At 46.0% G+C, this 72,089-nt stretch overlaps 2 non-coding genes across 2 annotated transcripts; both read left to right on the top strand.

Annotated features, from left to right (window-relative positions):
• The first annotated feature begins 18,051 nt into the window (after positions 1-18,051).
• Trnas-cga (transfer RNA serine (anticodon CGA)) lies at positions 18,052-18,125 on the top strand. Its single transcript has one exon. It is a non-coding gene; the product is annotated as a tRNA-Ser (tRNA).
• Positions 18,126-21,361: 3,236 nt separating this feature from the next.
• On the top strand, positions 21,362-21,435 carry Trnas-cga (transfer RNA serine (anticodon CGA)). The gene has a single exon. It is a non-coding gene; the product is annotated as a tRNA-Ser (tRNA).
• The last annotated feature ends 50,654 nt before the right edge of the window (positions 21,436-72,089 follow it).

Below are 72,089 nucleotides of genomic sequence, written 5' to 3'. Positions count from 1 at the left end.
AATCGATATTGACTCCTTTCTAGTCGTCCCAACTGTCGCTACCAGACAACGCTATTTAATGGGTCTAACTTGTCACAAAAAAGGGCATTTCAAATTCAGTTATATACAGTACTTCATCGACTGTTGACTCTTCGCTGCACGTCTGCTTTAGTGTGTACCATCTGCTTTCGTAGTTGTATCCAGTGTGTGTGGCAGAACACACGCGATACGAGTACAAGGAATCAAACTGCGACCACATGTTGGCTACCGGTAGATATACTTCAAACAATAGACGAAAGAAGCAAGAGAAAAAATGTTTACGAGAAAAAGTGAATGGGGCAATATAAGACAAGAAAGCTAAATCGAACTGGCTTCAGGAAAACTGAAGAAACTGAAAAAAAATGGTAGTGGAAAGAACAGACTCAGCACGTAGAAAAATCAATATATCTTTCTGTGAAATTAAAAGCAAGGGTGGTAACGTTAAGAATAGAATAGGAATTCCGCAGTTAAACGCAGAAAAGGGCGCAGATAGGTGGAAAGAGTGCATTAAACGACTTTTCGGACAGGAGGAACTGTCTCGTGACGTGATAGAAGAAGAGATAGGAGTCGATCTGGAAGACGTAATGAATCCAATATTAGAGACAGAGCATTGCGATCAAATAAGGCGGAAGGCACGAATAACTTTACTCCGGAATTTATAAAAACATTGGGGAAAGCGGTAACCAGGCAATCATCCGAGTCACTACATAAATCTGTCGGACTGCGACATACCTTCCGACTTTAGAAAGAATATCGTTCACACGATCCCGAAGATAGCAAGCGCAGATAAATGCTGTTAAGTTACTGATAAGAAGAATGGAAAAGAAATTGACAAAACGTTGTATGACAATCAATTTTCCTTAGGGAAGGTAGAGGCACGACAGAAGCAATTTTGACGGTGCACTTGATAGTGGAGGCCAAACTGAATAAAGATCGAAACATCTTCATAGGATTTTTCAGCCTGGAGAAAGCGTTCGATAAAGTAAAACGGTACATGGGTTTTCACTTCTCACAAAAACAAATGTAAACTATAGGGAAGTAATGATAATGTACAGTATGTAGAAGGAAAAGCCAGCATAACGAATGGGAAACAAAAGAGTAGCATTCCGATTAAAAAGGCGTCAGGCAGGGATGTAGTCTTTCTTCCCTGCTGTTGTACCCATAGATCGTAGATGCAATGACGGAAACAAGAGAAAGGTTCACGGGTGAGACTTAAATTCAGGCTGAAGGCTACCAGTACTGAGATTCGGTGATGACATCGCAAGCTTGAGGTGTTGATGAAAGATTCTGGAACCCTTTGAACGGAATGAAGTCTAATGGGCAGAGAATAGAACTAAGACTAAACCACTGAAAGATGAAAGCAATTAGGAGTAACAGAACTGATATTACCAATAAACCTAAGATCATATTTGTGAACCAGGCAGACGAAGCGAAGGAATTCTGTTAGCTTGAAGCAAGGTATCACGTGATGGAAGAAGCAAAAAAGACATAAAAAGCAGATTAGCACAGGAAAAGAGAGAATTCCAGGTCAAAAGTATTTTATTAGTATTAAACATCGACTGTAAAGTGAGGAATAAATTTCTGAGAATGTGCGTCTGAAGAACGTCGTTGTGCTGTAGTGAATCATAGACCGTGGGAAAAACGGAAAATAAGAGAATCGAAGCGCATGATATGTGGCGCTGTCGGTGGATTTCTAAGATAAAAAATGAGTATCAGCAGAACTGGAGAAGAAATGAATATGCGGAGAACGCTGACTGCACGTAGAGACAGGATGATAGGACGTGTGGTAACGCACCAGGGAATAATAGAGGAGAGTAGAGGATAAAAACTGTAGATGAAAACCAAACAAATATTCGAGTACGTTGAGTAGGAGTGGTACCCTGACGTGAGGAGGTCTGAGCGTATTTAGTGGCAAGCCGCATCAGACCAGTCAGACACTGATACGAAAAAAAAATCGTAAAATATGAGCTATGTTAATCGATACAAAAATCGATTTCATTACAAGTCGATAAAATTACACGTTTAAATGCGTTTAGTTGTATTGAATGAAAGCATTGTCATTGGTCTCATAAGGATGGTACTGCGGACATTATTGTTTTGTGGAAATAAAAGACAATGTTTCGTTTATTATACTCTTCAAATAGGACTGTTGTGCTCAACGGAAGAGCTATATGTTTCGCGAAAAGAACCCCCCATGGGAGCTCAGCAAGGCTGAAGAGTTAGAAAAGCCGCTCTCATCTGTTAAACGAGCACATTTAGAGGCGCCTGCTTGCGACAGGAATTACACTATTGGCCATTAAAATTGCTACACCAAGAAGAAATGCAGACGACAAACGGTTATTCATTGGACAAATATATTAGAACTGACATGTGATTACATTTTCACGCAATTTGGGTGCATAGATCCTGAGAAATCAGTACCCAGAACAACCACCTCTGGCCGTAATAACGGCCTTGATACGCCTGGGCATTGAGTTAAACAGAGCTTGGATGGTGTGTACAGGTATAGCTGTCCATGCAGCTACAACACGATACCACAGTTCATCAAGAGTAGTGACTGAAGTATTGTGACGAGCCAGTTGCTCGGCCACCATTGACCAGACGTTTTCAGTTGGTGAGAGATCTGGAGAATGTGCTGACCAGGGCAGCAGTCGAACATTTTCTGTATCCAGAAAGACCCGTACAGGACCTCCGACATTCGGTCGTGCATTATCCTGCTGAAAAGTAGGGTTTCGGAGGGATCGAATGAAGTGTAGAGCCATGATCGTAACACATCTGAAATGTAACGTCGTCTGTTCAAAGTGCCGTTAATGCGAACAAGAGGTGACCGAGACGTGTAACCAATGGTACCCCATACCATCACGCCGGGTGATACAACAGTGTGGCGATGACGAATACACGCTCCCAACGTGCGTTCACCGCGATGTCGCCAAACACGGATGTGACCATCATGATGCTGTAAACAGAACCTGGATTCATCCGAAAAAATGACGTTTTGCCATTCGTGCACTCATTTTCGTCGTCGAGTACACCATCGCAGGCGCTCCTGTCTGTGATGCAGCGTCAAGGGTAACCGCAGCCATGTTCTCCGAGCTGATAGTCCATGATGCTGTAAACGTCGTCGAACTGTTCGTGCAGATGGTTGTTGTCTTGCAAACGTCCCCATCTGTTGACTCAGGGATCGAGACGTGGCTGTACGATCCGTTACAGCCATGCGGATAAGATGCCTGTCTTCTCGACTTCTAGTGATACGAGGCCGTTGGGATCCAGCACGTCGTTCCGTATTATCCTCCTGAACCCACCGATTCCATATTCCGCTAACAGTCATTGGATCTCGACCAACGCGAGCAGCAATGTCGCGATACGATAAACCGCAATCGCGGTAGGCTACAATCCGACCTTTATCAAAGTCGGAAACGTGATGTTACGCATTTCTCCTCCTTACACGAGGCATCACAACAACGTTTGACCAGGCAACGCCGGTCAACTGCTGTTTGTGTATGAGAAATCGGTTGGAAACTTTCCTCATGTCAGCACGTTGTAGGTGTCGCCACCGGCGCCAACCTTGTATGAATGCTCTGAAAAGCTAATCATTTGCATATCACAGCATCTTCTTCCTGTCGGTTAAATTTCGCGTGTGTAGCACGTCATCTTCGTGGTGTAGGAATTTTAATGGCCAGTAGTGTACATTTATGTCGCATCGCCAGCGGCGACGTTCAGTTGGTGTTCAGTTGACGTCCTGAACACGGTCAGGGCAGAGGAGCCCATTTGGCGGCCGGGATCCAAATTTAGTTTGCGGCTGCTGCAGGGACGGTCCTCATTAGCGAGTTGTCGCCCTCATCCTGGGAGCTCTGGCCGTGTGAACAGCCGAGGAGTGCGGCCTTCTTGTGGCAGGAACGTGCTCGCTAGCCCAAAGAGTCCTCTCGGGACTCCAGTGTGCTTCCCGGTTCCGTCCTGGCCATTGCAGTCTGCTTTTTTTGGTTAGTTGTAATATTCTACTGCCGGGAGAGTAGGAAGGAGGTCTCCGAGATGGACTGCTGTTACTGCGTAAATTTTATCTGTGCAGCTGCCTCCGAAGAACGGGTGTTTATTCAGCGACGCTGAGAGTGAGGTTCGACTAGCCATCAACTGCACGGTTTTTCGGTAAACAAAGTTTGTCGAACGACTGCGTTTTTTTACGTGTCAGAAAACTTTGCGACTCTCATTAAAGATAATGTCCGCGAGGAGAAGCCACTGCCGCCGCTCGTCTTCTTTCAGCGGCGTCACTTGGACGCCGCATGGAGAGGCTGTCTCAACCGAAATCAGCTATCCGAAACAAAATCTACTGCTTCCCTGCCGAATCGTTCCATTCACACACACTACCTGCTACTGATGGCAGTGAAGCCGTCCTCTCACAGCACGTGGAAATGCACGTGGACGAGGATCTGGTGATGTCACACAGTGGAATTCCACATTCCACTACACTATGGGGCGGGAAATAAACAATCTGGCGTGTTAGAGTTTTGCCTCTTGATAGAGGCATGTGGCCAATGTCACAAGCAGAATGTAGGAGCCGCCATATTGTGTGGCGTTAAACGTATATGGTGGGTTTTCTTTCTTATAGACCACGTGCTACGAATAAAAGATGTTTCAAAGCATCAACAAATTGAGGATCTCTCGAAAACGAGTCGTTTTACCTACGAATTGTTATGACAGGAAAGTACATATCGGTAGGCCAAGGCTTCCTGTAGTTGACGTTCTTAGTGTTACAACTTGTGTGCTTCAGAAGTATACCGTTTCAGTCCTAGTAGTGCAACGACCTATCATAAGCTCGTCTTTTTGGTACAGTTTGTATATTGAATATCAAATATGACATATGTAGATACAGTCTTTACGTTCCATTTCGTTGTATGTAGTAACTACAACACAGTCGGTAGCATCAGGAACTGTGAAAAAGTGAAGTAGCAGGTTTGCGTCCACCTCCACTCAAATGTTTTTTTCATCTTTTGCTTTCTAAAATAATCTGGTTCTTCGTTATTCATTTAATACAAATGTTACCTCAAAAGTCAATATTATTTATTATAAATAATATTTTCTGCAGTTCTTGTTGCAAAGGCTAACGACTGGAATGTTCACCCAGTGACCAGGCATGAAAACGTGACTGCCAATCTATGTCAGAAAATAAACAATAGCTATATGAAACTTTCTGGGTTTATAGACTGGCTCATGTTTATATATTGCGGGTAAATATTTTTTTCAATGATGATGCCACTCGTGAGGTCGGATGTTCGGCCCGCGTCCACGTCAACGTTAAGCTGTCTCGTCCCGTGGGAGGACGGCTTTCTCCCTGCAGTATTCGCTCCCAACGCTGCATTCAGCGCAGCTCCGTTCTGTCTGCGGTCCGTTATTCCAGCAGTGTTAGCTGTACGTTAACAGCGGTACACAGCACTATGGACAGGTTTATTGATGAAAAGTTGGTCGATATGAACCTCGTGCATGGGTTCACTGAATGCAACCCAAAGACGACGTTAAGGAGAGCTGTTACCGCAGCGACGGCAACCACACCGCAGTTTCGTCTCAGAGTTTCTGCTGTGTTTTGTGTCGTACCTAATGGTGACCGCATATTACAGCCTTTTTCGTGTTGCGAAGATATTTCCATAGAAAAAATTGTAAATGGAGTAACGAACCGTGAAGTTAATACGCTTAAACTAGTTAACTGAAAACTGTGTGTGACAAAACCTCTCGCTGGCAATGTGAAAGCAAGTACTTTTAAATTCCATTTACAGCATAGCTTGTCTTCTGGTCTACAGGGTGGGCAAGAAGTCCTCGAACACCTGTTTAGCATCAAATGTTATTATACAGGTTGGTAGCTTACTTCTCATCAGTTGTTAGAATCCATTGTTGGCATTCATGTTCACATGTTTTCGGTCACAGTCAAGTTTTAATTTGTAGCGATGACAGACATGATCTGTCATAGTTACACTACTGAGGAGCGCTCAGTGACAAGTGTGCGGGTGTACGAACAGCAACACACAGGGCAGACAATGAGGCACATTATGGGTGCATTCTAGTCAAGATTCAATAAGGCTCTAAAGCGAAAGGCAATGCCTCTGGATCGCGAAAGGAGTGCTTTTGCTTTTGGCAGAGTGGGAGAAAGAAGACGCGAGAAGAAATATGAGCCGGAGTCTCTGCTTCGATTGAACAACCTTCTATGAATTCGACGCGTGGACCTGCTCCGGAACTCGGTACACGGAGGACAACAGTGCGAGATAACATGAACAAAGACCTTGAAGTCAGACCTTTTCGACCGACATTCGGAAACGAGTTATCGGATACAGATCGGAATGAGCGCGTGAACCGTAGCAAGGTTAAATCTTTAGATGAATGTGCCATTTATCGCAGCTCATGTGCTAGAAATATTGACGTTTGAACCAAAGACTATCATTACACAGTCAAGTTAGGAAGGAACTCGCCTTACTTAGTGATGTGGGCACCGATGACTTCAGATTTGTTTTTGAAGGGACTGTGAATGGCGCAAATTATTTACATATCTTACAAGCCTGGTTAATACCTCAGCTTGAGGAAAGGAGCCTCATAGAACGCGTGTGGTTGCAGCGAGACGGAGCCCTCCTCACTACGCGCAAATTATAAATGAACACTTCCCAAGACGGCGGACAGGTTGTTTCTTGATCAGCAACACCAGCTCCCTTGAAATGAGATTCTTGTCACGACAACGGACAACTCGTCTCTGCTCTGCCGCACACTGCAAGAATGTAAAGTGCTTAACTGCATGTACCAAAACAAATCTCTGCGCGGCAAACTGCGTTATTTTATTTTATTTTACTTATAAGGCTGTTTTACTAAATTAAACATTTGCTATTTTTTTTAATACGATTCGCTGGCCAGGCAGTAGAGCAAGACGTGACAGTGCAGATTTTACCAAATCTATCTTTCACTTACTAGTGGGGATAAGTTTCATGAAATATTTATAAATTAATAGGAGATTATTCTGCAATTTTGCAGTTTTAAACATGGCTGTTACTCAACAACCGTATACAAGTTTCAACAATGGATTATACGGCCAATTGGTTGCTCATAACTACACTCCTGGAAATGGAAAAAAGAACACATTGACACCGGTGTTTCAGACCCACCATACTTGCTCCGGACACTGCGAGAGGGCTGTACAAGCAATGATCACACGCACGGCACAGCGGACACACCAGGAACCGCGGTGTTGGCCGTCGAATGGCGCTAGCTGCGCAGCATTTGTGCACCGCCGCCGTCAGTGTCAGCCAGTTTGCCGTGGCATACGGAGCTCCATCGCAGTCTTTAACACTGGTAGCATGCCGCGACAGCGTGGACGTGAACCGTATGTGCAGTTGACGGACTTTGAGCGAGGGCGTATAGTGGGCATGCGGGAGGCCGGGTGGACGTACCGCCGAATTGCTCAACACGTGGGGCGTGAGGTCTCCACAGTACATCGATGTTGTCGCCAGTGGTCGGCGGAAGGTGCACGTGCCCGTCGACCTGGGACCGGACCGCAGCGACGCACGGATGCACGCCAAGACCGTAGGATCCTACGCAGTGCCGTAGGGGACCGCACCGCCACTTCCCAGCAAATTAGGGACACTGTTGCTCCTGGGGTATCGGCGAGGACCATTCGCAACCGTCTCCATGAAGCTGGGCTACGGTCCCGCACACCGTTAGGCCGTCTTCCGCTCACGCCCCAACATCGTGCAGCCCGCCTCCAGTGGTGTCGCGACAGGCGTGAATGGAGGGACGAATGGAGACGTGTCGTCTTCAGCGATGAGAGTCGCTTCTGCCTTGGTGCCAATGATGGTCGTATGCGTGTTTGGCGCCGTGCAGGTGAGCGCTACAATCAGGACTGCATACGACCGAGGCACACAGGGCCAACACCCGGCATCATGGTGTGGGGAGCGATCTCCTACACTGGCCGTACACCACTGGTGATCGTCGAGGGGACACTGAATAGTGCACGGTACATCCAAACCGTCATCGAACCCATCGTTCTACCATTCCTAGACCGGCAAGGGAACTTGCTGTTCCAACAGGACAATGCACGTCCGCATGTATCCCGTGCCACCCAACGTGCTCTAGAAGGTGTAAGTCAACTACCCTGGCCAGCAAGATCTCCGGATCTGTCCCCCATTGAGCATGTTTGGGACTGGATGAAGCGTCGTCTCACGCGGTCTGCACGTCCAGCACGAACGCTGGTCCAACTGAGGCGCCAGGTGGAAATGGCATGGCAAGCCGTTCCACAGGACTACATCCAGCATCTCTACGATCGTTTCTATTGGAGAATAGCAGCCTGCATTGCTGCGAAAGGTGGATATACACTGTACTAGTGCCGACATTGTGCATGCTCTGTTGCCTGTGTCTATGTGCCTGTGGTTCTGTCAGTGTGATCATGTGATGTATCTGACCCCAGGAATGTGTCAATAAAGTTTCCCCTTCCTGGGACAATGAATTCACGGTGTTCTTATTTCAATTTCCAGGAGTGTATTAGGCACATTGACCTACGTTTCGAAACCCACTAATGGTGTCTTCATCAGAATGAAATTTTGATAAATCGTAAAATTACATTGCTAAAAAGCAGTGGTCAAAATGTAGAGCAGCTATGCTCAAGTCAAAAGTGAAATAAAACATTTCAACCTTTGCCAAGTGTGCCCAGCTGGGACAACATCAGACTATTCTGCTGTTAATGAGACAGAAAATAAACTCAAACTAACATAAGTTACGGCTTTTCCTTAGCATTGTCACACACCATAAATATCTGTACACAATCTTTAAATTACATAATATTAACTCTTTGCCTTTGTTAATGAAATATGTTAACTAACAGTGAAAGGAGGAAACTAATTAAAATACTCAACACATGACTGTTAATTGACTCTGTATATCATCACGGGGATATTGTTAGACACACTGAAATCTTCACACTACCATAATTATTCAGCTTCCCCTTTCGTCTAACCTCAATTACTGTGTGTGAGGTACGCCCGCCATCCAAGTTCCTCACTCTGGCATGACACGAGACTCTCTCTCTCTTCTCTGGCCGTCAACTGCTTCCGATTCCTTCCCTCTCTCTAGCTCTACTTAAATAATACTATAACCTCTGGTAGCCAAACAGCGAGTATGTATTCGGTCATACAAAGATACTCGTAGTGGTACATATTGAAAATACATTGAAGGAACAAGTCATGGGATACCTCCTAATACCGTGTCGGACCTCCTTTTTCCCGGCGTAGTGCTGCTGCTCGACGTGACGTGGACTTAACAAGTCGTTGGAAGTCCCTTGCAGAAATACTGAGCCACGCTGCCCCTAAAGCCATACATAATTGTGATAGTGTTGCTGGTGCAGGATTTTGTGCACGAACTGACTTCTCTATAGTGTCCCGTAAAGGATTCGATGGGATCCATGTCGGACGATCTGGTTGGCCAAACCATTCGCTCGAATTCAAAAAATGGCTCTGAGCACTATGGGACTCAACTGCTGTGGTCATAAGTCCCCTAGAACTTAGAACTACTTAAACCTAACTAACCTAAGGACAGCACACAACACCCAGCCATCACGTCGCTCGAATTGCCCAGAATCTCCTGACATGGAGCATTGTAATCCAGTCTGATATGGCGAACTGTAATCCATAAAAATTCCATCGCTGTTTGGGAACATAAAGCCCATCAATGGCAGATAATGGTCTCTAATTAGTCGAACATAACCATTTCCAGTAATGATCCGTTCAGGTCGACCAGAGGACCCAGTCAGTTCCATGTGAACACAGCCCTCACCATTATGGAGCGACCACCAGATTGCACAGTGCCTTTTTGACAACTTGGGGTCTAAGGCGCGGCAGTCACGGACTGTGCGGCTGGTTCCGGCGGAGGTTTGAGTCCTCCCTCGGGAATGGATGTGTGTGCGTTTGTCCTTAGGATAATGTAGATTAAGCAGTGTGTAAGCTTAGGGACTGATGACCTTAGCAGTTAAGTCCCATAAGATTTCACACACATTTGAACAACTTATGTCCATGGCTTCGTGGTGTCTGCGCCACACTCGAATCCTACCATCAGCTCTTACCAACCGAAATGGCTCATCTGACCAGCCCACGGTTTTCCAGTCGTCTAAGGTCCAACCAATATGGTCACGAGTCCAAGAGAGGAGCTGCGGGTGATGTGCTGTTAGCAAAGGCACTCGCGTCTTTCAACTGGTGCCAAATCATATTAACTCCAAATCTCACCGCACTGCCCTTGGAGATACCTTAGCCGTACGCCCCAAATTGATTTCTATGATTATTTCACAGAGTATTGCATGTCTGTTAGCACTGACAACTCTACGCAAATATCGCTGCTTTTGGTCCTCAATGAAGGCCGTCTGCCACTACGTTGCCCTTAAGGATAATGCCTGAAAATTGGCATTCTCAGCACACCTTGACACTGTGGATCTCGGAATGCTACATTCCCTAATGATTTCCGAAATGGAATCTACCGTGCTTCTAGCTGCAACTACCGTTCCGCGTTGAAAGTCTGTGAATTTCCGTCGTGCATGATAATAATCAGAATGAAGTCACAAAATGGAAGGAACTAATTACTGAAGAGCACATTCTTACATGTACAAAGAACATCGAATACTCCAGAAGATTATTCTGTTGCATGAATAAGAAACTCCCAAAATGTGTTACAAACGCGAAAATGAAAAAGAAATATTGGCAAGTACCTTGTTTCGAACCTACTTTCTACCATCCCAGCACATTTCATCTCTAAAACACACGACTACAGGCACTGCCTTCGAGAAGTTAAGGCCGTAGTACAGCTCTGATGATGTCACGCTGTGAGGCGGCAGATTAGCACGCAGACGTAAATCAAATTCGTCTCATGGGATTGTATTTTTTCATATAAAGTTAAGCATGATTTACATGATTTGAACTCCCTGCATTTTAAAATACTGTTACATGATATCCAGGATTGATGCATTCCAAATTAACTACGTGATCATATAATGACAGACATTATATCGCACACTGATTGTCGTAACACAGGACGCATGTATAATTACATTAAGCCTCTTCGTAATTACTTTTTGCGTTAGTATACCATTTAAAAAATGCATGTATGCATACACACATACATAGAGAAAAAAGGGTAAAACGAACTTGTCAAAATATGGTATATTGGCTTCCATTGGTAAGTTGCATCTCAAATTAATGTTGGTACCCATATAATCATGCAAACAAGTACTTATTACTGTCCTTAAACAGTTTTCACTTGTTTGTCTTTTACTTATCACACTAGTATTTAAAGGGAACCATTTTTAATGATCAAGTGCGTAATATCTTACATCACTATAGTTATATAAATATCGAAGCTTTCCTAGGCCTTTTTATAGCTGCATCACATTCAGCTCTTTTTGTGGTTTTGTGGGCTTTCTTTTCAATAAAAGAATTGTTTTCGGTCTTGGAATAGTTAATTAGCAGCACATTCACCCAAATGGCTATACTACTGCCAGAAATTTCCATTACACATTTACCACATTCACAGGTTATTTGAGAGTACTGTATGTCCATCAATATCTCAAATTAATGCCTTCAAAAACCTTTGCGGATTTCACAATTTACAAACATTGTCTCATATTTATGTGAAACAAGAACCAGAAATATTTGGCACACACAGATTCCATTTTCAGTCTAACAAAGTTGTAACTTTTAATTTTCTTTCAGATTCTACCATTTTCTGAACTGACACGTTGTAATTACAACCACTCATTCTTCTATATTTCCCAAATCTCTGTTTCAAATCATCTTCCTGGAATGTCTCTAACATTAAATAATGCAGACCTAATTCACTGAGCAGATATTCACACACCTTAGTGTGTCAGTAGTGTGTAATAAAACTGTGAATGTTTCTCTGCTGATTACAAGCATGTCATCCCAGCTTTACAACCAAGTACAGAATGACTGCAAATACATGATATTTTCTTGATCTATGATACTAATGGGATCAGCATATTGATCTCTTAAATGAATTCCCGTTTTAGAATGCTAAACATTAACTGTCATCCACCAATTTTTGTTATTTGTAACCACTCTTTAGTGCCATCATTATCGATCTCTACGGATGTTGATACAGCAACTGTAGTTTTCTCATCGGACAGAGGTACAAAAAGACTGACATTTTGCCTTTCTACATTATTCGGATAACAAACCCTGACTGAAAGGACAGGAGCATGGTTTACAGTGTCAAGTTTTTGTTTTGTGCTTGAAGTTACACTGTTCTATGCTATTTACGTTAGGCATAAGTGGATTAAGAAGTGTATTATTCTTTTCATTCAACCAGTTATTTCTAAGATTTTTGAGTAAGTGAACTGTATCAAAAAAAAAAAATACTTTCTACAGCTGCCACATGGATGGTTTATATAAACATGATTTATTGTGTAACTGTCTTATATAGTTTGATACTGACCTTATTATTATCAGTAATGATACATAATTATAACTAACTTCATGAAGTATTCTTAGGATATTCACTGTTATGATGTCTAAAAATTCAGCATCTACATTTTTTACAGGAACTACATCTTTGTTCTAAGGCAAAATTGAGTTAAACATTAACATCTTGACAGTAAAAGCTGCTTTCATATCTGGTGAATTATTGACCATCCCTACCAATCCATTTCCCTTATATGCAATTTTTGGCTGAACAAATATTTCAGCCAGTAAAATGCACATTAAATTTTCGTGTGGTTGAAGGGCATCATGCTTAGTCTGCAAACGCTTTTTAAGAGACTTATTTTTTACGCTGTTAATACCTGATAAATTAAACTTTTTCAAATTATGTGGATGTGACAAAAACAATAATTTTCAACTCCTGCAAGAATTTATGAGCTGTTGGGAATTAAAAGTAAAAACTGCAAGAACTGAGAAGCAATACTGAGGGATACCTGAACAGCTTGAATGTGAGGACTTGGAGATGCTCACTTATGAACTTAAGACCTGATATTATATTATCATCATCTTCGGCTTCAATTTTTTCCCATGCATTCAGTTAACAGTACCTAAATTCTACATACGTTTTCCTTATTGATAATTTCTCTGCCCTCAGTATTTCTAATTGCAGTTAACAAACTGTGCAGTTTAGCATATGTATTACAAATAAGTTTCGGTCCTAAAATCCTGTTAAACCTACTAGCTTCTGTGTTTGTTATCTCACAGTATGTGAGTTTCAAAATTACTTTTCAATGTCTAAATGAAGGGCATTCGTTAAATTCTAAAAATCATAAAGTATAAACGATCATTGTGCTTTTCAATTAGCCAGTCGTTATAGTTGAAACGTCCCCTTTGAACAATTATACAAGACTGTGCTTAAACTGACACACAATATTTTTAGCGCAACGCAATCTGACTTTCAATAATCCCTACAAAAGAATGGCCCTGACTAACATTAACCTATACCTTTCACAAATCACTTACCCCGCAAAAATCTTCGTTACTCGAACTACTGCAATACAGCGAGCGCCACTACTGCCAGCTAAATAAAAGATTCAAACTACGGAAGGCACTAACTACTGATAGGCGTAGTTAGCAAATGAAAGATTTTAATAGAGAACAAACAATGTATTTACCTTAATAGCGTTGAAAAATCATAATATACATAGCAGTTCATGGCATCCAGTCTTACAAATTTCCAAACTCCGCCATTTCTCTCCCCACATCCACCACTGCTGGCGGCTCACCTCCAACTGAGCAACGCTACGCGCTGTTAACATCCAGCTGTCCAACACTACAATGGCCGACGACAATGCAAACTAGCCACAGACTCCACACAGCACAGCCAGTGATTTTCATACAGAGCGCTACGTGGCGTTACCAATATAAAAACCTAAACAGCCTACTTACATAGTTAAATCTGCCTTGAACATTTGTAATGTTATCTAAATTGCTGATGTTGTCTTCTAAGAGCCAATCTGTATATTTGTCCAATTCGTGTGTTCTATAAACTTTTCGTCGAACTTCTGGATCACTGCGCTGAGACACACCAGGAGACAACAAATACGTCGGTAAATTTGGAAATATGTATCGACGGCATCACTTTCCAAATCCATCTTTTAACGAGAAACTGCTAGCACAGAACCTAAAAAAGAATAAGCCTTCTTCAGTACAAATATCCATTATTTTTGTACCCTATCAAATATTTTGAGAGTTATTAATAATTACTTACCGTCAGATCGAGTTGCTCTGAATTCACGAATAATTTGATATTCATAAAAATGTTGGATGCAAACGCCTGTGTTCATCGTAGCTGTCAGGTTTTTCCTCGGATTTCTTTTCATCCACATTTTCCTCTTTCCTTCATCAGAAGGAAAAGGAAATACTGACACATTCTCCTTTATAATACAAGTAATTAGACTTGCAACCAGGGACATAACAGCTTCTAGGCGCTGTTCAAATAGAAAATAACACGTGACAATGAATACACGCTCGCCTGCACAGTCCACCGACTGTGCGCTAAAGTCTGTATTTATCACGAAGGCAGTGCCACAGGAAACTCTTCATAGTGAATTGTCTTACGAATTTTATAGACGACGTGTCATTAACTGACATTTATTCACAATAATGACACCTAGAGTGACGCATAATTGCGCCTTAGACTTGAGACGTCCCCGGATACAACCGAAATGTGATGAAACCAATATGGCGGCTCAAAGGCAGCGAGGAAGGGATGTTACATGACCGCTTTCCGGTTTCAGCAGAGTACCATACGTACTTTCGACTTTTAGTCACTCGTTGGGGAAGACGCTTGAGCGACTGCCTTGCGACTGGATCTGATGTCTTAGTGCAAAGTGCAGTGCTGTCGGCGCTCGCTTCGTTAGTGAATCAGCCGCCATCAACTGGAGTACCTGGTCGTGGTGTGGAGCAGCCTCCCGGCGTGAGGTCGGTGCTGGGAAGCACGAATAGGAGCGACTACTCGCTACTCGCTACTCGCCACGGCGCCTGCGCGCCCGCCGGAAGTGCGCGGGCTCTGCACGGCCACGCTGCCTGCGCCAGCTCGCCGGAGCGTGCGGGGCGCATCTCGTAGGTACCAGGCACTGCTGCTGCTCCATCTGGCAAGCGTGCATCACACACGGCACATCAGTTCTCATGTACAAAATGTTGAATCACGCCTACACTTTTTGCAGGTGTGTTGATATTGTCACTGCTCCTGTACAGATAGGAAGGTCACCCCAGGTGTTATTAGCAATACATTTACTATGAATGTTACCTAAAGGTAGGACGCCGCACTCGAATGGATTGCAGCATTTCAGTTGCAAGTAAAGCACCAGTAGGGACATATTAGAGACGTCTATGGGAAAGTAGAATCCATCATGCCACGGAGGACAATCGCGACCAAAGACCACGTCATCATATGAAGCGCAAAGGCTTGTCAACAAGGGAAGTTGCTCGCCATGTGCACCGGAATCAAAGTTATGTAGTGCGGACTTGGAATCAATCCCAATTGACAGGTAGTGTTGAGGCCTTGCACTGTACAGGCCGTCCACCTTAGACGGGAGCACAGGATGGTCGATTATTCGTGTACGAATTACACCATAAAAAATATAGCAACTGAAAAAAGCCAAATACATAACTTGAAATACAAAATAGGTATGTTTATATAAAAACATACGAGCCAAATACAGAAATATATAATCACCAGTATAAAATATATTATATTTCGCTCATACAGAATTCGGTGTAAGCTATAACTGTCTCGTTATACTTCAGGAGGTCCTCTCGAGTGCACTCTCTGGGTGCAGTCACTAACGGGCATTTCAGGTGTTCCAATGTCCGTGTTTCACCACACTCACATTTGTAGTGCCCGTGTAGCCTCACCTTGTCAAAAGTTCTTTTGATGGCCCGTGCCCGTACGAAGTCAGTACAACATTTCCCAGTGTCGCCAGTCTAGGTGGGGCCCCTGCTGTATGGTTTCCTCTGTAATAAGGGCTTCCGGATATTCTTCTTGCCGTAATGATTTCATGAAAGTTCCAGTTAGTTGTACAGAGTATAAGAAACTTCGTCTAGATTCAAGCTTTTACGGATGGGTTGGGGGTTGTAAAGCGGGAGACTGGTCGTTTATTCGTTTCTGCATTTCTTTCAAGCTCCGGCATGACCTCCTGACATTTGGTGGGGCAGTACCCCATAATGAATATAAATGGTCCACTCTAGTAGATCTCAGGCAGCCAGTTATTTTCCTGCCGGTATCGTTTAGGACCGTGTCTATTTTTCGAATGTGATGAGATCTTTCCCAAACTATACATCCGTACTCAGCAACCGAAAATCAAGATGCGAGTGCTGTGGAACAGTGTACGTTCTGAAACTTCCTGGCAGATTAAAACTGTGTGCCCGACCGAGACTCGAACTCGGGACCTTTGCCTTTCGCGGGCAAGTGCTCTACCAACTGAGCTACCGAAGCACGACTCACGCCCGGTACTCACAGCTTTACTTCTGCCAGTACCTCGTCTCCTACCTTCCAAACTTTACAGAAGCTCTCCTGCGAACCTTGCAGAACTAGCACTCCTGAAAGAAAGGATATTGCGGAGACATGGCTTAGCCACAGCCTGGGGGATGTTTCCAGAATGAGATTTTCACTCTGCAGCGGAGTGTGCGCTGATATGAAACTTCCTGGCAGATTAAAACTGTGTGCCCGACCGAGACTCGAACTCGGGACCTTTGCCTTTCGCGGGCAAGTGCTCTACCAACTGAGCTACCGAAGCACGACTCACGCCCGGTACTCACAGCTTTACTTCTGCCAGTACCTCGTCTCCTACCTTCCAAACTTTACAGAAGCTCTCCTGCGAACCTTGCAGAACTAGCACTCCTGAAAGAAAGGATATTGCGGAGACATGGCTTAGCCACAGCCTGGGGGATGTTTCCAGAATGAGATTTTCACTCTGCAGCGGAGTGTGCGCTGATATGAAACTTCCTGGCAGATTAAAACTGTGTGCCCGACCGAGACTCGAACTCGGGACCTTTGCCTTTCGCGGGCAAGTGCTCTACCAACTGAGCTACCGAAGCACGACTCACGCCCGGTACTCACAGCTTTACTTCTGCCAGTACCTCGTCTCCTACCTTCCAAAAGCTGTGAGTACCGGGCGTGAGTCGTGCTTCGGTAGCTCAGTTGGTAGAGCACTTGCCCGCGAAAGGCAAAGGTCCCGAGTTCGAGTCTCGGTCGGGCACACAGTTTTAATCTGCCAGGAAGTTTCATATCAGCGCACACTCCGCTGCAGAGTGAAAATCTCATTCTGGAAACATCCCCCAGGCTGTGGCTAAGCCATGTCTCCGCAATATCCTTTCTTTCAGGAGTGCTAGTTCTGCAAGGTTCGCAGGAGAGCTTCTGTAAAGTTTGGAAGGTAGGAGACGAGGTACTGGCAGAAGTAAAGCTGTGAGTACCGGGCGTGAGTCGTGCTTCGGTAGCTCAGTTGGTAGAGCACTTGCCCGCGAAAGGCAAAGATCCCGAGTTCGAGTCTCGGTCGGGCACACAGTTTTAATCTGCCAGGAAGTTTCGTATCAGCGCACACTCCGCTGCAGAGTGAAAATCTCATTCTGGAAACATCCCCCAGGCTGTGGCTAAGCCATGTCTCCGCAATATCCTTTCTTTCAGGAGTGCTAGTTCTGCAAGGTTCGCAGGAGAGCTTCTGTAAAGTTTGGAAGGTAGGAGACGAGGTACTGGCAGAAGTAAAGCTGTGAGTACCGGGCGTGAGTCGTGCTTCGGTATCTCAGTTGGTAGAGCACTTGCCCGCGAAAGGCAAAGGTCCCGAGTTCGAGTCTCGGTCGGGCACACAGTTTTAATCTGCCAGGAAGTTTCATATCAGCGCACACTCCGCTGCAGAGTGAAAATCTCATTCTGGAAACATCCCCCAGGCTGTGGCTAAGCCATGTCTCCGCAATATCCTTTCTTTCAGGAGTGCTAGTTCTGCAAGGTTCGCAGGAGAGCTTCTGTAAAGTTTGGAAGGTAGGAGACGAGGTACTGGCAGAAGTAAAGCTGTGAGTACCGGGCGTGAGTCGTGCTTCGGTAGCTCAGTTGGTAGAGCACTTGCCCGCGAAAGGCAAAGGTCCCGAGTTCGAGTCTCGGCGGGGACACAGTTTTAATCTGCCAGGAAGTTTCATATCAGCGCACACTCCGCTGCAGAGTGAAAATCTCATTCTGGAAACATCCCCCAGGCTGTGGCTAAGCCATGTCTCCGCAATATCCTTTCTTTCAGGAGTGCTAGTTCTGCAAGGTTCGCAGGAGAGCTTCTGTAAAGTTTGGAAGGTAGGAGACGAGGTACTGGCAGAAGTAAAGCTGTGAGTACCGGGCGTGAGTCGTGCTTCGGTAGCTCAGTTGGTAGAGCACTTGCCCGCGAAAGGCAAAGGTCCCGAGTTCGAGTCTCGGTCGGGCACACAGTTTTAATCTGCCAGGAAGTTTCATATCAGCGCACACTCCGCTGCAGAGTGAAAATCTCATTCTGGAAACATCCCCCAGGCTGTGGCTAAGCCATGTCTCCGCAATATCCTTTCTTTCAGGAGTGCTAGTTCTGCAAGGTTCGCAGGAGAGCTTCTGTAAAGTTTGGAAGGTAGGAGACGAGGTACTGGCAGAAGTAAAGCTGTGAGTACCGGGCGTGAGTCGTGCTTCGGTAGCTCAGTTGGTAGAGCACTTGCCCGCGAAAGGCAAAGGTCCCGAGTTCGAGTCTCGGTCGGGCACACAGTTTTAATCTGCCAGGAAGTTTCATATCAGCGCACACTCCGCTGCAGAGTGAAAATCTCATTCTGGAAACATCCCCCAGGCTGTGGCTAAGCCATGTCTCCGCAATATCCTTTCTTTCAGGAGTGCTAGTTCTGCAAGGTTCGCAGGAGAGCTTCTGTAAAGTTTGGAAGGTAGGAGACGAGGTACTGGCAGAAGTAAAGCTGTGAGTACCGGGCGTGAGTCGTGCTTCGGTAGCTCAGTTGGTAGAGCACTTGCCCGCGAAAGGCAAAGGTCCCGAGTTCGAGTCTCGGTCGGGCACACAGTTTTAATCTGCCAGGAAGTTTCATATCAGCGCACACTCCGCTGCAGAGTGAAAATCTCATTCTGGAAACATCCCCCAGGCTGTGGCTAAGCCATGTCTCCGCAATATCCTTTCTTTCAGGAGTGCTAGTTCTGCAAGGTTCGCAGGAGAGCTTCTGTAAAGTTTGGAAGGTAGGAGACGAGGTACTGGCAGAAGTAAAGCTGTGAGTACCGGGCGTGAGTCGTGCTTCGGTAGCTCAGTTGGTAGAGCACTTGCCCGCGAAAGGCAAAGGTCCCGAGTTCGAGCCTCGGTCGGGCACATAGTTTTAATCTGCCAGGAAGTTTCATATCAGCGCACACTCCGCTGCAGAGTGAAAATCTCATTCTGGAAACATCCCCCAGGCTGTGGCTAAGCCATGTCTCCGCAATATCCTTTCTTTCAGGAGTGCTAGTTCTGCAAGGTTCGCAGGAGAGCTTCTGTAAAGTTTGGAAGGTAGGAGACGAGGTACTGGCAGAAGTAAAGCTGTGAGTACCGGGCGTGAGTCGTGCTTCGGTATCTCAGTTGGTAGAGCACTTGCCCGCGAAAGGCAAAGGTCCCGAGTTCGAGTCTCGGTCGGGCACACAGTTTTAATCTGCCAGGAAGTTTCATATCAGCGCACACTCCGCTGCAGAGTGAAAATCTCATTCTGGAAACATCCCCCAGGCTGTGGCTAAGCCATGTCTCCGCAATATCCTTTCTTTCAGGAGTGCTAGTTCTGCAAGGTTCGCAGGAGAGCTTCTGTAAAGTTTGGAAGGTAGGAGACGAGGTACTGGCAGAAGTAAAGCTGTGAGTACCGGGCGTGAGTCGTGCTTCGGTAGCTCAGTTGGTAGAGCACTTGCCCGCGAAAGGCAAAGGTCCCGAGTTCGAGTCTCGGTCGGGCACACAGTTTTAATCTGCCAGGAAGTTTCATATCAGCGCACACTCCGCTGCAGAGTGAAAATCTCATTCTGGAAACATCCCCCAGGCTGTGGCTAAGCCATGTCTCCGCAATATCCTTTCTTTCAGGAGTGCTAGTTCTGCAAGGTTCGCAGGAGAGCTTCTGTAAAGTTTGGAAGGTAGGAGACGAGGTACTGGCAGAAGTAAAGCTGTGAGTACCGGGCGTGAGTCGTGCTTCGGTAGCTCAGTTGGTAGAGCACTTGCCCGCGAAAGGCAAAGGTCCCGAGTTCGAGTCTCGGTCGGGCACACAGTTTTAATCTGCCAGGAAGTTTCATATCAGCGCACACTCCGCTGCAGAGTGAAAATCTCATTCTGGAAACATCCCCCAGGCTGTGGCTAAGCCATGTCTCCGCAATATCCTTTCTTTCAGGAGTGCTAGTTCTGCAAGGTTCGCAGGAGAGCTTCTGTAAAGTTTGGAAGGTAGGAGACGAGGTACTGGCAGAAGTAAAGCTGTGAGTACCGGGCGTGAGTCGTGCTTCGGTAGCTCAGTTGGTAGAGCACTTGCCCGCGAAAGGCAAAGGTCCCGAGTTCGAGTCTCGGTCGGGCACACAGTTTTAATCTGCCAGGAAGTTTCATATCAGCGCACACTCCGCTGCAGAGTGAAAATCTCATTCTGGAAACATCCCCCAGGCTGTGGCTAAGCCATGTCTCCGCAATATCCTTTCTTTCAGGAGTGCTAGTTCTGCAAGGTTCGCAGGAGAGCTTCTGTAAAGTTTGGAAGGTAGGAGACGAGGTACTGGCAGAAGTAAAGCTGTGAGTACCGGGCGTGAGTCGTGCTTCGGTAGCTCAGTTGGTAGAGCACTTGCCCGCGAAAGGCAAAGATCCCGAGTTCGAGTCTCGGTCGGGCACACAGTTTTAATCTGCCAGGAAGTTTCGTATCAGCGCACACTCCGCTGCAGAGTGAAAATCTCATTCTGGAAACATCCCCCAGGCTGTGGCTAAGCCATGTCTCCGCAATATCCTTTCTTTCAGGAGTGCTAGTTCTGCAAGGTTCGCAGGAGAGCTTCTGTAAAGTTTGGAAGGTAGGAGACGAGGTACTGGCAGAAGTAAAGCTGTGAGTACCGGGCGTGAGTCGTGCTTCGGTATCTCAGTTGGTAGAGCACTTGCCCGCGAAAGGCAAAGGTCCCGAGTTCGAGTCTCGGTCGGGCACACAGTTTTAATCTGCCAGGAAGTTTCATATCAGCGCACACTCCGCTGCAGAGTGAAAATCTCATTCTGGAAACATCCCCCAGGCTGTGGCTAAGCCATGTCTCCGCAATATCCTTTCTTTCAGGAGTGCTAGTTCTGCAAGGTTCGCAGGAGAGCTTCTGTAAAGTTTGGAAGGTAGGAGACGAGGTACTGGCAGAAGTAAAGCTGTGAGTACCGGGCGTGAGTCGTGCTTCGGTAGCTCAGTTGGTAGAGCACTTGCCCGCGAAAGGCAAAGGTCCCGAGTTCGAGTCTCGGCGGGGACACAGTTTTAATCTGCCAGGAAGTTTCATATCAGCGCACACTCCGCTGCAGAGTGAAAATCTCATTCTGGAAACATCCCCCAGGCTGTGGCTAAGCCATGTCTCCGCAATATCCTTTCTTTCAGGAGTGCTAGTTCTGCAAGGTTCGCAGGAGAGCTTCTGTAAAGTTTGGAAGGTAGGAGACGAGGTACTGGCAGAAGTAAAGCTGTGAGTACCGGGCGTGAGTCGTGCTTCGGTAGCTCAGTTGGTAGAGCACTTGCCCGCGAAAGGCAAAGGTCCCGAGTTCGAGTCTCGGTCGGGCACACAGTTTTAATCTGCCAGGAAGTTTCATATCAGCGCACACTCCGCTGCAGAGTGAAAATCTCATTCTGGAAACATCCCCCAGGCTGTGGCTAAGCCATGTCTCCGCAATATCCTTTCTTTCAGGAGTGCTAGTTCTGCAAGGTTCGCAGGAGAGCTTCTGTAAAGTTTGGAAGGTAGGAGACGAGGTACTGGCAGAAGTAAAGCTGTGAGTACCGGGCGTGAGTCGTGCTTCGGTAGCTCAGTTGGTAGAGCACTTGCCCGCGAAAGGCAAAGGTCCCGAGTTCGAGTCTCGGTCGGGCACACAGTTTTAATCTGCCAGGAAGTTTCATATCAGCGCACACTCCGCTGCAGAGTGAAAATCTCATTCTGGAAACATCCCCCAGGCTGTGGCTAAGCCATGTCTCCGCAATATCCTTTCTTTCAGGAGTGCTAGTTCTGCAAGGTTCGCAGGAGAGCTTCTGTAAAGTTTGGAAGGTAGGAGACGAGGTACTGGCAGAAGTAAAGCTGTGAGTACCGGGCGTGAGTCGTGCTTCGGTAGCTCAGTTGGTAGAGCACTTGCCCGCGAAAGGCAAAGGTCCCGAGTTCGAGTCTCGGTCGGGCACACAGTTTTAATCTGCCAGGAAGTTTCATATCAGCGCACACTCCGCTGCAGAGTGAAAATCTCATTCTGGAAACATCCCCCAGGCTGTGGCTAAGCCATGTCTCCGCAATATCCTTTCTTTCAGGAGTGCTAGTTCTGCAAGGTTCGCAGGAGAGCTTCTGTAAAGTTTGGAAGGTAGGAGACGAGGTACTGGCAGAAGTAAAGCTGTGAGTACCGGGCGTGAGTCGTGCTTCGGTAGCTCAGTTGGTAGAGCACTTGCCCGCGAAAGGCAAAGGTCCCGAGTTCGAGCCTCGGTCGGGCACATAGTTTTAATCTGCCAGGAAGTTTCATATCAGCGCACACTCCGCTGCAGAGTGAAAATCTCATTCTGGAAACATCCCCCAGGCTGTGGCTAAGCCATGTCTCCGCAATATCCTTTCTTTCAGGAGTGCTAGTTCTGCAAGGTTCGCAGGAGAGCTTCTGTAAAGTTTGGAAGGTAGGAGACGAGGTACTGGCAGAAGTAAAGCTGTGAGTACCGGGCGTGAGTCGTGCTTCGGTATCTCAGTTGGTAGAGCACTTGCCCGCGAAAGGCAAAGGTCCCGAGTTCGAGTCTCGGTCGGGCACACAGTTTTAATCTGCCAGGAAGTTTCATATCAGCGCACACTCCGCTGCAGAGTGAAAATCTCATTCTGGAAACATCCCCCAGGCTGTGGCTAAGCCATGTCTCCGCAATATCCTTTCTTTCAGGAGTGCTAGTTCTGCAAGGTTCGCAGGAGAGCTTCTGTAAAGTTTGGAAGGTAGGAGACGAGGTACTGGCAGAAGTAAAGCTGTGAGTACCGGGCGTGAGTCGTGCTTCGGTAGCTCAGTTGGTAGAGCACTTGCCCGCGAAAGGCAAAGGTCCCGAGTTCGAGTCTCGGTCGGGCACACAGTTTTAATCTGCCAGGAAGTTTCATATCAGCGCACACTCCGCTGCAGAGTGAAAATCTCATTCTGGAAACATCCCCCAGGCTGTGGCTAAGCCATGTCTCCGCAATATCCTTTCTTTCAGGAGTGCTAGTTCTGCAAGGTTCGCAGGAGAGCTTCTGTAAAGTTTGGAAGGTAGGAGACGAGGTACTGGCAGAAGTAAAGCTGTGAGTACCGGGCGTGAGTCGTGCTTCGGTAGCTCAGTTGGTAGAGCACTTGCCCGCGAAAGGCAAAGGTCCCGAGTTCGAGTCTCGGTCGGGCACACAGTTTTAATCTGCCAGGAAGTTTCATATCAGCGCACACTCCGCTGCAGAGTGAAAATCTCATTCTGGAAACATCCCCCAGGCTGTGGCTAAGCCATGTCTCCGCAATATCCTTTCTTTCAGGAGTGCTAGTTCTGCAAGGTTCGCAGGAGAGCTTCTGTAAAGTTTGGAAGGTAGGAGACGAGGTACTGGCAGAAGTAAAGCTGTGAGTACCGGGCGTGAGTCGTGCTTCGGTAGCTCAGTTGGTAGAGCACTTGCCCGCGAAAGGCAAAGGTCCCGAGTTCGAGTCTCGGTCGGGCACACAGTTTTAATCTGCCAGGAAGTTTCATATCAGCGCACACTCCGCTGCAGAGTGAAAATCTCATTCTGGAAACATCCCCCAGGCTGTGGCTAAGCCATGTCTCCGCAATATCCTTTCTTTCAGGAGTGCTAGTTCTGCAAGGTTCGCAGGAGAGCTTCTGTAAAGTTTGGAAGGTAGGAGACGAGGTACTGGCAGAAGTAAAGCTGTGAGTACCGGGCGTGAGTCGTGCTTCGGTAGCTCAGTTGGTAGAGCACTTGCCCGCGAAAGGCAAAGGTCCCGAGTTCGAGCCTCGGTCGGGCACACAGTTTTAATCTGCCAGGAAGTTTCATATCAGCGCACACTCCGCTGCAGAGTGAAAATCTCATTCTGGAAACATCCCCCAGGCTGTGGCTAAGCCATGTCTCCGCAATATCCTTCCTTTCAGGAGTGCTAGTTCTGCAAGGTTCGCAGGAGAGCTTCTGTAAAGTTTGGAAGGTAGGAGACGAGGTACTGGCAGAAGTAAAGCTGTGAGTACCGGGCGTGAGTCGTGCTTCGGTAGCTCAGTTGGTAGAGCACTTGCCCGCGAAAGGCAAAGGTCCCGAGTTCGAGTCTCGGTCGGGCACACAGTTTTAATCTGCCAGGAAGTTTCATATCAGCGCACACTCCGCTGCAGAGTGAAAATCTCATTCTGAGTGTACGTTCTCTTTGGCACCACGCTTTGGAGATGTCAGTTTGTTGCCTATGCCATGTTTGTATTTTAGTTTTTGTCTTCTCGTTATGTATCTTTTATGTTAGGATTCTGTCAGGAGTGATGCCGAGATATGTTGAATGGGGACAGTTGTTCAAGCACGTACCATTCCAGGTGCCATTAAGTCCTTTTCTGCTTCCCGGTTGTTAAGGTGAAAAAGACAGGCTTGTATTTTGCTGGAATTCTCTTTTGGATGATTAAGTCTGTAGTAGTTTGTGAGCCTTGTGAGGTCTTCGCTCAGGCCATTTTCAATTTCATTTGAAGATTTTGCTCGGTAAGCAATTGCCGTATCGTTTGCGTAAATGAAAAGACTGTTGAGTCTTTTCGCCGACAGGTTAGTCACTAGTACGTATGTAGAACAGCAGTGGTGACAGCACACTACCTTGTGGCATCCCATTGTTCTGATTTCTCCAACTATTTCTCTTTTGTTGGAATTCGACGAAGAATCTTTTATTAAACAGCAGTATCCTAACAGTTTGTACTGATCTGTCATTGTTTGTTATCCGATGTACTTTAGAGATGAGAGTTCTCAGGTTTGCAGTGTCATATGCTGCAGTTACGTCAATGAACTCTACTCCTGACGGAAGCCCACTAAAAAAGTCTTCAATAAATTTAGTCAGGTTGAGAGCCTGACATGTGCAGAATTTCCCTGGTCTGAAACCTACCTGTTCTTCAGTCAGACAGCTGCCAGTACAGTATATCCACCTATTCTGTTTATTATTAACCTTTCAAAAAGTTTCAGAAGCGAATGTTCTTGGAGTTATTTGAGTTCTTCCCAGGCTTATGAACTGCGATGGCCTTTGGGTGCCTCCATATTCTGGAAATTTTCTCGATCGTCCATAAGCAACTGAAAAGGCTTCGCAGGCCCGTGTGGCCGAGCGGTTCTAGGCGCGTCAGTCTGGAACCGCGCGGCCGCTAGTTCGAATCCTGCCTCGGGCATGGATGTGTGTGATGTCCATACGTTAATTAGGTTCCAGTAGTTCTAAGTTATAGGGGACTGATGACCTCAGATGTTAAGTCCCTTAGTGCTCAGAGCCATTTGAACCATTTTTGGAAAGGCTTCCTAACCACTTTTTGGCATTTCGGACAGATTTTTAATTATTTCATTCCTTATGTCATCAAGTCCATAGCTTTTCCTGTTTTCGAATGCTTATGGCTTATGATCGATATCTACGACTTTTGAGTCAAAGAAACCGTGGGTTGAGTGCTCCAGAACCGAATTCGGAGTTCGGAGAAGTCACAGGACTTTATGTGTCGCATCAAACTGCTAGGAGACGATTGCATGATGGCGAATCTCCATTCCCGACAACCATGGCGAGCATCGCGGCGTACGCCACAACACCTTGAGCTGAGTTACAGATGGGCAAGAAATCATGCAGAATGGACACCACCAGGCCTGGCGTCGGTGTTATTTGCGGACGAAATTCTGATCTGTTTGTACTCTGATAATCGGAGACAACGTGTTTGGTGAGAAACGGCTAATATCGGACGCCTGCAGCACTGTGTCCAATATGTGCAACAAGGTAGCGGTGGAGTGATTTTCTGCCATGACACTAGATCGGTCCGCTGTTCACGTGGTTGTCGACTGCAATCTCACTAGTCTGCTGTACAGGGAAGACATTCTGCAACCTGTAGTGGGACCGTATCGCCAAGATGACAATTTCATCTTGGTGGATGATAACTCGCATGCTCATCGTCCTGTTCTCGTTAACAAGTTCCTTCAAGCACGCCAGGATCACCACAATGGAGTGGCCTACCTGTTTCCCTAACATGAATCCAATCGAACATGTGTGGGATCGATTGAAGCGGGATGTTTGTGGACGTCGACAACGACCACATACTGTGCGCGACTTGCGCAGAATAACCATTGGAGAATAAGACTCTTTGACCAGGACTGGCTTGATGATCTCGTCGATGGTGTGCCTCGACTGATTCAAGCCAGCATCCGAGAAAGTGTAAGTTCTGCGTACTGACGTCGCTCAGGAGTGAGGAGTGCTGTGAGATACCCTCTGCGGGACACAGATGATTTTGTCAGTTTTCCGTGTCGTGAATTTCGTAATAAAGGAGTAATGCAAAACTTTTCTGATGTGTGTATTTACTTTGTTTCAAATGACCAAGTAAGCTCGCCCGTCAAAACATTACAGAGTCCCTTTAAAGAGCGCACTGGTCGCTCTGCAACGGTGTAAATGCTGTAGACCTGATACCAAGCGGCCGTACAACCCTCCCTTCTGACTTTCGACATGGCAAAGACTGGTGTGTTTGGGGCATCGCTTGTGTGGGATCAGCGCATTAAGGTGGGTCGACCTTCAGACTTCGTCGCAGAAAGGAGCTATTGCACCTGGATGTACCCGTAACTACACCGTAGGTGAAGACGCTCAAATTATTGATGCACCAGCGCGCACTCTCCAGACCGTCTAGAAGGATTGCTGCACTGTTAGCAGCCCTGTAATACGACGTACGATCAGTGCTCGTAAAAAAGGTACTAAACGATAGGCATCCGAGAACAGTGTCAAGCCTTGCAAGTAGTAGTTTGATTCAAACATGACAAAAAATTAGCGAGCTCTTAGGTCCCAGAACGTTTGGTGTCCCGGAAAAGCTCCGCAATGCTAAATTTATGGCTGCAGGGCGTTGAAACGACACAGACTGGATGGAAGCGGCAAAGCCTGTTTTGGCGCCAACTGACTCCATCCTTCCACGAGCCGCCCGAGGTAGGGCAACTGGCTGCCTAGCGGTACATAGCACATCCCTGCATGACACTAACGTTCAGTGCGCTCAAAATCCCGTGTTAATCAGATCTCACCATTTTGCAAGCATAACGACTGCCAGACAGCTAGTGGGCAGAAAACCTTCACCTTCTCCCGAAGTTAAAGGAGCGTCCGAACTGGGAACCGTACATGGTGTAGTAGAACACATGGGTAATGTATGTCGTTGGTGAGATGTGGAGCAGGAAACTGTTATGCATACTTGCCTCTGATGCAGTGACGCTTCCTAAGCGTAGAACAGTAAATATAAGGTCATTTATTTATTGTTAGCAACGGCCTTGCCGCAGTGGATACACCGGTTCCCGTCAGATCACCGAAGATAAGCGCTGTTGGGCGTGGCCGGCACTTGGGTGGGTGACCATCCGGCCGCCATGCGCTGTCTCCATTTTTCGGGGTACACTCAGCCTCGTGATGCCAATTGAGCAGCTACTCGACCGAATAGTAGCGGCTCCGGTCAAAGAAAACCATCATAACGACCGGGAGAGCGGTGTGCTGACCACATGCCCCTCCTATCCGCATCCTCAACTGAGGATGACACGGCAGTCGGATGGTCCCTATGGGCCGCTTGTGGCATGAAGACGGAGTGCTTTTTTATTTATTGTTATGTTGCTACTTGTTAAACTAGCACGTCTAGTATACTATTTGCACCGACAGAATAAAGAACTGATTAGAGTCATATTTCATTTGTAATTATAAATCAAGCCTAACCACGTTAATGTTGTTTGATGACATTTCCACAAAAAGTTTGGTGCTAATTAGCGAGTATTACCGTATCGTAAAGTGTTTGGTTTTACAGATCATCCTAATGCGAGCCATAGGCCAAAAAGAGAGATGCAGGCACACCGTATGGCGGTGCCTAAGGCGGCGCACCTGGGGCCAACAGCATCTCACATAGTAGTATAAAAAACGCAGACACAAGGCACGCTGCACACGGAACGCAGGTCCAGTTTGCGAGCGGATATTGCGAAAGGAACTGCATGCAATGGACGTTCCCGATAACTCGCAGAAGTCCATTCCTTGTAGCAGCACATTACAGCACATAAAACACGGATTTAGCTGACTGGAAGGGCGCCGTGTGCTCCAACGATCGTGCTTCGCTTCTTTTGCAAGTTATGCAAGGCGTCGAGTGTATCGACGACCGAATGTGAAGTTGAACCTGCTGTGTATGGACAGTTCAAGCCGGAGCTGCTTTCCTCCTTATTTTGGTAATGATTTTCGTATGATGACTTCTGCCGTCTCATTCGTTCCACCTTGCATATGGGCCCCGGGATATTTATTTCAACGTTATCGGTGGCCAAGTGTTGCCCAAAGCCTGTATCATCATGATGAGTATACTGCAAATACTGTTGTGTACCAAGATGCAACAGCAGTATTCACAGGGCTCCATGTGCACTTCCCTGGTTTGACGAACACTTTTTAGGCGCCTGCATTATCATGGTAAATAACCGACTCTCGATTCCAAAGAAAGTGTCTGTTACTATCTGGAAGATAGCAGTGAAGGTAACCAGCAATTAGTTATTCACTGTTAGCGACGAGAAGGAGATCCCGTTGGCGTTCCATCCGTTTGTTGATAATATTACCACGCCAGATACAGGCAAAAAACCGCTGGTGCACTTACCTTACGTCAAGGGCGTCAGTGATGGAGCAGGTAAGGTGAAGTGATCAAACCAGTCTTCTGGGGTAGTCTGCCAGCCGAGGTGGCCGAGCGGTTCTAGGCGCTGCAGTCTGGAACCGCGGGACCGCTACGGTCGCAGGTTCGAATCCTGCCTCGGGAATGGATGTGTGTGATGTTCTTAGGTTAGTTAGGTTTACGTAGTTCTAAGTTCTAGGGGACTGATGACCTCAGAAGTTAAGTCGCATAGCGCTCAGAGCCATTTGAACCATTTTTTGGAGTAGTCTGCAGGATCCAGGATTTGGTAGGGCGGGCACAGAAAAAGCCGTGAGTATCGCAGGTGTATATGAGACTTAGTGTGAGTGTGGTGGCTCCTACTCTGCGAAAACCGGATGGCCTCTTGGCACCCACTGTAGGGCAGCTGAACAGATCGGCATCAATGGTGCACTGTCGCAGTTAGGGCAGCCTGTCAAGATCCAAGAAGCACGAGTACTGGCAAGACACGCGTGTATAGACCCGCGAAAAATCTGAAAGGCATCTGGAATCGTGAAGCAGCGCGACCGCATCAGCAGAGAGGACTGCTACAGGCTCCCGGCATCGTGGCTGCCATCCATCCCGGTGCGGTCGGTCGCGTGTCGTGGCACGCGGGGCAGCGGTCTTATCGCACATCATCCTGCCGCCACAGTCTGAACTAAACATCCAGCGCAAGCTCAACGGGCGTCGTGTGTCCTCATCTAATGGTAGGAAAACAGAAGTTTGTCGCTCATTTCTAGCGGACCACCAATCGCCAGCGAGCCGTGCAAGCCATGTGTATGAAGCTCATTCCGTAAGTTATGGCAACTGTGGTAAACCTCGTGATAATGCAACAGCATGAGAATTCCACGATGTGCACCGAAACGATACTCCAGTCTGTACGTGAATGGCGACATAAAACAGGGTTCCAGCTCGGGAGGTCACGGTAAAGGTTCAAATGAAACACACGCACTGAAATTATGTGTAAATTTATTGTGCACGAGTACAAATGGAACAAAAATGAATCAAAATCAACTATTGTGCTTCTGAATAGTACCCCAGTGCATACAGACAGCGTTGCCAACGATGGGGAAGGCGCGGAATGTCACTGGCATTGCCATAAATGTGTCCCTCTTGCCGCCGAAATGCTGTGAGGACATTCGCTCTATTTCTAAAGCGAAGCGCCTCCCACGCTACGGTCTCCTCACAAGGGAACCTCCCCATCGCACCCCCCTCAGATTTAGTTATAAGTTGGCACAGTGGATAGGCCTTGAAAAACTGAACACAGATCAATCGAGAAAATAGGAAGAAATTGTGTGGAACTATGAAAAAAATAAGCAAAATATACAAACTGAGTAGTCCATGGCAAGATAGGCAATATCAAGGAGAACGTGAGCTCAGGAGCGCTGTGGTCCCGTGGTTAGCGTGAGCAGCTGAGGAACGAGAGGTCCTTGGTTCAAGTCTTCCCTCGAGCGAAAAGTTTACTTTTTTCATTTTCGCCAAGTTATGATCTGTCCGTTCGTTCATTGACGTCTCTGTTCACTGTAATAAGTTTAGTGTCTGTGTTTTGCAACCGCACCGCGAAACCGTGCGATTAGTAGACGAAAGGACGTGCCTCTCCAATGGGAACCGAAAACATCTGATCGCAAGGTCATAGGTCAACCGATTCCTCCACAGGTAAACACGTCTGATATATTCCATACGACACTGGTGACGGCATGTGCGTCACATGACAGGAGTATGTTGTCGACCCACCTAACTTGTACACTTGGAGAATGGGTAAAAAGATTCTTCTACCTTGCCCGATTTAGGTTCCCTTGTGGATGTGATAATCACTCCCAAAAATTGATGTAAACTTAAGAGTTTGTCAGATAATAAAAAATTAAAGTTTTCACTGGAGGGGAGATTTGAACCAAGGATCTCTCGTTTCGCAGCTGCTCACGCTAACCACGGGACCACGGCGCTCCGGAGCTCACACTTTCCTTGATGTTGCTTATGTTACCATGGACTACTCAGTTAGTATATTTTGTTTATTTTTTTCATAGTTCCACACAACTTCTTCCTGTTTTCTCGATTGATCTGTGTTCAGTTTTTCAAGGCCTATCCACTGTGCCAACTCATAACTAAATCTGAGACGGGTGCGATGGGGAGGTTCCCTTGTCAGTTGTGGAGTAAGGTCGAAGTCGCACGGACTGAGGTCTGGTGAGTAGGGTGGGCGGGGGAGGATCCATCTTTTAGCACGACCAACCTCACACTGAATGTTTCAGACGTTGGTACCGAGCCATGCTTGCATGTGGTCGCAATCTATCTGTGACTTCGGTAATATTTGCCGCTGGCTTTCGAATGTATTTCCTGCTCTTACGGTGATGCCAACACGTTAGCACGATATACCATAGTTGCCATGAGTTATGGAATAACCTTCGTAAACTATGAGTGAGGAGGAAAGGTACATGCTTTAAGAGAACATAGTATTGCTGACTCTGCACAAAAAACTTCAAATGAATATATGCCATTTCCTTACCCGTATTCGACATTCAGCTATATGAACATCACGATCGTACGTTGCATGTCCTCTTTCACCAGCACTCACAAGCGAATACAACCAAAGCGACATTAGGCTACGCAGTGTTGTGTTTTCTGACCATTTCAGCACGTCGGAGTTCCTACACAGTCCATACAGTCAGTGATGCAGTACATCACTGAAACGTATGCTGGACGTATTAGTTACCGTAGAGTCAATTCTAGGCACCCGATGTCACCCTATCTTACTCCATTAGATTACTGATACGGTGTTGGTTGAGGATCAAAATCTACAAGCGCAGAGTGGACACAGAGGAGGAACGTCTTGCGCATATTTTACACTGAAGAGCCAAAGAAACTGGCACACTGCCTAATTTCGTGTAGCGCCCAAGCGAGCACGCAGAAGTGCCATAATACGACGTGGCACGGACTCAATGTCTGAAGTAATGCTGGAGAGAACTGACACCATGAATCCTGTAGGGCTATCCACAAATACGTAAGAGTACGAATGGGTGGAGATCTCTTCTGAACAGCACGTTGCAAGGCATCCCAGACACGCTCAATAATGTTCATGTCTGGTGAGTTTGGTGTCCAACGGAAGTGTTTAAACTCAGAATAGTGTTCCTGGAGCCACTCTATAACAATTCCGGACGTGTGGGCTGTCGCATTGTCCTGCTGGAATTGCCGAAGTCCGTCTGAATACACAATGGATATGAATGGATGCAGGTGATCATGTAGGATGCTTACGTACGTGTCACCTGTCAGGGTCGTATGTAGACGTATCAGGGGTCCCATATCACTACAACTGCACACGCCCCACACCATTACAGAGCCTCCACCAGCTTGAACAGTCCCCCGTTGAAATGCAAGGTCCATGGATTCATGAGGTGTTCTCCATACCCGTACATGTCGACAGAATTTGAAGCGAGACTCGTTCGACCAGGCAACATGTTTCCAGTCATCAACAGTACAATGTCGGTGTTGAAGGACCCAGGTGAGGCGTAAAGCTTTGTGTCGTGCTGTCTTGAAGGGTACACGAGTGGGTCTTCGGCTCTGAAATCCCATATTGATGAAGCTTCGTTAAATGGTTGCACGCTGACACTTGTTGATGACCCAGCACTGAAATCTTCAGCAGTTTGCGGAAGGGTTGCCCTTCTGTCCAGTTGAACGATTCTCTTCAGTCATCCTTGGTCCCGTTCTTGCAGGATATTTTTTCGGCTGTAGGGATGTCGGAGATTTGATGTTTTACCGGATTCCTAATATTCAGGGTACACTCGTGAAATTATCGTACGGGATAATCTCCACTTCATCGCTAGCTCGGAGATGCTGTGTCACATTGCTCGTGCGCCGTGTGTAACACTACGTTCAGACTCAATTTTTGATAACTGCCATTGTAGCAGCAGTAACCGATCTAACAACTGCAACACGTGCTTTTCGTCTTTTATAGGCGTTGCCCACCGCATCGCCGTATTCTGCCTGTTGACATATTTCTGTATTTGAATACGCATGCCTGTACCAGTTTCTTTGGCACTTCAGTGTACATACAGCGTAGGTAATGTACAAAATTAAGCAAAATATTAGATCACAATGTTTCATTTATTATCACCTTCATTTGCACTGTTCCCCAATGTTTGCTTTAGTTTCCTAGAAAACTTTTAAGAGCAGGACATACATGCATACGACGTTTTTTGCTCATAATCACTGATACTGTCCCCCCTCAAAGCATGTACCTCTCCTTCTGACTCATCTGTATTCCGCCTCTCTCTGTTCTAACACCGACCAATGGTATTTTGGGGCGAATGAATATTCCAAGAGATGTGATGTCGATGGTCTTTTTTCGATAGCCGGCCAGAGTGGCCTAGCGGTTCTAGGCGCTTCAGTCTGGAACCGCGCGACCGCTACGGTCGCAGGTTCGAATCCTGCCTCGGGCATGGATGTGTGTGATGTTCTTATGTTAGTTAGGTTTAAGTAGTTCTAAGTTCTAGGGGACTGATGACCACAGCTGTTAAGTCCCATAGAGCTCAGAGCCATTTGAACCATTTTTTCGATATCCTTAGAAATAAAATACAGTAAAGTACCCACTTTCCAGTTAATTAGTCTATTCCCCGAGGAAGTGTGCTGAAACTCGGGGCGAAATGTTGGTTGTTTTAGTATTTTAACATCTGAAGTATTTTTAAGACGACGCGGCAATTTACCCAGAAGGATGGAAATGATATAGAGATACTGAGTCCGTGTCAATCTCCGGATTCAGAGGCCTTTTAACGGCTAACTCAAGAATATTTCACTTTATCCGATTACTTCATTCATATTTGGATATCAAGCAGTTCTCTTGCTCCAGCCAGCCACGTTGCACCCTCCTGCTCTGAGCAGGGGCACATAATGCTGCGTTGAATCATCTGATACCGGTCGGCGGCACTGATCACTCACGTCGGTGAGACGCGTGACATCATGAATGCGCAAACACAGACAGGGCGTGTGGGTCTGCAGTGTTAAGACCCATTTTGAGTAAAGGCTTGGGATATAAATTGCGGTGGAGAAGGCAGCGTGCTGGGTTCGGGTCCTTGTGTGGCCGGCATTCGAGATGGCCGCGGGAGTCCAAACTGAAACTTTTAATGCTATCCAGTGTCGGCGGAAGGTTCGCTCAAACTGTTACGCCAGGACTCTGAGAATTTGTTATTGCAGAGTGCCTCCACCACTGTTGAGCGGTTTTCAATATCTTCTGACCGCCAAAAATGTAGAACAGATTTGGAGTGCTCGCTCATGCCATTTGCTAGCTTTGCCCGCCGGTAACTATTTCGCCTTTGATATATTTTGTAGACTGTGGAAGACGAAAGTGAAGGGCTTGATGCGACGAACCGTCTTAAGCCCTAGACAGCGGGATTCTCTCAGACGAACGCTGTCAGTATTTACTCTGGTTTTGTGCTATTTTCTGAAATGTAGATTGTGGCTATAGACTGACCTCTAGTGTAGTCCGGAGACCTAGACTGTGTTCAGAGCTCACACTTCGGTTCTGACTTAACGAAGTCAAATAATGTAACGACGTGATAATAAATATTTTGTTATGGCACGTATTTTGCACATATTAAATTTCAGTAAGCGGTTTACGTCTCTCATTTTGATGACATCATGGATAAAAAGAGCTGAGTGGCATCCGTAGGTTGAATAATTCCCTCGGTAAGAATAAGTTGACCAGCATGCTCTCTTCTGGCTGTGCAAAAATAGCAGCTACTGCGTTCAGAAAATTCTATTTCGTTTAACGACACAGTATTCATTAGAGAGGACTTCGTGCTGTTTATTCTGATACCAACGTTTAATAAATTAGAAATCCTTGTTGTATTTGATCAGGTGTTCCTGATGTACTCCGTTCAGAGCCGGGTAGCTCCCTGCAGTAATGCAATACAGACATTCCGAGTAGGTAGAATTGCAGCGGTTAGTCCAGTAAGGTCTGAGAGAGACGCACACTGGACTCAAAAGGCTCTGAGCACTATGGGGCTCAACATCTATGATCATCAGTCCCCTAGAACTTAGAACTACTTAAACCTAACTAACCTAAGGACATCACACAACACCCAGCCATCACGAGGCAGAGAAAATCCCTGACCCCGCCGGGAATCGAACCCGGGAACCCGGGCGTGGGAAGCGAGAACGCTACCGCACGACCACGAGCTGCGCGCACGCACACTGGAGAAGTGTATGGCTGAAACACTTAGACCAGGGGAAACACCTTGCTATGAAGATAAACTTTTAGCCTACAGACGGCACGCATGAGTGTAGGCCAGCCATTTGTACACGAGACCGAACAGGAACGGCACTCCCGACGTTGAGTTGATTGGCACGGCCACGCCGACGGGCGAGTGTGCGAGCCACGAGCACGCCCGCTGGTGGCAGCGGCGGAGCTGCTCTGCCCGCCGCCGCGACTCTTTGCCACGATCGTATCGTGTGCGCTGTTTCCCACCTCCATGCCTATTTCACTTCCGCTCTCATTTGTCTCACAGCTGTAAACGAACTTGGATATTGATGAGGCTGACAATAAGGGCGCAGTGATTGAATGCTGCGAAAAATTCAAGTGCCTCTGGGAACAAGATTTCTCCATTTAATTATTACATTTTTATTTCTCATTGTCTATATACGGGCAACGGCCTTGCCGCAGTGGATACAGCGGTTCTCGTGAGATCACCGAAGTTAAGCGTTGTCGGGCGTAGTCGGGTCACCATCCAGGCCGCCTTGCGCTGTTGCCATTTTTCGGGGTGCACTCAGCCTCTTGATGCCAATTGAGGAGCTGCTCGACCGAATAGTAGCGGCTTCGGTCAAGAATACCATCATAACGACCGGGAGAGCGGTGTGCTGACCCCACGCCCCTCCTATTCGCATCCTCCCCTGAGGATTACACGGCGGTCGGATGGCCCGGTAGGCCACTCGTGGCCTGACGACAGAGTGCTTTCTTTTTTGGCTATGTACGATAATTCTTTGTATACGTTATTAAACATTGCTGCTGTTATACTATTGCGGTTGCTGCTGTGATTTACATGCGAAAACGACGCCTACAGTGACTTTATCGTATCTCAAAGAGACATTAGTGTCAATACAACTAGGAATACAACACACAATTTACTATCCTAGAAACCTGTCTAACTCACTTCACAGAACGCGCGTAGTGCAAGTTTGGACGCAAATTCACTGAACTACACGAAGCTGCGCTGAGGTGACAAAATTCGTGGCACATCTCCTAATGTTGTGGCGGACCGCCTTTTTTCCGGCGTAGTGCAGAAACTCGACGTGGCATGCACTCAGAAAGTCGTTGGAAGTCCCCTGCGGAAATACTGAGCTATGCTGCATCTATAGCCGTCAATATTTGCGAAAATGTTGCCGGCGCAGGATTTTGTGCATGAACTGACCTCTCGATTATGTCCCGTGTCGGGCTTCTGGTAGGCCATTCGCTCGAGTAATGCAGAATGTTCCTCGAAGCAGCTGCAAACAATAGTAGCCTGGTGACATGACATCGTTGTTTGGAAACATGAAGACCGTGAATGGCTGCAGATGGTTTCAGTCAATGATCTGTCCAGTTTGACCAGAGAACCCAGTTCAATCCATGTAAACATAGTACTTTCCATTATGCAATATCCAAAAGCTTTCACAGTGCCTTGTTGACAACTTGGTGTAAGTGGCTTCGTGGGGTCTGCACCGCACTCGAATCCTACCATCAGTTCTTGCCAATTGAAATCGGGGCTCATCTGACCAGGCCACGGTTTTCCAGTCGTCCAGCGTCCAACCGATATGGTTCGAGCCCAGGAGAGGCGCTGCAGGCGATGTGCTGTTAGCAAAGGCACTCGCGTCTGTCGTCTGCTGCCATAGCCCATTAACGCCACATTTCGCCGCACTGTCCTACAGGATACGTTCGTCGAACATTCCACATTGATTTCTGCGGTTATGTCACACAGTCTTGCTTGTCTGCTAGCAGCGAAAACTTTACACAAACCAGCTGTTCTCGATAGTTAAGTGAAGGTCGTCGACCACTGCGTTGTCGGTGATGGGTGATAATGCCTGAAATTTGATGCTCTCGACACACTCTTGACACTGTGGATCTCGGAATACTGATTTCCCTCACCATTTCAGAAATGAGATGTCCCATGTGTCTATCTCCAACTACCATACCGCGTTCAAGGCTGTTAAATTCCGTCGTGCGGCCACAATCACGTCGGAAATCTTTTCACATGAATCACATTAGCACAAATGACAGCTCCGCCAAAGCACTGCTCTTTTATACTTTATGTACGCGATGATACCGCCATCTGTATATGTGTATATCGCTGTACCATGAGTTTTGTCGCCTCAGTTAGTTCACGTTGATACTCCCAAAGACGGAAACCGTTCGACTTATTCGCTACGTTTTCGGCGCCAAAGTATAGTTGAAGACGACACATCATCATCGTCAACTCAGGAACAAAAATCATAAAATAGTGTTCAAATATGTGTGAAATCTTATGGGACTTAACTGCTAAGGTCATCAGTCCCTAAGCTTACACACTACTTAACCAAAATTGTCCTAAGGACAAACACACACACCCATGCCCGAGGGAGGACTCGAACCTCCGCCGGGACCAGTCGCAAAGTCCATGACTGCAGCGCCCAAGACCGCTCGGCTAATCCCGCGCGGCCAAAAATCATAGTTTTGTATTGACCGTATCAGCTTGTGCGCAGAAAGAGAGGAGAGAATTCGCCTATGATGAAACACTAAAGCGTGGACGATAAATCGTACTGTCTTCACCGGCGCTAAATGGCGTCTCAATAGGGTCTGTAGGCAGCAGTGGAGTAGCTTTTGTTGCATCACAGTCGTAACAGAGGGCTGTACCGACTTTCAATACGACGCTGACACAGCCATCGGCTGTGCGCCCGCCTGTGCCAGAGGCGAGATCAGCAAGTACTGTAGGCTCCGCGGTACATACCGCAGTGTAGGCTAGTGTGGGCCAGGACGGAGCAGGCAAGGTAACACGAGACGACACGAAACTTGCCACGCCACTGTAAAGGCGCGGCCCGGGCCGGACATCCGCATTGGCGGCGTTTAATTCGCGCCGCCGCCGCTGACGTTCCAGCAGACGGCCGGCCTCTGCCGCACACACATAGTCTACATGCAGCTGCCTTCTGCTGGAGCCACAGGCGCACAGCGGCGACACCCACACATCTGCACTCGGCAGGTAAGAGCCACAGCCACAGGCGCTGTGCGCGCCCACGACCGCCACCGGCTGTGCGGACCGTGTGCTCGGGAGCCATCGGCGACTGTTCAGCAGCCGCGGGCCACCCTGTCGAGCTCTGAATATCTTGTACAGATCTTCTCCATGCCCAGAGCGCCTCAAATCTACATCTGCATCAATACACTTCAAGGACCTGACGGTGTGTGGCGGAGTGTACTTCTGGTACCACTAACTGTCCCCACACCTCCCCTGTTCTACTCGCGAATGGCGCATGGGAGGAATGACTGTCAGTCAGCCTCTATATTAGCTATAATTTCTCGAATGTTCTCGTCAGTGTCATTTTATGACCTGTATGTGGGAGGAAGTGATATTTTGTCCCGGTTCTAATATCGTCCCCGCGCCTAATTTCGTCCCCTTAGGAATTTTCGGTTTCCACAGTTGGTAACAAATGTTTCGTTTTCAAAATGGTTCAAATGGCTCTGAGCACTATGGGACTTAACATCTGTGGTCATCAGTCCCCTAGAACTTAGAACTACTTAAACCTAACTAACCTAAGGACATCACACACATCCATGCCCGAGGCAGGATTTGAACCTGCGACCGTAGCGGTCACGCGGTTCCAGACTGAAGCGCCGAGAACCGCACGGCCACACCGGCCGGCAATGTTTGGTTTTCCATTGAATTGTTGAGAGAGTTTATTGTGTGGAGCACGTGTATCTTGCGTGTGCGAAGAAATTCATTTTTTAATGCTGAGGTGAGTTGGTGTAACCGGCCGCGATTGCCGAGTGGTTCTAGGCGCTTCAGTCCGGAACCGCGCGGCTGCTACGGTCGCAGGTTCGAATCCTGCCTCGGGCATGAATGTGTGTGATGTCCTTAGGTTAGATAGGTCTAAGTAGTTCTAAGTTCTAGGGGACTGATGATCTCAGATGTTAAGTCCCATAGTGCTCAGAGGCATTTGAATTTGAGTTAATGTAGCAGTCAAATTAACAGACTGCAGTTCCTAGAGGGAGCACATTTGTGTTCAAATATAGAGCTGTATTTCAGTAGTGTGTTGTAGTTTCTGGTGTGTAATCGTTACAATCAAGGGTTTGGTCTATGTTGCTGTAGCGGCAAATACAATAAATCTGAGGACGTTCGTAATTTCGTCCCCCGTGCAGTTCCTATTTACGTTCCGGGGACAAAATTTGGAACCTTTGTTGATCCATTACGGACTGTGAGACAACGGCTGGCATGTATTTCTTGATGCAATAATTTGCCAACAGCCGCATGTATTGTAGAAATGTATTTTATCAACTTCTTATGTGCTACCAGTTTCGGCCTGATATGTCATCAATGTAATGCCGAAACTGGTAGCACATAAGAAGTTCATAAAACAAATTTCTACAAAACATACGGCTGTTGGCAAATTATTGCATCAAGAGAATTTGGAACTGTTATTAAACACAGATATTATTTGCTGTTTGTAAAGATTACATTACTTTTTTGATATGGGAAAAAGCAAGGGGAGAGAAATGCATTCGTTGCACGAAATGCTTAGTTTGTTATCACGAAACACGCTGTTTATCTACACAGACATACAAGTTCTATTGGTAAACATCTTTAGATAATGAAGAAACTCGCAACGATTGTTCATTCAACATTCAAGTGACCGACTGTAGTGAAACTCACAGGCAATGTTAGAAAGGAAAAATACATTTGAATTAGTTGTACTTTAGACAATTGTTGTGGTGGACGAAATTACAAACACTCTTTTTGTATTTTTGTTTTTGCAGTGTTAGTGTATATGTCAAATACTGGATTTAGTGTGTTACTGCAATTTAATTTTAACCTCCCTTCAAGTAGAGCATAAATTCGGGAATATGTATAACAATCTGTAGACTTTTCCGTAGCCTTTCATGACTTATACCGGTTGTAACGTACCATGGTGACGAAATTTAGGCCCCCTAACTTATTCTTCCGAAATTTCAATAAATCAGTCTCCGTGATGCACAACGCTCTCTTGAAGCGACTGCCATTTCAGTTGAGCATCTTGGTAGCGCTCTCGCGGTCACTAAAAGATCCTGCAGCGAAACGCGCCGCTCTTCGTTCGATCAGCTCTCTCTCTCTTCCACCGGTCCTACCTGGTAAGGGTCCCAGACCGATTACCAATACTTGAGAATCGGTCTATCAAGAGCCTTGTGAGCACTTTCTTCGTGGATGACCTACATTTCCTTTTCTTCCTATGAATCTCAGTTTGACAACCGCTTTTCCTACTATTTGTATCATGTGGTCATCGCACTTAAGGTCGCTCTGGATAGTTATCCCTAGATACTTCACGGTAGATACTGTCTTATCAGTAGTGTAGTTGTACAGTAGGGGATCTATTTTCCTATGTATTCGCAATATGTTACATTTAACTACGTTCAGGGTCAACTGCCAGAGACTGCACCATTCATCAACCTTCTGTTGGTCAGCTTCCTCTCGGGCGTTACTACTTTCTTACAGACAAACTCATCATCTGCGAACAGAGTTAAGGAGAATTTCCGACGTTTTATACTAGATCATTTACATACATTGTAAACAGTAATAGTCCTATCACACTTCATTCGGGTACTCCGGAAATTACCTGTACGTCTGGCGAATTTTCTACGTTAAGAGCGACTTGCGGAGTTCTGTCTGCAAAGAAGTTCTGAATCTAGTCCAAAACTGGTCCTACTATTTTTTTCACTACACTGCAGTGCAGTACGGTGTCAAATGCCTTCCTGAATTCAAGGAACCCGGCGCCATCCTGAGTGCCGTTGTCTACAGTGCTACGGATCTCATGGAGGAGCAACCGATCTGAGTTTCGCAACATCTCTGTTTGTGGCATCAGTGTTGATTTTTATAGAAGAGATTTTCGTTCTCCAGAAAAGTCATAATTTTTTAAGGTAAAGCGTTTTCCAAAATTCTGCAACAGATTGACGTCAACGATAAAGTCCTACAATTGTGTGCATCTATCCTAAAGTACTTCTTGAAAACGGGAATGACCTGCGCTTTTTTCCAGTCGCTAGGTATCCTTCGTTGCTCCAGCAATCTGTGATGAACTGTTGCTAGAAGGGGAGCAAGTTCTTTCGCATAATCTTTGTAGAATATGGCAAGTATCTCATCTTGCCTTTCCCTTGCTAAACGATTGTAATTCCACGAACGGAGTTCAAACTCGAGCTTTCCGAGATTAATATGTCCTTCGCCCAGAGATTGCTATCTACCAGAAACAAATCTGCTTCCTTTATAGTGGCGTCCAAGCTTGTTATTGGTCAGGTGGCGTTGCTCCGAACTGTAACTTCTGTCGGTGGTCACGCCACCTGGAGAGTGGGACTCGCTTGCGTAAATGTAGGAAATCGGTAATGCGGCGGTATGCCCGTCCTTTCCCTTCGCCGGCCGTTGTGGCCGAGCGGTTCTAGGCGCTACAGTCTGGAACCGCGCGACCGCTACGGTCGCAGGTTCGAATCCTGCCTCGGGCATGGGTGTGTGTCATGTCCTTAGGTTAGTTAGGTTTAAGTAGTTCTAAGTTCTAGGGGACTGATGACCTCAGAAGTTAAGTCCCATAGTGCTCAGAGCCATTTGAACCATTTGAACCTTTCCCCTCCCCCCCCCCCTCCAACTCACCCAATGGGCGAAGACTGAGGGGCGGAAGAGGAACGGAGATCACACCCAGCATCACATATTCTCTGAAGAGTTATTTCTGGTTGGATTTCTTTGAAGACACGCTCCCTCAGTTACTTGATTCCAGGCAGCTCTCACGTTGAGACAAATTTCTACCCTTTCTTTAATTATGCAATCTCAGTAGGCCGGTGTGTGGAAGGACTCTTCGTTTTCTCAAAGTTATGCACTTGCGTAACGCTATGTTCCCCTGTCGCTGATTTCTCAAGGTTTCTATACCTGATCTGCCGTGCATGTTCAGTGCGGCACGCGGATGTGCTGCGGGTTCTCCCGTACGTAATTTTCTCTACATTCACTTGGCACACGGTACATACCAGATACTCTCAAATCCAGGCGGTCTTTCACTAGACGCAGAAAAACTGTAATATCTTGTTCAGCGTACGCGTTTCCAACTCTGTTTCCAGGGAACATACGAAGTGCACCGTACCAGAGGAGCAAGTATTACATCTAAGTACGTAAGTACTACAGCAAAATCAGTGAGCAGGTCAGTCGAAGCTTCTCTTGTCAGATGTAGCTGCAAGTGATTCTACGTTGAGAATGGCGGCGTGTCGTTCCACAAAAGAGAAAACTGAAATCTCTCGTATTGTTGGTTGGTTGGTTAGGAGAAGGGGGACCAAACAGCGAGGCCATCAGTCCCATCGAAATAGGGCAGGATGGGGAAGGAAGTCGGCTGTGCCCTTTCAAAGGAACCATCCCTGGATTTGCCTGAAACGATTTAGCGAAATCACGGAAAACCTAAATCAGGATAGCCGGTCACGGGCTTGAACCGTAGTCCTCCCGAATGCGAGTCCAGTGTGATAACCACTGTGCCACCTTCGGACTCTTATATTGTTTATTATTGTTACTACGGTCTGTCACTGGATCAATGTAATGAAATTAGCAGCGAAGGGAAACTGAAACTACTCACGACGGACTCGATGAGTACAGGACTGGACAGCTTTCGACGCTGGAGCATCTTCGACATCGAATGCTACCTGAAAACCAGGGCAACTTTTCGCAAATGAATCCTGAACGGCGCTCGGTCGATTTAATAACTTTCAGCCCAAAGAAACTATCCCATTTCCGTGAGACATGAGTAAAGGATACTTAATTGTTTCTGCACTGTACGAGGGCTGCTCGAAAAGTAAGTTGTGATCGGTCGCGAAATGGAAACCACTGTGCAAATCAAAAATATTTTATTTGCAACAATTAGTTACATCTTCCAGTTACTTTCTACATAGTCCCAGCTCCGACTTAGACATCTGTCGTAGCGTTGTGCCAACTTTCAAATCCCTTGTCATAGAAGGCAGCCGCCAGTGCTTCCCTCTAATTCTCTGTACTGGTCTATAGCTCGTTGTCTGTGCCGAAATGTTGTCTTCATAGCCAGCGGTTCATTTGAGCAGAGATGATACTCAGAGGGTGCCAGTTAGAGGCTGTATCGTGGGAGGTCAAACATTCCCATAGAAAACGCTGCAGGAGCTTCTTCAATACCCCTACAGAGTGCGGCCGAGAACTGTCATGAAGAAGGAAACGGACGGCAGTTATGTCACGTGGGCTGAATAACATCAGGAGAAAACTGTCACCAGGCCCTCATCCTTGGCGGGAGACACTGTTTTCTAGGTATCTTTACGTGCTCACTGTGCACTCAGAACTGAAAAGAGCGACATGACGCGGATTTCAACTGTAGTTTCCATTTCGCACCCGATTGGAACTTACTTTCCGAACAGCCCTCGTACGTCACACGCGATCGATAAATACAGCAATCTCGGTGAGCGAGGATTTTATCGCAGTGCTCCGCAAACTCACTTTAAGCATTTTTAGGCGCGTGAATGCGATGTTATTCTAATAGAAAGTGCAGTCCTCTGCGCCTGAGGCACTGAATGCCTATGGCAAGTTACAATGGTTTCATAAGCCTTACTAGCAGCTACCCTTTCTGGACTCCAACCTAGCCGCCGTAAACCACGACAGGGTACGACGCTTCTCTCTGACCACAGCCCCCTGTTACATTTCGCGGACCCTCCGAACGAGTCTGGAGCCTTCTCTTTCGTTCGTCTTTTCCATGCCTGGAGACCAGGTGCACCAGTTTGACTTGTGCACTCGCTTTGTGGAATGTTGCTGTGCAGCTGTTCAAGCATCCCCTAAATGGCTCAAGAGCGATTCCTAAGCTAGTAGACTGGTTGATGCAGGCTTCTGTCTGAAAACCAAGACTTGTGCGCTTCCACATCTCCATCGTTTGCTGACGAATGTCACACGACAGAAGTTCCTCCCGTTAGTGAGGTTACAAGCGACAGCCCGTACCTTTTGTTCACCGCGCCACGGAAGTGTGTCGAGAATAACGAACGGGATATCGTTTATGTGAAAGAGAATAGAGGAGGAAAAACATTGTATGAAAGACGAAATAAGTTCTGCGTGCTGTGTACCGGATAAGAAGAACAGATGCTGATGACCTTTTACTGTTTTGCTCTATTCCGCATAAAGTGCAACAGAGAACATTTGAAAAGAGGCCTGGAAATCAATTAAAATAACGAACAATTGTGTGTACTCATTCTATCGGGAAAATTTGCTAATCGACTAGAAATAGTTACCAGTACTATGGGAAAAACAAGAGAAACAGTTGAGATTTTATATTCAGGACAGTTGATGACAGCGACTGCACTGGTGGGATAAGTGGGAAGGAAGGTTAGGGTCTAACTTGCCGCCAACCAGAAGTTCAGTAGAGACAGGGCGCAAGTTCGCACTTTGGAGATTATGTCGGTTGCGGATTTTCCATACGAAGCATCTCGGCCTTCACCTTAAGCGATTTAGGGGTTGGGGGTAGCCACCGAAAACCTGAATCTGGATGCCCTGACTGGAGGTGAACCGATGTCCTTCTGAATGCAAGTTCAATGTCTGCCTTGGCCGCCTCGCTCCCTGAAGGAAAAAAACAAAGATCTGGAGGAGTAAAAATTAAATAGGCTTCTTTTAATCAAATAAACAAGGAATACAAAGGATAAGCTGCCCACCTATCTGCAACGGCTTGATAAAATTCAGTGTGCATTATCAGCACTAACTTTTGGCAAGGAGAGACCAATTTTTTTGTTTGGAAATTGAGGTTTAAGTCGTATTGAGAGCATGTTGGCAATTTCTGGAAAAAACAAGAGAAAACTAATCAAACGGATCAGGAAAGAGACCGTAGGAGAAGGCATAACTGTGACCAGAATCAAAATGAAATGAGAGAGGATGGGAACTGTGGCCTGGCAAGTCAATATTAGGTGGAGCGAGGAAGTTCTCTGCTGGATGCCAAGAGTTAAGGAAAGCCCGGGACGACCACGTGTAAAAGAGACGTCTGCGGTAGGTTTATCCGCAGAATTGTGAAGGATGTGACCTTCTCTACATCTACATAAATTCTCCGCAGTCAATCGTACGTCGCATGGCGTACAGCTGCTGAGGTGGATGCAGCGAGGGGATGCCTCAGGAAACATGTACAGGTGACGTGTCCCCACGTGGCTGATGTTTTTCGATGATGAGGAAGAGTGCTGGTCATTTCCTTCCCTATTCCTCTCGAAAATACAGCGAGGAGAAAACAGCTGTCTATTGCCAAACTTCATGTATCTTAACTTCGTGGTCCTTACGCGCAATGCATATTGGAGGCAGTAAAATCGTTCTGCAGTCAGCCTCGGATACAGGTTCTCTAAATTTTCTCAGTAGTGTTCCTGGAAAAGAATGTCGCCTTCCCTCCAGGGATTCCCATTTGAGTTCCTGAATCATTTCTGTAACACTTGCGTGTTATTCCAAACTGCCGGTAACAAATCTACCTGCCCACCTATGACTGCTTCGATGTCTTCCTTTACGAGAATGACGCCTTTGCTGCATCTGCAGGTGTCTGTGATGATCGCGTGTTTGTGTTGATCAAGGCAGTGGCAAAGGGGTAGCAGGGGGTGGGGAGAGGATAAAAGCCTCAAGCCTGTCTCATCCAGAACAGCACCGACAGAGCTGCCAAGCTTAACGCCCCCATCAGACGGACGGATCGTCATCAACATGTCATCACTCCATGAGACACTGCCGAAATGTTTCGAATTTAATCCAGGACACTGACTGTACCTCTCGGGATAACGAACTTTACTCTGCAATCTCTCCTAGCCTTGCTGGCTAATAACGCCAGTGGAACTCTTTTCGTCCATCGGTATTGTATCACACTACCGCCGAGTAGACCTCGCCCAAGAGGGCGTGCGTTAGCTACCTCGGCTGCAGAGGTGGGTACAGCTAGCGGATGCCTCAGGAAACGTACAGGCGACATGGGCCCACGTGGCTGAGGTTTTCCGATGATAATGAAGAGTTGGCTAAAGGAGCCGGGATCCAGATAACCGGCGAGTGAAACTCAGTTTTCCAACCAGTGCTCTCTCCAGCTCCGACTACCTGCAGCCCTGTCACAAGAGCGATGAGGAACTGGTCGAGGTTGTCACTTCACGACGGACAGCAGGCGGACACCCACAGTTCGAGCTCTACTGTGCTTCACGTATCACACAGAGAAGCAGATGCGCTGGAATTTAAATGGGTTCCCTGATTATTCTTGCAAATGTGCTTTACCTGAGAACTTTGTTACATTTATAACCGGAAACTAAACATTTTTAACTAGGTTAGAACGGAAACTGGATGTGTGGCAGTCTTTTAAAACAGCGTAGGATCAAAAATAAGCCATGTGTGACGTTTGGTAATGTGTGTGGGTGGATACAAACCAATGGTGGAGGAGCGTGCAACATCCACCGTCATTTAAAACATTGCCAAATCATATTATGATGATTAGGTGAGAAAGTTTTGAAACGCGAAGGGGAAAGCATGTACGTAAAAAATTCTGAAGATAATTCTATGTAGAAAATACTATGTATGTAAGCAAGGGATATAAAAATTTCATTTGTCCCTAGGAAACTATGTTTCAAAAATGTATTTGAAACCAAGTTTTTTCGATGTTCATGCAGTGGGTTCAATATGCACCACCTAACTTTATGCTTCATCGAGATGAAATATACACGTGGCATCATTGGTTTGTAGTTCCCTGTCTGGGCTTGTTCGTACGCCTGCTATAAATCTATTTGACGCTAACACGGTTTATGTGCCTCTAACTCTGGATGACCACACGCCATTACCGACACCTAAATGTTTCATCAGACACAGTGATACCATTTCAGGGACTTGCGCTTCGATGAAGATGAGAAGAAATATCTGGACAACACAAACACCGAATCTCCAAGCGAAAGAAACCTTCGACGCAGCCTGGACTCCGCTTAGTTTTGCGATGTGGCTGGTGACAGCGTTGCCGTACACCTGAGCGGCGTTCTCTATTGCTGATCCCTTTAGGGCCAATAGAAGTGTGAGTCCACAGTGTATAGGTAGCGTCGATAAGAGGCTGAGGAGGGGTAAAGCGTTCCCAATGTACCCAACGCCTTACCCATCACTCACGGACTTGTGGTTCCCGATTCAGGGGCCTGTCGATTGTGACACCGAGATATTTTCTGGTCCGCGACGAGGGGTGGGGCCTCCCTTGACTCACAACGGAAGGAAATGTTCTGGTAGCTTTTTCCGTTTCTTACCAGTGCTTGGTTCTCTGCCGCATCCATATTGAGCCTCCACTCGGCGGTCCAAGATCTTAGAGCATCGCACGCTTGCTGTTAACCACGCCCCATGAGTTGTGCGTTAATGCTGCGCGCGAAGAGCGCAGTGTCGTCTGCGTAAAGTGCGAGCTCGGCTCTTAGCGATTTAGGCACGTCGGAGGTATGCATGGTGTGTAGCGGGAGGCCCGAGTGCGGCCCCCTGCGGCACTCCCTCCATGATCTGTCGCACTATATACACTCCTGGAAATTGAAATAAGAACACCGTGAATTCATTGTCCCAGGAAGGGGAAACTTTATTGACACATTCCTGGGGTCAGATACATCACATGATCACACTGACAGAACCACAGGCACATAGACACAGGCAACAGAGCATGCACAATGTCGGCACTAGTACAGTGTATATCCACCTTTCGCAGCAATGCAGGCTGCTATTCTCCCATGGAGACGATCGTAGAGATGCTGGATGTAGTCCTGTGGAACGGCTTGCCATGCCATTTCCACCTGGCGCCTCAGTTGGACCAGCGTTCGTGCTGGACGTGCAGACCGCGTGAGGCGACGCTTCATCCAGTCCCAAACATGCTCAATGGGGGACAGATCCGGAGATCTTGCTGGCCAGGGTAGTTGACTTACACCTTCTAGAGCACGTTGGGTGGCACGGGATACATGCGGACGTGCATTGTCCTGTTGGAACAGCAAGTTCCCTTGCCGGTCTAGGAATGGTAGAACGATGGGTTCGATGACGGTTTGGATGTACCGTGCACTATTCAGTGTCCCCTCGACGATCACCAGTGGCGTACGGCCAGTGTAGGAGATCGCTCCCCACACCATGATGCCGGGTGTTGGCCCTGTGTGCCTCGGTCGTATGCAGTCCTGATTGTGGCGCTCACCTGCACGGCGCCAAACACGCATACGACCATCATTGGCACCAAGGCAGAAGCGACTCTCATCGCTGAAGACGACACGTCTCCATTCGTCCCTCCATTCACGCCTGTCGCGACACCACTGGAGGCGGGCTGCACGATGTTGGGGCGTGAGCGGAAGACGGCCTAACGGTGTGCGGGACCGTAGCCCAGCTTCATGGAGACGGTTGCGAATGGTCCTCGCCGATACCCCAGGAGCAACAGTGTCCCTAATTTGCTGGGAAGTGGCGGTGCGGTCCCCTACCGCACTGCGTAGGATCCTACGGTCTTGGCGTGCATCCGTGCGTCGCTGCGGTCCGGTCCCAGGTCGACGGGCACGTGCACCTTCCGCCGACCACTGACGACAACATCGATGTACTGTGGAGACCTCACGCCCCACGTGTTGAGCAATTCGGCGGTACGTCCACCCGGCCTCCCGCATGCCCACTATACGCCCTCGCTCAAAGTCCGTCAACTGCACATACGGTTCACGTCCACGCTGTCGCGGCATGCTACCAGTGTTAAAGACTGCGGTGGAGCTCCGTATGCCACGGCAAACTGGCTGACACTGACGGCGGCGGTGCACAAATGCTGCGCAGCTAGCGCCATTCGACGGCCAACACCGCGGTTCCTGGTGTGTCCGCTGTGCCGTGCGTGTGATCATTGCTTGTACAGCCCTCTCGCAGTGTCCGGAGCAAGTATGGTGGGTCTGACACACCGGTGTCAATGTGTTCTTTTTTCCATTTCCAGGAGTGTAGTTGCTGCCATCAGCGCGGACGTGAAAAGTTCTCTCGATAAGATAGGATTTGAGCAGACTGTGGTGTGACGCTCGTACCACAAACACAAGAACTTTTTAGAGGAAGCAGTCATTCCACACGCTGTCAAAAGCCTGTGAGACTTCTAAAGGCACTCCAAAACAATCAGATGTGTTTGTCAAATTAAGTCTTATCTAGTCACGGATTTGTCAAACTATCCCGCATACCTACCAACAAAGTTTGCCAATTTAACCTCAGTTTTGAAGCCGACGCTTTTCGCGTACGCCGTGTTTTGACACTAGTGGGAATAGCTACAAATGCAGATGAAGCATTTCTGACATTGACTCTGGCACTGTGTTTTAAGAAGGAGAGGTAAACGACAAGATGCTGGTACAGGGAATGATTTAAATTGAGAGAGAAATATACATATGAAAACCTGTTAAAGGAAATGTTACACTTGGAACCTTGAAATTACAGCTTCCTGCGAATGAACATGGAAACTATTAATAACCGTGTTATTTCGGCCTCAAACTGAAAAAGAAGATTTATTCTCTTCTACTTGGTTCTCTAAAATACCACAACGTGGGAATATATAGCCTACATGGTGCTTGGAATAACTGGAGAACTTCCATTTTTTATTTTATTGCACGCCTGCTTGTATGCTGTACGTACAATACTGATTTTATTCTTAATCTCGTCCTGCATAATACACGGCTGAGAAATATGTGACATCTCGATCAGTTTGGTAATTCCGAGTGCTATTTTCTGTTTAGCGCTTGATCGTCGTTTCCATAATTGTGGTAACTCCTGTAAGAGGCTCTCCTGCCTGACATGCCTGCGCAGCCGTTTCGCGTAAATCCCTTCAGATATTTGTGACAGAGATGGCAGAAGCCTTAGCGGCCTGTAAGTGTGAACGGGTCTCAAATCTCTTACCGGTTTGGGGATAGCGACCACCTCCTCGTGTTTGCAGGCGGAGAGGAATCTGCAAGTATTCACAGTCCGCATTATAACTGACACCAGAAACGGAAGGGTCATCAGACTCTACAAAGCTGCTGCTGTGAACACGCTATTCCGTCGCATACGCGCGACATCACTCAAGCCTGTCCACTTCTCTTCAGACTGCTTTGCTACCGCTTCATATAGCGACTTATCGATGCCTTTCAAAGCTCTCCTCTCTCTTAAGATGTTACAGTAATTATAATTTTACATTAATATACAATTTTATGCACGTGGATATCAGTAAATGAATCCAAAACAGCCAACCAGTTGAAACACTGAACTTGCGTCGGCATGCAGATCACAACATGATGTGTCCATTTTTGTATTTCTTGATTTTAGCTATTCTTACTTGACAAGACCTGATCATAGCGTCCAGCATATTTAATAATGTGTGCAACGATGTTGGCCGACAGCATATTTTCGTTGGACAAAAGTCAGATCGCTTCATTATTTGGCGTTTTTCCAATGTGAAATTTTAATTACATGTATTTCTAAAGAAGACAGGTTTACATCCGTCGAAACCTTGGTCAGTGGTTGCAACTTATTGGCTGCAGCGTTGGGTTCATTTACTAATCTCTGACCGTTGCTGAAGCACAGCCATGTTCAAAAAAATTGCACGTAGATTTTTAAGTGACGTTGACAAACGTGTAAGCACACAAAAGCAGAAAGTAAAGGATAATACTTCCTTCAACACCAGCTGTAAGAAAGAAACACTAAATGTACAGTATTCCAATTATATCCTTGATGTGAAAAGAAAAGAATAAAAAAAATCTGTTTGCACAGTTCGGGCCCGTGGTGTAGATGTTTCGTGAAAACGTCGTGATACAATCTCTACAAGTGTTTCGGATTAGTATGCAATTTAATTACCAATAACATCTCCGTCTACCGTAGCATCCTCCATCGATGGACGCGCATTGATTGCCGACGTATCAGCATCGTTTGGCAACGTGGCGATACTTGGTGGTCGCAGATACATACACGTCTGGCGCTGTCACGTCGTAATCTATATACTGTCACTGTTTTCTGTATTGCCTTCCAACGCTTGGACTGTCACTGGCCGCCGTATGCATGATGTGTCAGCTACGCAGTCGCTTTACGCCGTTGTCATTTCCTTTTCGGCGCTGCCACAGGTTCCGCACTCCATCGGCGCTGGACTTTTTACACTTCTTACATTCCTTTCGACGCAAGTTTTCCCCTCATACGCGTTTTTTTATATTACGAATGAGACGATTTCTTTCACTATTTTGCATTTTTCAGTTTATTACTCATTTTCATTTATATTCCGGCGAATATTTTTATTGTCTCACCTTGGGTCCTAGTAGTGCTCTTCACAAGGACTCATAAATCAGTCTTCTAGCTAAACGCTTATCCACGCTAAACCAATTTATAATTTTACACAAAGCTAATTCGTAATAACGATGCACCTACAACTGGTACGAAGACGTAACAGGGAGAACAAATACTGCACGACAAACACGAAGAGACATGATCTATTGCCCGCATCTCGTGGTCGTGCGGTAGCGTTCTCGCTTCCCACGCCCGGGTTCCCGGGTTCGATTCCCGGCGGGGTCAGGGATTTTCTCTGCCTCGTGATGGCTGGGTGTTTTGTGCTGTCCTTAGGTTAGTTAGGTTTAAGTAGTTCTAAGTTCTAGGGGACTGATGACCATAGCTGTTAAGTCCCATAGTGCTCAGAGCCATTTGAACCATTTGAACATGATCTATTCGTTGAGGTCTTAAGCATTGTTTACGAACTGTTTTTAGCGATTCAAATCTGACGGTATATTGTCAACAGGAAGGTTCTACCAACGGGTGAACAGAAGTTTTGAGGTAAAAAAAAATGAATTATTTGACAGACGCTACTCCGAGACCTAGGTGGCGTCTGTTTGGAATTCCCTCTCTGTCTCCCATTGCCTGTCTTCTGTTTTGTTCTGTACAACCAGAACAATTCGAATATTGCGACTGGATTGGCTAAACCGCTGCGTGGTCAGCCGTCTGCTGGTGATAGTGCATCGGCACTGGCAGTCCCGTGAAGCATAGTACATTGCTTGACAACAGCTAAAAAACGACTGATCCTTGCTAAGGAAGAACCTTCAGTTGCTACGAAGCAACAGACAATGGCTACGAACACCCGACCAGCGATAGTAAAAGGAAATGTAGAAGACGGGACGTGTTAACTGCAGCGGAACCTGTGCACAAACGCTCTGTTCGCATTCGAGAGTTGATGCAGTTCATGTCTGATGCAGGTTGTCGTGGAACCGGTTAGTGAGACATTCCGCGTAGTGCGGCAACGTGTCTGCACGACGTCGTTGGCGTGCTTACGCTCGTGGGCGAGCAGTTGGACGGCCACAGTAATGCGTGTATTCAAAAGTGTCATCTCGCGATTAGGAAAGGCCGCTGAAGGTGGAAATGCTAAATTCGAAAACATACCTATGGTCATAGACAGACCGCCACACCGCAAGGGGACTGATATGTGGCCCTAGTGGCGAAAAAGGTCATCTCACTCCTAGGCAGATCGCTGCAGAGCTTGCAATCGGTACTGGTATACGCTCCCCGGAAAGAACCACTTCGCGGCGATTAAACCAGGCTCGTTTGTATGCTTGAAAGCATTTTAAATACATACCACTTCAACCTGTGGCTTAGGTGTTATGGTGTGGGCAGGCATTATGCACAATGACCGAACACTGGCTGCATATCTTTACGCGTGGTACCGTTACAGCACAGCTACATTGCAGAGAGATTATTCTAGGTCATGTCCGTCTGTTCAGGGGTGTGAGAGGTCCTGACTTTCTGTTTATGGATGACAATGCCCTCCCATACAGAATCGCTGAAGTGTTGAACACACTGGAAGGCGGACCTAAACCCTATAACGCAGACGTGTTTCTAAACGAACATCCCCTGTCCAAACCATCCAAGAAGTGAAAACTGTCTCGAAAGAGGAGTGGGACAGTATCCCCAAGCGCTCCTCAATAGTTTGGTAGCCAGCATGAATAAAAGGTGCAGATTGTGTATTAGAGGCCGATGAGGGCCTATTCCTTCTTGAGATTCCGATATCGACCTTTATGTTGGGAGTCTGCCTTGCGTCAACATGACCGATATTTACGTCTGTTTCCTCCTTTCCATGTGGTGAAATCTGTACCATTTTTCGTATACTACTTTACCTCTATTGCATACACTATTTGATCAAAAGTATCCGGACACCCCAAAAAACATACGATTCTCATATTAGGTGCGTTGTGCTGCCACCTACTGCCAGGTGCTCCATGTCAGCTACCTCAGTAGTCATTAGACATCGTGAGAGAGCAGAATGGGCGCTCCACGGAACTTACGGACTTTGAACGTGGTCAGATGACTGGGTGCCACTTGTGTCATACCTCTGTACGCGAGATTTCCACACTCCTAAACATCCCTAGGTCCACTGTTTCCGATGTGATAGTGAAGTGGAAACGTGAAGGGACACGTACAGTACAAAAGCGTACAGGCGACCTCGTCTGTTAACTGACAGAGACCGCCGACAGTTGAAGAGGGTCGTAATGTATAATAGGCAGACATCTATACAGACCATCACACAGGAATTCCAAACTGCATCTGGATCCACTGCAAGTACTATGACAGTTAGGCGGGAGGTGAGAAAACTTGGATTTCATGGTCGAGCGGCTGCTCGTAAGCCACACATCACGCCGGTAAATGCCAAACGACGCCTCGCTTGGTGTACGGAGCGTAAACATTGGACGATTGAACAGTGTAAAAACGTTATGTGGAGTGCCGAATCACGGTACACAATGTGGCGACCAGATGGCAGGGTGTGGGTATGGCGAATGCCCGGGAAACGTCATTTGCCAGCTTGTGTAGTGCCAATAGTAAAATTAGGAGGCGGTGCTGTTATGGTGTGGTCGTGTTTTTCATGGAGAGGGCTTGCACCCCTTGTTGTTTTGCGTGGCACTATCACAGCACAGGCCTACATTGATGTTATAAGCACTTCCTTGCTTCCCACTATTGAAGAGCAAGTCGGGGATGGCGATTGTTTCTTTCAACACGATCGAGCACCTGTTCATAATGCATGGCCTGTGGCAGGCGGTTACACGACCATGGACTGGCCTGCACAGAGTCCTGACCTGAATCCAAAAGAACACCTTTGGGATGTTTTGGAACGATGACTTCGTGCCAGGCCTCACCGAACGACATCGATAACTCTCCTCACTGCCATTCGCCAAGAAACCTTCCAGCACCTGATTGAACGTATGCCTGCGAGAGTGGAAGCTGTCATCAAGGCTAGGGTGGGCCAACACCATATTGAATTCCAGCATTACGGATGGAGGGCAACACAAACTTGAAGTCATTTTCAGCCAGGTTCCGGATACCTTTGATCACATAGTGTAGTCCTATGTTTCATGTTGTCTGTCATTGCCTGTGATTATTCCTATCCAACAACTTCACTGTTCCTTAGCAATTGTCAGACGGTATAATAAGGGCAGCATGATCTCGCCAAGAGAAGCCTGGAGGCGTATGAGACTGGAGACTGTCTCAGAGCCTGGAAAGGTGTGGAGGGCGTGCGGGGCGCTGCAGGATGTGGTTTCTCCAGCGGAAGCCGCGCTCGGCACGCGTCCAGTATATGTATACATACACACACACGCTCAATATACACACATGGCTGGCTATCAGGGAGGAAACGGCGGCAAGCGTGGCGAGGCTGCGTGCGATACGACACGATGTACGAGACACGGTGCGATAGCACAGGTGGATGCGGACTTCAGCTCTGTCGCGCACTGGCCGGGGCAATTAGAGGAGGACAGGTCAGGTCAGGCTGGGGTACTGCTGCATGAAGTGGGCCTGCTGCCGGCAAGCGGTAATACACACAAACACACACACACACATACATACACATATACGGGGTTGTCGGAAATTCCCGTTACAGACTTCTAGGAAATGTAGAGGGGACTAAGTCCATCGTATTTTGAATAGGAACCCATGTCCGGAAACGTCATCCAACGAGGCTACAGAGCGTCAAAGTAAATAGGCGCGGGCGTCTGTAAATGTACGTATACACGGGGTGATTCCGTGATGATGTTACAGACTTTCTAGGACGATGGAGAACGATAAATGTATTAATTTGAAGTACTGATCCCTGTATCGGAAACGAAGGAGTTGAAAGCTATAAACGAAAACTGTTCTGATACCTCTGACAGTTGAATACATGTACCGGTTCTTGTGTTGCGAAGAGTGTAGGGCTGTAACTTTCAGTGCTGGTAGTGTGGACAAAAACGAGAGAAAATGTCCAATAAACGTGGGCTCTAAATTGCATACCTGAGGAGATATGACCATTCGTTCATCTTTCCTAATGTGGAACGCATCTCCTCTACTGAGCAAGAGTTCATAGCTGTTAAGGTACGCACTATACAGACTGTTTTCAAACAGGCATACACTATGTTACATCATTTCACACTCGGTTATTTATTTATTTTCTTCGTTACACTTGGAGATGCGAGAAATGCAGCTACGATCGTCTATACTAATAATAAAACTGTAAAAATGTCACGTCTCTGCACTGAAAATATTTGTCAAAAACTGATAGCGGCTGATGTAGGGAGTGTAACAGAATACGACAAGACTATCTTAAAATATTTGTCTGCGTGTTTGTTTGTCTAATTGAACACGCTAACCTCCAAAACTACGAGGCAAATTTACCTGGAGTTTTCACAGGTAACTGGAGTGTAGCGTGGGCCAACGTATAACATTATTACATCAAAATCCGATGACGAGAAAAAAGATATCCTTTAAAATTTTAGGAGTCTGCTCAGCTTAGTAGTTTGGATTTTTACCTCAGCAGCACGATCATCACGGCGAGGTATACCGCAGAACCAATAGACGGCGCTGGGTGTTGTGTGTTGTCCTTAGGTTAGTTAGGTTTAAGTAGTTCAAAGTTCTAGGGGACTGATGACCATAGCTGTTAAGTCCCATAGTGCTCAGAGCCATTTTTTTGTTATTATTATTATTATTATTATTATTTACCTCAGTAACAGTACTATCCTCGGAAGGTAACGTCAGTGACAGAATTTAGCGATGCAGTCTTATCTTTACAAATACAAACTAATATTCAATTTATTTGGCTAGGATAGACGGATTTGGTGATTTTGATTCGTATATTAATAATTTAGCAGTATTGCTTTGCTTCTTCCGATACAATGGGTTGATTACAAATAACGTTTCTGCTACCAGTCACTATTTTCTTTTATTCATATTTTAGACGACGCGTCTCTGGAAACGATTCCCATTTTCAAGTGTGTATTTCTTTGTACTACGTCATTTTTACGTAATGTTTTCAATGTGTGAAGTTCTGCTTCATTTTGTTGAACCTGAAACTTCGGAAACATTACGTAAAACTGACACAGGACAAAGAAGTACACACACGGAAATGGAAATCATTTTCCGAAAAATGAAAAAAGTAAAAGAAAATCGTGACTTGTAGCAGAAAAGTTATTTGTAAACAAACCCATTGTTTTCATAGTCGCAGCCTTAAAAAAATTATAAAGGAAAAAATCAGATTCTTTCGATATATTTCATATATATTTAACTTACTGACCAGGAAGTACGAATTTATTGAATTTCCTTTGTTATTTGGGTGTCTACCTATTACATTTTTATTTCCTTTCCTTTAAGAATAAAAAATCTACAAAACGGTTGAGTCTTTTCAAGACACTAGAACGGCTAAAAGACTAACGACTACGCGGTCCCAGAATCGAATGAAGATCATGAAGCGAGACATGCTGTGGCTTGTGAACTTCAGGCTTTTTAATTCGCTCTTTGGAAACTCCTTTCGAAAGCGATGTGTGACGTAACTCTGACCGAAAGTGTCGTGGATTATTTCGGTCCTCCCTTCGTGATATACACTGAGGTGAGAAAAGTCATGGGATACCTCCCAATATCGCGTCGTATCTCCTTTTGCCTTTCGCAGTGCAGCTTCTCGTCGTGGCATGTACCCAATAAGTCGCTGGGAATCCTCTGCAGAAATACTCAGTCATGGTGGCCCTATAGCCGTCCGCAATTGCGGAAGTGTTGCCGATGCAGGATTTTTTTGCACGAACTGACCTCTCGATTATGTCCCAGAGTGTTCGATGGGATTCATGCCGGACGATGTGGATGGCCAAATCATTCTCTCAAATTGTGCAGAATGTTCTTCAAACCACTCGCGAATATTTGTGGCCCAATGACGTGGCACATTGTCACCCATAAAAATTCCATCGTTGTTTGATAACATGAAGTCCATGAATGGCTGCAGATTGTCTACAAGTTGCCGAATAGAACCATTTCCAATCAACGATCTGTTCAGTTGGACCACAGGATCCAGTCCAGTCCATGTAAACGCATCCCACACCATTATCGAGACACCACCACCTTGCACAGCGTCTTGTTGACAACCTGACTGCAAGGCTTCGAGGGGTCTGCGCCACACTGGAACCCTACCATCAGCTCTTAGCAACTGAAATCTGAACTCATCTCAGTAGACCACGGTTTTCCAGTTGTTTAGAGTACAAGCAATATGGTCACGAGCCCAGGAGAGGCATTGCAGGCCATGTCGTACTCTTAGCAAGGGTATTCAGGTGGGTCGTTTGCTGCCATAGCTCATTAAAGCCAAAATTCATCGCACTGTCCAGACACGTACGCTCAATGTACGTTCTACTTTTATTTCACGCAGTGTTGCTTCTCTGTTAGCACTGACAACTCTACGCAAACGCTGCTGCTCCCGAGCGTTATGTGAATGCCGTCGTCCACTGCGTTGTCCGTGGTGAGAGGTAATGCCTGAAATTCGGTATCCTCGGTACACTCTTCGACACTGTGCATTTCGGAATACTGATTTCCCTAACCATATGCGCAATTGTATGCTCCATGCGTCTAGCTCCAACTACCATTCCACGTTAGAAAGTCTGTTAATTCCCCTCATACAGCCATAATGACGTCGTAAACCTTTTCATGTGAAACATCTGAGTACAAATGACAGCTCCCCCGAGGCACTACTCTTTTATACCTTACGTACGCGATACTGCCGTTGTCTGTATTTGTGCATATCGCTATTCCATGACTTTTGTTACCACAGTGTAAACACCTCAGTTAGTTAGTCAGTCGCACCTCGAGGCGTGCTCAGCCGGCCTAGTAACTAGAGAACGGATTATATGTAACATAAAAAGTTCAGAACATATGTGCAAATATGCATGAAAAATGCTTACTGTAAGCATGAAAAGTGTCGAAACGTGCAAGGTCAAATAGTAAAAAACGTAGTAGTTACTGTATGCGATATATATCGAAGTTGGACATGTGTTTTTCGATTGCGTGGAAGAGCGCCAGCCACGCAGAAAATCGGGACAATTAGAATGCTGATCTCATCATCTGTATATTTTATTTGTCTGAAGTAGTGCTGGAGGGAATTGACACCCTGAATCCTGCAGGGCTGACGATAGATCCGTAACAGTACGAGGGGGTGGAGATCTTTTCTGAACAGCACGTTGCAAGGCATTCCAAATATGCTCAATAATGGTCATGTTTGGAGAGTTTGGTGCCAGGGGAAGTGTTTAAACTTAGAAGAGTGTTCCTGGAGCCACTCTAGTAATTCTGGACGTGTGGGCTGTCGCATTGTCCTGCTGGAATTGCCGAAGTCCGTCGGAATGCATAATGGCCTTGAATGGATGCAGGTGATCATGTAGGATGCTTACGTACGTGTCATCTATCAGAGTCGTATCTAGACGTGTCAGGGGTCCATATCACTACAACTACACACGTCCCACACTGAGCTCCCATCAGCTTGAAAAGTTCCCAGTTGACATGCAGGGTCTATGGATTCGTGAGGTTGTCTACATTACCGTACATGTCCGTCTGCTCGGTACAATTTGAAACGAGACCCGTCCGACCAGACAACATGTTTGCAATCAACCACAGCCAAATGCCGGTGTTGACGGACCCAGGCGAGGCGTAAAGGTTTGTGTTGTGCAGTCATGAAGAGTACACGAGTGGGCTTTCGGCTCCGAAAGCCCATATCGATGATGTTTCTTTGAATGGTTCGTACGTTAACACTTATTGGTGATCCAGCATTGAAATCTGCAGCAATTTGTGGAACGGCTGCACTTCTGTCACGTTGAACGATTCTCTCCATCGTCGTTGGTCCTTTTCTTGCAGGATCTTTTTCCGGCCGCAGCGAAGCCAGAGACTTGATGTTTTACCCGATTCCTGATATTTACGGTACACTCGTGAAATGGTCGTTCGGGAAAATCCCCACTTCATCGCCACCTCGGAGATGCTGATTCCCATCGTTCGTGCGCCGAGTATAACACCACGTTCAAACTCACTTAAATCTCGATAACCTGCCAGCAGTAACCGATCTAACAACTGCGTCAGACACTTGTTGTCTTATATAAGCGTTGCCGATCGCAGCGCTGTATTCTGCCTGTTTGCATATCTCTGTATTTGAATATGCATGCTTATACCAGTTTCTTTGGCGCTTGAGTGTATGTTGGCGCTTATTGTTTCTGGCAAAAGTGTACCCATCCCATTAATAATTTTTTTTAAAGTTTTCTCGGGAATATCTCGGACAATGAGGACTTCACTAGACTAATTCGTTAACTGAATAGATTCGTTCAGCGCGAAACCTTGAGTATTAGGCTTTTTAACACTCGCAGGTGTATGGGAAAAATGAGTGCTAATCACAGCAACTTTTTTTTAATGCTGGCAAACTGCCAAAGCCTCTATACTATCGAAGTCATTTACTACGCCTCGCCGGCCGGTGTGGCCGAGCGGTTCTAGGCGCTCCAGTCTGGAACCGCGCGACCGCTACGGTCGCAGTTTCGAACCCTGCCTCGGGCATGGATGTTTGTGATGTTCTTAGGTTAGTTAGGTTTAAGTAGTTCTAAGCTCTAGGGGACTGATGACCTCAGATGTTAAGTCCCATAGTGCTCAGAGCCATTTCATTTCATTACTACGCCTCTGGTGGTCTCCAAACGTTCATTGTGAAACAACATAGATTTAACCTGTGTACCCCAACGAGTCATCACTGGTTCAGGAGATAAAGGCACACCTAGTAGTTGTTCTTTGTAGGTCTTGATGCTAGCAGGTGCCTTAAGAAACACTTCCTTTACTTTTTGTGGATGAAATCAGTTTATTTACATTCCCAAACGTGGATCGTACTTCTTCATCAAAGCGATGGGATCCGTGAGCAAAGCACGTCACACGAATCAAACTGGGATAAAATGGAGGGCTTTTTCTGCCTTGATCATATAGGGAGCAGCATCTGAGAGAGATACAAACACACTTTCATCTGCAAGAGATTTGGGAATATTTTTCTAATACCCTCATTCAAAATTCTGGAGATCGTAGAATGATTTGTCTTTTCATGTTCTTTGCAAGCAATGAAATAGGAAGAAGAAGGCTCTTATTTTATATTACATTACATTACATTTATCGTTTTACATAGATTCCTGGATTCTCTGGGATGTGGAGAGAGTTGTTTTAACGCGCCAACAATTAAGTTTGCAATGCGACTGCCAGAAGTGTCGGTAGTTTCGTCAAATGAAATCCAAATAATCTTGTCCTTGAGTTCATTGCGTATTTCTTCCAGAAAATGTAGTTAAATTGTCGGTATGCAGTTTTTACGCAGTTGTCGGTATGTAGTTTTGATTTAAGTGATGTTTTCACAGGAAAGCTTTTAGGATACGGTTTATAAGTTTGTGAAGAGGAGTATTATTTACAATGCTTTCTTCACATAGATCGATGCTAAAGCGATTTTTTGGTTACCTTTGGATGTTAAATCCCTGCTCCGCGACTTACCGCTATCAAAAGTTGTTATCGTGGGCCTTTCTTTTGCATTCCTGCGATATGAAGACTTATCTTGACATGCTGGTCTATTTGAAATATTTTTGGCACGAAACGTTTTTCTAGTGGACTCAACAATATAAAACATTTCCGTCGTATGTAAATAAATGTTCCAGGGTGGTATGCTATCCACAAAAGGACAATTCTTTTTTCGGGCGACAAGGTGCAAAACATGTTCCACACTACACGTAAACACGTTAACCTCTGTACAAATAAAAAGGAAACAATGGACATGCTAGTAACAACTTGTTTAATTTAATTTAATTGACGCTTGCGGTATGACAGGGGAAGGGATTAAGCGGGGGAGGGGGATGGGGGGAGCTGCCTGTTCCTGTACAGTAATCAGCTCGCTAGGCAGTGGGCTCTCCGTTAGCGATTGCACGCAGTTCTAGGTCGCGGTCACTCTGTGAGACATCAAGGCGAGGTCAAGACAGAGGCCGCCCGTCTAGATTTTTAAAATATTATACACACTGAGTGATAATATGCATCGTCACTAGTTTTTAGCTAAAATATGCAATAACCGGTGAAAAGTAGCCAAACGTGCAAATACCATATGCAACATGCAAATGCATATAATCCGGTCTCTACTAATAACGGTTGAGGCGGCTGCTCGCGGTAAGCTCGAATCCTAAGTTCAGTTCCCGGTCCCTCTCAAAGTTACAGCCGTCACCACTTTATATCCATTACTCTGGATATTTACCATATCTGAACGATTTCCACTGATTTTATTTCACGTCGATATTTCACCCGACTAGCAAAATGGATTCCATACACGGTCTCCGTAATTCGATTTCTGTTCCCGGCACAGAGTGCTGAGCCGGCCGGCCACACACGGCGGGGCTTCTCGTGCTCTGCTGTCTGCTCGGCGCTTGACCCCAGTTGACCCCGTGTTGGCGACGCCGGACAGTCAGACACCTGACCAGCTGTTGAGCCCTCTGCACGCTAGAGCGCCGCCACTCTGGTGGCTACCAACGCACTGACACTGTGTTCTGTATGCGTGCATTTGCGTGTGTGTGTGTGTGTGTGTGTGTGTGTGTGTGTGTGTGTGTAGATTTAGGTCACTCGGCGGTGGGGTCAATGAAGCTGATCGCGGATGATGCTCAGGTATATCGAGAATTCACAACTCCAGAAAATTGTAGCGAACTGCAGGAAGACCTCAAGAGAATCTGCTCTTGGCCCAGGATATAGAAGTTCGTCCTCAATGTTACGTTTCAGATAGGATTACATGATTGCCGAACGATCACTAGGAGTTGAACGGAATGGACAGCCTCTTGAAAGGAGGATATAAGATGAACGTCAACAAAAGCAAAACAAGGATAAAGGAATGAAGTCGAATGAAACTAGGTGATGCTGAAGGAACTGGGATACCAGACACTTAAAGTAGTGGAAGCGTTTTGTTATTTGGGCAGCAAAATAAATGATGATGACCGAATTCGACAGGATATAAAGAAGCTTTTTGAGGAAGAGAAATTTGTCAACATCGAATATAGATTTAAGTGTCAGGAAGTCTTTTTCTGAGGATATTTGTTTGGATTGTAGCCATGTATGGAATGAAATATGGGCGATAAAGAGTTTAGACAAGAAGAGAATAGAAGCTTTTGAAATGTGATGCTACAGAAGAATGCTGTCCATTAGATGGTTAGATCACGTAACTAATCAGGAGGTACCGAACAGAATTGACGAAAAAAGAAATTTGTGGCACAAGATGACGAGAAGGAGGGATCGGTTGATAGGAAATGTTCTGAGACATCAAAAGATTTCCAACTTAGTACTGGAGGAAAGCTTGCGGGGTAAAAATCGTAGAGGGAGAATGGTTCAAATGGCTCCAAGCTCTGTACTTAACATCTGAGGTTATTAGTCCCCTAGACTTAGAACTACTTAAACGTAAACAACCTAAGAACATCACACACATCCACACCCGAGGCAGGATTCGAACCTGCGACCGTAGCAGCAGTGCGGTTCCCGACTCAAGCGCCTAAAACCGCTCGTCCACAGCGGCCGGCGTAGAGGGAGAGCAAGAGATGAATACAGTAAGCAGATTCAGAGGGATGTAGGCTACAGTAGTTATTCGGAGGTGAAGAGATTTGCACAGGATAGAGTAGCATGGAGAGCTGCATCAAACAAGTCTTCGGTCTGAAAATCACAACGCGCAACACTAGGAGTAGTAACAGCCGTTTAGTATCTGGGGGTATGTGTACGAAGCGATGTAAACGGGGAACGTCACATAAAACTAACCGCAGGTATGTAAGGTACCAGAATGAGATTAATAGGAAGAATCATCAGAAATTGTAGCCCATCACAAAGGTGTCAGAATCCCCGTTCTACCAAAACTTCAATGCTGCTCGTCAGTCTGCGATCCGTAACAGTACGGTATAGTATTGAAATTCCGAGGGACAACGGTCCGGGACGAGTCGGACAACATATTACTTCCTCTTACATACGTCTTGCGAAATGACCACAACGAGAAAATTCAAGAAATTAGAGATATAAGGGGGTTTACCTTCAATCATTTTTCCCATGCGCCATTCCCGAAAGCAACAGGGAAGGGGGAATCAGATAGTTTTACCAGAAGTACTCTCTGCCACACAGCGTCAGGTGGTTTGTGGAATACTGATCTTCACTGATGGTGACAGAGAAGGGCTAAAGAACAGCAGAGCCTTCCGGTTCAGGTTCCTTTACTTCGTAAGAGACACGCAGATGCTTATCGAACTTGTAGACGCTGCAAAAGAGGCGTTGTTGTTTACCGTTAAAATTGGCTCTGAGCACTATGGGACTCAACTGCTGAGGTCATTAGTCCCCTAGAACTTAGAACTAGTTAAACCTAACTAACCTAAGGACATCACAAACATCCATGCCCGAGGCAGGATTCGAACCTGCGACCGTAGACCGTTAAAATTCCTAGAACGTACGTTCCTAGAAAAGTCAACAGCATATTGCTTCCTCTTACTACGAAGGTAAATTAGAGACATTCGACCTCACGTGGAGGTTTGCAGCTTATAGTTCTTCGCGACTGGGACAGGAAGGGGCGTGCGCGGTGTCAGTGAGAGACGGGGTGCAGAGTGTCAAGTGACGCTGACACACGTAGTTCAGATGGCTCTGAGCGCTATGGGACTTAACATCTGAGGTCATCAGTCCCCTAGAACTTAGATCTACTTAAACCTAACTGACCTAAGGACATCACACACATCCATGCCAGAGGCAGGATTCGAACCTGCAACCGTAGCAGTCGCACGGTTCCGGACTGCAGCGCCTAGAACCGCTCGGCCACCACGGCCGGCGACACACGTAGTATCTCCGGCTACATACACTAAAGTGGCTTGCGCAGTGTAGATGTGGAGGTAGATGAATCTGTCCCAAACGGTTGTTAGGTAAAATGCAAAAAATTCAACTTTCCTCCATTCTCATACCCACTTATTCAATCAAATCCAATAACTGTACTCGTATAATTTCAGCTATGTATTTGATAAGAAGCCCTGTTAAAATCTATTTGCTATTTTAAATAAAGGGAGGCAAAGTTCTGGGATAAGCCACTCACCGTGAGAGTACTTTGAAACCTGCTATTATTTTAACGAGCAAGTCAGACAACACAGAAATTTTTTTTTTTGCCTCGTTCTTGTCTCTGCGTGCTCTCATAGAACACAGACCAGTTGGTAAACTGGCCACTTCCCCCGCACCTGATTGTAAAATAAATTTGCTTAAAACGTGGCGTCCTGAACTCTGCATTCCGCGAGCACCACACACTGGAGGGTCGTCTCTCCAGACCTGGAAGCCGCGTGACATCGGACTGTGCCCTTGACCATAGCTGAGCGAGAAGCACCATAGCTCTCGTTTACTGGCGTGTATAGAATGAAATATTTCAATCGAAATCAATCACTATGATATTTAACTTAAGAATATGAATTATTATTATATTTATGAGTAACTCCTTTCGACAGCCAGTATCGAGGATATGAAGGGCTCGTTGCAACAGTTGTGCGCCAGCTTGCTTCAGGACAGGTTACAACGGCTTTATCACACCCTTCGCAACACAATTAGTGTGCGCTTCCAGGCCAGACTGGGTGCAAAGTCATACTGGTAAGTGTCGCCATACTCCTAAGTTCTTTGTAAATTTGTCTCGATTTTGTAATCACGTACCCTCTCAAACCGTGAAGTTTCCTCCCTCCCTTCTGGGCGCTGCAATTTTTTTCTTTTTTTGCTTAGGTAGTTAGTATTGTAAACAGTAACGGTCCCACCACACTTATTGGGGTACTCCTGAAATTATCTTGATATCTGTCGATTTTGTTCGGTTGTGTTGAGTAGTATTTGCAAGAAAGTCTTGAATCCAGTCACAAATCTGGCCTAGGTACTCGACAAGTTCGCATTTATTTCACTAAACGGCAGTGCGGTACAGTGACAAATGGCTTCCTAAAGACAAAGAGCACGGCATCAGCCTGAGCGTCTGAAGACTACAGTGCCATGGATGACACGGAGAATCAGAGCGTATTGATTTTCGCAAGATCTCTGTTTGTGGAATCCATGTCGACTTTTATAGAGATTTCTGTTCGCCAAAAACGTCATAATACGTGAGCAAAACACATGCTCCATTTATTCTACAACAGATTGACGTCAATCATATAGGCTTATAACTGAGTACATCGGTCCTAGGACTCTTCTTGAAAACGTGAATGACTCGCGTATTTTTTCCAGTCACAGAGTACCCTTCGTTGCGCCAGCGACCTACTTCAGATTGCTGCTAGAAGGACAGAGCGTTTTTTCGCATAATCTCATAGAAATTTACAGGTATCTGTTCTGGTCCAGATGTCTCACGACTAATAAGCGACTCTAGTTACTTTCCTATTCCGCGACGACTTACCTCATTGTCTGATATTTCGACGTTCTGCGATGACTGAAAGGAGGGACCGTATCACAATCTTCCGTGGTAAAAGAGTTTCGGAAGACCGCATTCAGTTTTTCGACCTTGTCTCTGGCATCTTTCGTGACCATGTTCTTATGGTCACTGAGTGATTAGATACGTGATTTTATCCGTTAGGTTAGCTAGGTTTAAGTAGTTCTAAGTTCTAGGGGACTGATGACCTCAGAAGTTAAGTCCCATAGTGCTCAGAGCCATTTTTTTGTGTTTCTGTTATTCATAAACAACTTTCGCGTGATCAATAATAACAGGAAATTCTTGCCTTTGATCATAATGTAGAACGTTCTAGTGAGTACTAAATAACTATATTGTTACAGGTTGTTACAGTTTCAGGGCAGTTATATCCTTAACTGCCCTGAACCTGTAACAATATTTCCAGCACAGAACTGTACGTCCACCCAACCAGAATCACTCCCACCAACATGTGAAGATATCTACAAACACATACTTAAACCAGAAAACAACAGGACATCTGTTGAAGACAGCATCATTACAGAATTACTAGAGAACCTTAGGACCAAAATCGCTACAGGAGCCTACGCAAATAATCTCTGCCATCTGGTAAAGAGAAAGACTTCCTGACGGCTGGAAATGTGCACTTATCCATCCACTGCACTAGAACGGAGATAGGACGAATATGAACTACCACAAAGGAATCGCCCTCCTACAAGTCACCTACAAAATTTTGTCAGTAGCTTACCTCAGAGAACACAAAGACGGTTAGAACACAAAATTGGTGAATACCAGGCAAGCTTTCGCCCCAGTCGTTCATGCACAGAACAAATGCTCAATCTGAAAACAATTCGAAAATAGGCCATGAGGAATATGCCAATCATTTGCACCTTCATACATTTCAAGAAATCGTATGATTCTGTTGACCGACAATCCTTATTCAACGTCTTAGAAGGACAGGGACTCGACCCAACAGACAGACATTAGCCGACACAACATCGAAAGCTAAATTCATGGCTGAAATCTCTGACCCTTTCCTGATCAAAACTGGAGAGCAGCAAGATGACGGATTATCCCCGCTATTATTCAACCTAGTCCTGGACAGAGTAATGAGGGAATGGGATAAAGAACTGAAATCTCAAGGACAGCGGAAATCAGCACGACTAGGAAGATGTCGGGCCAAAACGCAAATAACAAACCTAGCTTTCGCAGACGATCTGGCCATAATATCAGACAGCGAAGCAACAGCAACCGAACCAATAGAGATACTAAGACAATGCTTGGAATAAGTTGGGCTACAAATCTCTTTCGAGAAGTCTGAATTTTTCTGCTCAAAATTAAACATAACAAAATTAGACACAAATTACGGCAAAACAAATAGAGTTGCACACTTCAAGTATCTAGGTGAAATCCTGGAACCTACAGGAGGAGAAAATATCGCACAGAAGGCTCGACTACAAAAAATGAAGAGAGCGTTTGGCAAGACACAGCACGTAATAATAAAAATGCACGTCTGTTCACACAAAAGTCAGACACTACTACACAGTGGTCAAGCCTGACATACTATATGCTAATGAGACGCTAACAGTTCATACGAAAAGTGACTTTGAACGCTTACTGAAGAAAGAAATGAAAATAATGAGGAAAATTCTCGGCCCAAAGCTGACAGAAAAGGGATGCAGATTACACTGTAGGAAAACTACAGGGAAGATGTCAGACACTGCAGCAGATGTCAAAAAAAGAAGGTGAAGTTCTATGCGCCCATCATCAGTCTATCACTAAAACGACTCACCAAGAGAATTCTAACATACATACAAGGGGTAAAATCAAAAGTGCCAAATCAACAATACCATGGATCATACAAGTCAAACTGGATCTAGAAGTAGCAAAAATCGATCCAATAGAAACTGAAGACAGAAATGTACACAGGGACAAGATACACAAGCGGAATGTGAGGTCAGAGAATGAAATCCCAAAGAAACGAGAGACGGAGTGGACTGAAGACAGAAAGAGACTCCATGGAGAAAAAAAAATGAGAGGCTCGTGGAAGATCAGAAAGAACGCTGCAATGAGGCAGAATGCTTTGCGTGATCCTGATCCTGCAGGGTCTCGACGCAAATTATGTGTGTGTGTGTGTGTGTGTGTGTGTGTGTCTGTGTGTGTGTGTCTGTGTGTGTGCACTTGTATTAAAAGTAATTGGTTACATAGAAACGCGGTTCTAGTTACGTACAAAACAAAGAAAAAAAGAGATGTCGTCGGCTCCCAATTTCTCTCTCACACATTCATTTGTTTCTTTCTCTACCCGTGCTTCCAGTACCGGTAAGTCTACCATTTACTGCGTCATTTTTGTACTGTATCAAAACTACCGAACTGTAGTTTTGGAAAGAGCAACTTTACGGATCACTGATGTCGATACAATCATCACCGTACACAACTTTCATTCTTCTATGGATTTCAGTTAGAGGCACGTTTTCCTCGGTTAGAAACTCTATCACAACAAGCTGTTTCTCATGTACCTACATATCTACGGTGCACACTGCCATGTTACACACTACAATTCGGAGCCCCCTAGCGACAGAGGGTTGCAACTTGTGACATGGAAGCTGGAAAGTCGACCGAGCAATATGCGTGACACGTAATACCTCTACGGGTGTTGAGAACACAATAAAAAGTTCGGAGGGATTATTTTTCGGCATGCCTTCGTATGTCATCAAGTACTAGAAATGGCCACCGCCTAATGCAATACACGTTTGCAGTCGCTGATGCAAGGACCTCTGGACAGACTAAAGGAGATTCCATCGATATCGGTGCACATGCTGCAACACTAAGATGTTCGAAATACTCTTGGGCTGTCACAACTTGCGTACGGACTTCATATTTTAGTTTACCTCGTAGAGAAACGTCCTGTCTCGTCAAATCAGACGATATAGAGGCCAAGTGATATCGTCTCCGGCTCTTATCCATCGGTCAGGAAAGAGCTGGTGAGCGCTTTCCACGTCACAAGCGAGTAGTGAGCCAGGCAACCAGCGTGCTGCTACCGCGTACGTCTATGTATTTCAAATGATACTTCCTCTTGGGTAGCTGGTAGCACTTCGGTTAGAAATTTTGTTCATATTTTACTTGTTAACTTTTCTTCCTCAATGAAGTAAGGACTTAAGACATAATGTCCAATATTCTTGCACCAAACATCCACATTTCACTGCCTCTGATGTTCCACCTGTCTCCGCCAGTGCGGGTTCTCGTCGTCCTAATAATGCATATTTCCTGAGTTCACACTAGCACGACTGTTACTTAAAGGTATCTTCATCGACAAAGAAAATTTTTACAAAAAACAGAACCTTTTGTCCAGATGACATGCCAGAACCGAACAACAGATTTCGATACATCTTCTTCATTTTCGCTGACTAATCTGTTGGTGGAGTGAAATATGATACGGATGGAAGCTGTTTGAGAGAAAAATGCGAACAATGCTGTACTGACTTATTCCAGATACAGTCAGACTTTCTCAGGAGCTGACATGTGGACTATGAGCAACAGCTGTCCCAACGTCTATTTTTTTTTCTTTTTTTTTTGCTACACTCTGTGTGGGATTGCTCCTTAACCTCTGCTTGGTATTCCCGGTGCCCTTGTAATAACAATTTTTTGCAGATTCGCTGAACTACCATTCTTGTTGGACACTGTCTGTCGGAAGATTTTTTTTTTTTTTGCGTGCAAACGCAACCTTTCCTCTCGCGTTCCTTTGGCATTCTCCGTAACGAAGTAGCAAATCGAGTTTCTCTGGGTTTGTGAAAGACATTTATTTTTTCAAGCCAACCAGTGGTCGACATGCTTTAACGACACAGATAGAATGAAAGCACTTCTCCTTACACGACGTGACGTATTTTCTTGTGTGGATATGAAATCGGCCTTCGTCGTAGGACAGCAATGTGTTATGTTCAGAACAGATGAATCCTAAGTTCTACACACTGTGGTTACTCCGAAGCATGTAATCTGAACTTGAAGAGTGGAACGTCGTTGAATTTACCTCTGTTTTAGAAGTACGCAGAAATTGCTACAGATCTATTTGAAAAGGCGAAGTTGATACGAATCTTTGTAATCAGTATAGCTGCGAAAACAGATGTCATGTTTCGTGGACTTCCTCACAGTTTATATCGGCGAACACAGAATTACGGTATCTTGAACGGTTCCAGGATGTATCCGAAGTGAACGGCTTAGCTGAAATCATTCTGTACACAGCTTGTAACAGATATAACTGAAGATATTTCTGTTGGTGAGTGCCGACGGTGTACTGAACAACATTACGTCAGTATCTACGTCATTTTCAGACTAATAATTATAGCCAGTATAAATCGTATGGTTTTAGGTTGGCTAGTACCTCCAAGTACGTGTGTCAAGAGCAAGCCATTAATGCTTATTTTCCCCTGGAGATCAGGTCAGGTGGTCAAGTGTGGACGTGTGATGCAAAGCGGTTAATCTATACTGACAGGTGTGGTCCACTTAGTACAGCAGTAAAGTAAACATCAGCTAATAAAGTTTGTGACGTGTTTGTGGAAAGACTGTTGGACACAGAAAAAAAAACAACCAACAGACTGGTGTGTGTACATATTAAGGTAACAAGTATAAAAATATCTGAGCTTATATCCGTCACATGTCTGTAAGAGGGTACAAAGGGCAGAAGACTGTAGCGAAATGCATGAAGACTTGATTAATGCGGGGACTGGTAGTTGACGTTGAACGTAAACAAATGTATGGCACTGCGCATAAATAGGCGAAGGAATCCACTGTTTTTCCATTACTATATCGGCGGCAAATTACTGAGAACAGCAATCACCGTAATATACCTAGGAGTAACCATCCAGAACTACCTGAAGTGGAATGACCACATTAAACGAATAGTAGGAAAAGCAGGTGCCAGGCAGAACTGCATACGAAAAACCGAAGGGAAATATAATTAATTGATGGAATGAGCGCCTTTCAAAATACCTGTTCAACCGATTCTTGACTTTAGTTCATCATTCTGTGACACTTACCACGATTAATAGAAGAGATAGAGAAGATTCAACGATGAGCGGCGTGTTTCGTAACGGCATCTTTAGTCTGCGCGAAAGCGCTATAAAGATGCTCAACAAACCCGATTGGCAAACGCTGAAAAAGAGGCGTTGTGCATCATGGAAAGGTCCTGTTTCCGTTTTAGTGTCCGGCGACGTAATGATGGGCTGGGTGGCTCCAAAGCGACGCCAGCTCCCTGCTGGGGTCACGCTGACCTTTGTCTGGTCTGGCTGGCGCCCGGACCTCGGCAATGGAGTCACAAGTGCTGACGTCGCCCTTACTGGCGAGGCCCTCTGCCTGTGCCTGACAGTTCTGCAGTCGTGTCTCTCCCAGCAGTCTCTTCTCTGACCAAGCTGTACACACCTCGCAAGGCGCTCCCATGTAGAGATGCGCAAAAAATATCAGTATATCAAAATCCCGATATTGCTTCAAAATAATATCGACGTATGTAGTCGATATTTAAATTACTGATTAATCGATTTTCGCTATTGAATATCGAAAGTGATATTATTATAGTTTTCTTGATTCATAGGCATTAAAGGACTTGTCGGCAGATTTCTTGTCCATTCTACTACCAGTCTTTTCAAACTGACAGTAAATGCCTCACAATGGGCTTAATTTAATTTCATATTCAGTATTACAGATGAGCATCAGATTTTAACGTGAATGTATCTATACTGCATATTCACGAAAGCCTGTTACTTCCATGTGTCATTTATACCATTGCAAATGATAGGTACAAGTTGCAAAAGGCACAGTTTGGTGACAGCGCTGTATGAGAACGGTGGAAATTAATACTCCGTACTCCAGACGATGAGACAGAATGTGCGCTCCTCTTACCCCCTGACTGCCGACCTCAAGCAAAGGTAGACGCACTATAAAAGTAACGTACGCTCTGCACAGAAATAGCACACATTACTGCACTGGTATTTAATGGAAAATGGGCTCCGTTGTCTGTTGTGTTCGTCGTCGTTTCATATCTGTTTTGTCAGAATTTGCTCAAAAACACTTAATATGCCAGCCTCTTCTGTTTCGTCCGACAGAGTGGATTCCTTAGTAAACTTGGTTGTTCCAGATAACAGAAGCACACTGATAGGGGAGCATATTAAACAAAGAGTTAAACATATTAAAAAAAGAGATCTGTTAATGTCTATCGGTGATAATCAGTGGTTACATTAATTATTTTTTTTGTAAATAAGTGATTTTGTAGTACAAATAACTTACGGGTTTGCTGCCGGGTGACGTCGTCGAACACCGCCGATA

This window comes from Schistocerca nitens, chromosome 7, assembly GCF_023898315.1.
Source record: "Schistocerca nitens isolate TAMUIC-IGC-003100 chromosome 7, iqSchNite1.1, whole genome shotgun sequence".
Taxonomy (NCBI): Eukaryota; Metazoa; Arthropoda; class Insecta; order Orthoptera; family Acrididae; genus Schistocerca; species Schistocerca nitens.
Note: the sequence above shows the minus strand (reverse complement) of the source record. Positions and strands in the feature narration are given on the sequence as shown.